At 45.6% G+C, this 62,995-nt stretch overlaps 2 protein-coding genes across 5 annotated transcripts; one reads left to right on the top strand and one right to left on the bottom strand.

The window, feature by feature from the left end:
* Nucleotides 1-18,384: 18,384 nt before the first annotated feature.
* Nucleotides 18,385-45,060, top strand: SLC9A8 (solute carrier family 9 member A8). 3 transcript variants are annotated; one of them, XM_057401743.1, is made up of 16 exons: nucleotides 18,385-18,449; nucleotides 19,048-19,226; nucleotides 22,101-22,181; nucleotides 26,472-26,530; nucleotides 29,312-29,395; nucleotides 30,315-30,416; nucleotides 31,078-31,112; nucleotides 32,286-32,429; nucleotides 33,683-33,813; nucleotides 35,671-35,784; nucleotides 37,968-38,084; nucleotides 39,547-39,629; nucleotides 40,965-41,076; nucleotides 41,504-41,724; nucleotides 42,770-42,916; nucleotides 44,217-45,060. In XM_057401743.1, the coding sequence occupies exons 1-16, from the start codon at nucleotides 18,442-18,444 to the stop codon at nucleotides 44,322-44,324; spliced, it is 1,725 nt and encodes a 574-aa protein (XP_057257726.1). In that variant the 5' UTR covers nucleotides 18,385-18,441; the 3' UTR covers nucleotides 44,325-45,060. The 3 variants fall into 3 exon arrangements, with proteins under 3 accessions (XP_057257726.1, XP_057257725.1, XP_057257727.1); XM_057401742.1 differs by lacking the exon at nucleotides 18,385-18,449 and having other exon boundaries at nucleotides 18,898-19,226; XM_057401744.1 differs by lacking the exons at nucleotides 18,385-18,449; nucleotides 26,472-26,530 and having other exon boundaries at nucleotides 19,170-19,226.
* Nucleotides 45,061-51,212: 6,152 nt separating this feature from the next.
* LOC130595208 (opsin-5-like) lies at nucleotides 51,213-61,724 on the bottom strand. Of its 2 annotated transcripts, XM_057401747.1 has the most exons (6): nucleotides 59,710-61,724; nucleotides 57,893-57,980; nucleotides 56,117-56,279; nucleotides 55,433-55,560; nucleotides 53,099-53,427; nucleotides 51,213-51,769 (listed from the first exon to the last, which is right to left on the bottom strand). In XM_057401747.1, exons 2-6 carry the CDS (start codon nucleotides 57,978-57,980, stop codon nucleotides 51,215-51,217), a joined length of 1,263 nt encoding a protein of 420 aa, XP_057257730.1. In that variant the 5' UTR covers nucleotides 59,710-61,724; the 3' UTR covers nucleotides 51,213-51,214. The 2 variants fall into 2 exon arrangements, with proteins under 2 accessions (XP_057257730.1, XP_057257729.1); XM_057401746.1 differs by lacking the exon at nucleotides 59,710-61,724 and having other exon boundaries at nucleotides 57,893-58,067.
* Nucleotides 61,725-62,995: the final 1,271 nt, after the last annotated feature.

Raw genomic sequence — 62,995 nt, 5'->3', positions numbered from 1 at the left:
GCCACAGACCTGGGTACCACTAATGTCCCCGGGACACTGAGCAGTGGGCTTAGGTCACCCAGCCATAGTCCTGGTACACTCAGCATCAGAACAAGGGCTGATCCCCCCCCAACTTCCCAGGGTCCATTTGGACAGTGCTGGGTGCCCTCCAGACACTGTGCAGGAGGAGGCACAGCCTCAGTGGAGGTGATGGGTGCAGACGAGCGGAAGTGAAGAGCAGGTGAAGTCATCACGGTCAGCGCAATAATGAGCGCTGCCAGCAATCAGCAGCCCAGTCGGTTAAAGAATAATTAAGTGGTTTTGCACATGTTTGTGGGCAGTTCCTCCGTTGTGTGTAGGAGGAGTTGGAAGGAGATACAGAGATGCCTGAAAATGAAAAAAAAAATGGGAGAGAAGAAACACCATCCCCATCAGGGGAGCCAGGAGAAGGAGCTACAGAGCAGATGGGGCCCAGTTCAGCCCTCAGAGCTAAAGGGTTTTGCCTCATTTTATGATTCCAGGATCTGTGCAACTCAGACTTTGTTCAGGGGAGGAGTAATTCCTTATTTCACCATCAGAGCTGAGAAAACCAAGCCTTGCTCCAGGCCTGGGGCAGGAAGCGGGGCTTTTGGACTGGTGGCATCTGCCCAGGATGGGCAGTGAAGGCAGCAAGACCTCCAGAAATAATGGGGTGGGAGATGGGGACAGACCACCTGCCAGCATGTGTCCGGTGTGTCCACAGCTGCCTCTGCATCCCCAGAATGAGCCTCTTCCCAGAAGGGAATTGAGGATTGCTCAATCCAAACCTCTGACCCTGAGAGTGACTGCCTGGCTGGGGGTGCCCATGACAGCCTGGGGCCAGACGCTGGGATAAAGGATTCTCCAGGTACAGCTTGTGCCACAGTAATCCCGGAGGATTAGTCTCCCTTACAGTCGGGATGCAGTACAGGCAAATAAAGAAAACAGTTCTCACATTCAACAAATGGAAGACAAACATGCTCCTGTTAGATACATAGATTCTCAGAGGAGGGATGAGATAAAAATGAAGATAAAGTATTAAAGAGCAAGGATTAGCAGAAAAGTTGAAATCTCTCTTTTAAAGGCAAGGAATTAATTTTCTTCATGTGCCAAGGTGCAGAAGGATCTCGAGGACAGAGGTTCCTCAAGAGCCAGGAGGCTAAGGAGGAAATCAGGGATTTCCCTGGAGAGGCAGCACGAGCTGTATTAACTTCAGGAACAAGGAAACTGGTCCTTGTTTTCCAAGACTGCCACTCCACCACCCCCTTCCTTGGAATAAATGAAATCCTGAGCCCTATTAATTTCTCGAGCCCACAGTACTCCAGCAGAACTGCATAGCCAAGCAGTGGCTGGATTTGCTGTTCACAACATAGGTTTTATCCAACTCCTAAATGATGCCTCAGGCAAGGAAACCCAAGAAGATTTCTTGCTTGGTTTATGATTTGTTTGATGCAGACATGGGCAAAAGTGAGACATCATCACAATAATCTAACCTTCTGAGCATATTTAACTAGCAATTACATTGCTGGAGGAGCCACCCAGAAACTCACTCCCAGGCCCGGGCTGCCACAATGGGGACTGTCACAGAGGAGTGGAGCAGGGAAGCCCTGGAGCCACGCTGGGGCTTGCCTTGTCCCATTGCCCTGCTCTGACTCACCTCCCCGCTCACTCTCTCCCAGGGCTCAGCTCAGCTCCAGTCAAATCACTTCGCTTTCCCCCCTTTGGGTTTTTTCTGCTTACTCTCTCTTCCCCTCCTCTCCCTGCCCTGCCTCTCTGCTGTATCCCAGCTAAGGGATGTGAAACACCCACCAAAGCCGTTCATCATCCTTTCACCCTCATCCAATAAAATAAATTGAATCAAACAGGAAGAGAGGTTTAAAAAGTCTCAGATCATTCCACAGGGGCAGGTTAGGATTTCAGGGCTATTGCAGGGAGCACATGGGTTGCTCCTGCCTAGGGAGTCCTGGCTCTGCTCCATCTTTTTCCTCCACCAGCCCTGCTCTAGCCTGCACCAGCTTCTCCAGCCCTCCCAGCCTGGGCAAATAAGCAAAGTCCCAGTTTCTGCACAGTTTAATGTACCAGTGGTGCCTGAGACACTTTAAGGAGGGCTTGTGTGAGCAACTTTGTGGCAGCCTGAAGGGGAAGATAAGGTCTGTTGGTGCATGGCAATAAGCAGCCATGGAGGGACTGGTCCTGCCAGTGCACCTATACTCACAAGATGCAGCTGCACCCTTAGAGCGTGTCTCCACATAAAAGGCATTCTGCATCACTGGAGGGAGAGCTCTGTTTTGATGGCTTGCGGGTGCCTGGCCTTAGCGTGGTGCTTGGAGGGAGGGTACGGACAGTGCTGTCTGGAAAGGCTGGAGCTACATGTTCACAGTGGCACCAACACATTGCTCAAGTACTGTGTGTGGGAGACCAGCCTGGCAGCTCTCATTGCTCACTCCTGGTGAAGGCTGGCCAGTTTAGGGGTTTGAAATGGTCATCTAAAGGCTGCTTCACTGTGACTGCACATCTCTTACTGTCACTGTATGCGGGGGCTTGACATGGACTGTCTAATCTGGAAGGATATTTGTTCTGTCACTCTGGCGAAGGACAGATTGTAGCAAGGATGTTACAGCCCTCACTAGAGTTTTGCAGCCCTTGTCACGATCTCTGGAGCTTCTGGCACCTTCAGCCCCAATGGCAGAGACTTTCCAGAATAGACTCCGCTCTGTGATGAGGAAGAAGCCTCCATTTATAAAGCTGAGGACAGTCAATGTCGCACCGTGTCAGCCCTCCAGCTGCTCAGCCATGCTGACTGCTTTGGATCTTCCCTGGAGTTCCTGCTGCCAGACGGTTTGTGAGTGAAGTGGGAACCTGAACTGTGTCACTCAGAGAGAGACACGAGACTTGGGGTGGACTGGGTGCTGCTTAGCTCTTGGCTCTGCAAAAGCCGTGTGCTCCTTCTATGTTTTACTTACTCTTTGCAACCCAGGGCTTGCTTCAGCTGCATTTAAAGCCAACACAGCATCACCACTGGCTTTGAGCAGGAGCAGGACACAGAATCATGCATAGCAGGAATGTAAATATTTGCTACATGTACACCCACAGACACAGCAAATGCAATGCGATTAATACCCACTCAGCACATCGTTTGCTGTGTGCCAGATCAGAGACATCATTATTGATGCAGCAGGTTTTCAGAAAGACACAACAGGGTGTGTACTTAATTTGGCAATAAGAGCACACCTAAGTGGCCCTGGCATTTTCAGCTGGATATTAGACCACTGCCACCCACATGTGCTGCTATTTTATCTCACACTGTTGTGTCAGCAGTAACAGAAAGGAAACCAAAGGCTGATACTCGTTTATTAAGATGGAAAAACTCCACTGCAAGGTGCTCCTTGCAAGCAGGACTTCTGTAGGCCAGTCCTCGCATTATGCCACCCACTACACTTTCTAACAAGGCTATTAGGACTCTTAATCTTAACAGCACCTGTACATGTGCCTAACCATAGGGATGATTCATTCTACCACAGTCAACAGATGTGTCATAGCTCCCGAAAGGAGGCGATATCGATAGGAAGGATACTGCGGAGCTCCATGCTCACTTGGAAGGTGGCTGTCATCAAACAGGATAAAATACTAAGCTTGTCACGGCACTTTGCAGAGATTCAACTCGTTTTGTCACCTCTGTTTGTGTCAGCCCACCTCTGAAGGCAGATAATCCATCCCAGTCCCAGTGGACTTGTGCAAACACTCATGATATCCGAGATCTAAACACACTGTTGAGGGAATACACCAGGCTGTAGTTTCCAAAATATCCCAAGGAAGGAAACTTCAGCAGAGAGATTAAGTTATTGTGTATTTTAGCACAGGTAATTTATCCAGATTTTAAAATAGCACTTCACAAAGTCCCCCTCAAAAAGTTATGACAATGCCTGGGCTAAAATACTGCTGAACAGCCCAAACTGTCAGAAAATAAACAGGCCGTTTTCAGCACACCAGGAGGTCAAGATGGGGATGCCAGGAAATTCTCCACTGGGACCAGCCTTATTTGTGGATCACGTGGAAGAGTGCTGCTCTTCCCTAGTCTGTGAGGGACATCAAGCAAAACCAGATGAAAGGGTGGTGCAGGCAGAGGAGAAACCCTGCCTACATCCTGCCAGGTAACAGGGATGGAAAAGAAACAACTGGACTATTCAGACACACAGCTAGATTTCAAAACTAACAGTGGAGGCAAGAAAATGGGATTAAATTCTTCCTCTATTGAAACCACCTGTAAGAAAGACTTGAGGACTTCACACCATGTAGGAATGTGACCGCCTTCCAGAAATCTGGGAACAAGGACAACCAGGAACAAAAGAACATTTCAGAGGAAATTGCTTTCTATTAACTCATAATTACATAATGCAAAATTAACTCACAAAGGCCAACAGCTTAACTGGATTTCCAAGCAGGGAAGACAGCTGCACAGTGAATAAGAACCTTCCACGGCTATGTTAAATGTGGTGTTTCAAATACAGTATATAAATTCTTCTGGTGTCCAGCAAAAACATATCCATTATCTTCAACAGCTACAACTGAGGGGATTTTAACCATCACCACTTAATTGTTGACCAGTGCCAAACTACCCTGGTGACCCTATGGGATGGCTCCATTCTGGGCACCTCCTTGTGCTTCCAGCCACACAGCTGAGTCCTAGTTAATGCTGTGAATATGTCTGGATATTTTGCTGGCATAAAATATAAAGGCTTCTAGCCATCCTGACCTTCTTCTCACATTTCGATTAACTGGAATAAATATTTAATTAGAAAGGCAAAGAGCTGAACCTCTTGTCCACCCAGTGTTGCCTCTGTAGTCATTGCCCTTTGATGTACAAGGAAAGGGCTTGTAGGACTTTCTTCAATCATGTGAAGCCTTTCATTTCTCTTAAAATTGTGGCAAAGTCAGGCTCTGTTTTGGGGTTTGTTGCTCAGAAACAGCACAGTGAATACTGCACAAAGTGATTCCCACTCATCTCGGACTGATGAGAGGAAGAGACTTGCTTTGCCCTCCACAGCCAAGAGGAGCTTGGGCACTTTGTTTCCAGGTCCTCGTGAAAACCATAGGGCTGGAAAAGCTGTCCCTGCTGTCCCACACTTGCCTGCCTGCTACTGGCTCCTGCAGCAACTGCCTGGCTGAGTGTTTGCTGTGATGAGATGTAACGCAGCCCCAGGAAGAGCTCCTGATCACAGCCGCTGCACAGCTCCATGGTAGAGGAGCATGCTCTGGATGTTTCCCCTTTGTGCAGAGCACTGATGTGGGGCTGACATGAGCCAGGTAACATTGACATGTTAAGCTGCACATGGGTGACTGCACCGGGTGAGAGAGGTGCTTGTTCTGGCCATGCTCCCTTTCCCCTCCCCGTAACCTGCAGTTCAACAGAGCACTCAAATGCCTGCTTTAAAGTCACCAGCTTCAGCAGGGCTTAGGCATGTCCTGAATCAAGGCTTAGGATGGAGCTCAGCCTGTGAGAGTGATCTGCTAGAACCATCAACGCCGCCCTTTAGGGTTCCCTCTCCTCTTGGCTTAATTATAGCCTGCTCTTGGCACTGGCACCATTTGTGCCGTATGCTCTTATTTTCCCCCGAAGGAGCATTTGCACCTTTACTACATTTATTTTATTTTATTCTGAGGAAATCCTAATGATTTCCTTTCATGCTTGATTTTGTTCCTGTTTGCAGTGGGACTCCTGCTGTCACTCTATAAATATCTGACTCTGGAGTCTTTGCAGAAGCAAGCACGACTGAGAGCAGGGAAGGTGAAGTCAAGCTAAAGAGACCTTTACCAGCTCTAAAAACAGCTGCTGCTCTTGCTGCTGCAACTGATTTATACCTCATCTGGAGAACAACAGTTCTGAGCCCAGAACCGTTGCCTCCACTGATTTATTTGGCTGTGCTGGAGTTTGATGACGTGCTGTATAATGTTTTCTTGCATGGAAGTGCCATTCTGAGGGAGGTTTAATTGCTTTAAATGTAGATGGTGATGAGAACGCCTTGGTAAAAGCTATTTGCATACATTTTCTCGAATGCCAAATGTGTAACTTCCTTCACATTCGGGCAGTCTGAGGCTGCTTCCCTGCATTACTCAGCTTTGCTGGGTGCCTCTGAAACATTAACAACCAGGAATTCCACAGCACGGAGCAGAGAGGGAAACTCAGGGCCAGTTGGTTTGAATGTAGGATTACTTGTAACAGCAAAACCAGCACGACTCTGAATACGGGGTTGCAAACTATAAACACAGACTGCCCCAGGCCCTGGCATTCAGGGCTCTACAGCCGACACTGCTTGCACGAGTCCAGGGTGAAGCAAGGGCAAGGGCTTGGCACTGCCTGTTCCCAGGGTACTGGCTTGACTCGCTGAGCAGAAGAAAGTAAATGAGCAATTCTATGGTGTCAAAGAGCTGAGCTGCCATCAAGGGCAAGGCACACACCTGCGCGACGCAGCACCGCATCACTGCTCATGCAACAGCTTCACATCCAGAGATTGTGCAAAATGCCCACAGAGACATCCCCCAGTGACCTTCACGCAAGGCCAGGAATCCCTTGTCCTTTCTCTATAGGATTCCAGGGCAAAGTACCTCCTGAGTGGCCTTGGCAGGTTTACACAGCATCAGTCACAACAAACTGGTTTAAACAGATCTTTACTCCACCGTGTACCTCACTTTACAGCACAGTTCACTTTTGCAACTACTTAATGAAGCATCAGCTGTGGATATAAGCACATGGGAGTGAAACAGGTATTGATTCAATGCCCTCAGTTCAAGGCATCCTAAGGCACCTGGAAGCAGCATTTCGGAACTGCAACCATCTCCCTAGGTGCACTTGCTGCCTGCCTGCGTTTCCCCAGACACAAGCTCTTTTTCAGCCTAGATGTTGTACCTGGAGAGCAGAGCAGAGCTATTTACAGCAGGCCAGGATGTGCAGGCTGGTTGGCAGTGCTGTACGGCAGCCCCAGCTGTGCTGCCACACACAGCAAAAATCAGGAAGAACAGCCTTTTTCTGTCCATCACACAATGAATCGTGCTGCAAGACCAACACCTTCTGGAAGCGTCAGATTTGTTGTGGAGGTGCTGTGCAGCTGCATACCCGTGTGTGATGGATCAGCACCTTTTGAGTGCAATGGATTTGCTGAATGGGTACAAAATCATCTGCCCGGGAAAGCCACAGAGAAAGGCACCAGCCCTTGTCCCACACACAGGACAGCAATGGTCCTGTTTGCCCGCAGGGACAGACGGCAGTCGGGTCAGCATGCACCTTGAAAGAGGCAGAGCATTTTCTGATGGACACCACTTTTCTGTTGTGACAGAACTGTTTGTGCCAGCCTGGACACTGCAGGAATGGTGGAAACTACAGCAAAGCAGAACACAAGCATCTAAAGTGGAACTTAATCAAGGCATCAGGGCTCATACACACTTGTTACGAACAACCCGAGTGACTACATGACGCAACTGCAGCCAGAAATACTCCAATTCAAAGGCAGGGTGCATTTTGTAAGAGCAGAAGAGGAAGTGATATTTTCTTTATATCTTGCAGTTAAAGCAGGGTAATTCTGTGGAATCTGTGTCAGCCACACGTCCTACCTTCCTGAAACACAAGCCATGGAGCTCGTTACAGGGTTTTATAGATGATACTTGTAGCCTGTGATACCGAGGTAGCCAGACACAATGACCTAATGGGCCTGCCAGCCCTAACTGCTCTGTGTCCCCAAACAGCCACCACCTCATGACTCACAGGGAAGAGAAGTACTCCCTGCAGTACCAGCATGACGGCTGGTTTCAGCCAGGTTCGAAGAGTTTCTCATCTTATGCAACCCCCATTAGTTATTTCCAACAGCTGACTGCAGCTAGCAGGGGAGTTTGCTAAGAAGAGTGCCTAGTTACAACAACAAAGCAGGCTCGGCTTTGCCATGGGCATATTTTCCTCAGATAAATCAAGAGAAAACCTAAAACTTACAGCATGCAGCTCATTGTACACAACCTGGATTTAAGCTGTCTCACTTGCAAGGGTATTTTCAACTAAACAAGCAGCTTTTTGTTAACATTTTCACTGGCACTGCAGATTTATGGTTTAGAAGAGCACTGATCACTGTGAACTAGACATCCCAGTCGAAACTCTGAGACCACGCAACCATGTTTCTGGCAATGTCCCTGAAATTAATTGCAGTATCAGCCAAAGTTGTCACCCAAAGGCCTGATCCTCAGGCTCTCCCTTGGCTTTCAAAGTGGGGAGAAGTGGATTACAGCTTCATCTCACCCCACAGCCAGGGAGACACAGGGGCAGCAACACCATGTTGCTGCCCACCATGGCAATAGGCAATAGGCAATAGGCAAGGCACCCATGTCAGTCCATGTGCCATGCTGGATGGATGTGGCAGAGGGAAGGAGCTGCTGAATCCATCAGAAGAATCACTGCAGGATAAAAAGGAGGTTGCTGGAGCTGATCTCTTCTTGGAAAGAGAGGAGGATCCAAGGAGAATGGCCTTGCCAACGAAAGAAAGAATTCCCTTGCCCTTGGCTCTTGCTCTTTTTTCACCAGGCTCTCCTCCTCCAGTGCTGTTGGACTGGGTGTGTCTGGGGCAGACTGGGGTTTCTTCAGAGGCACTGGTCAGGTTTTGGATTGCTGACTAAACCAGTGTTGATAACACCCCAGTGTTTTACCTCCTGCTGAGGGGGCTGGCACAGCATCAAGGCCTTTTCTTTTTCCCACTCTGCCCTCGCAACAAGGAGGCTGGGGGGGCACACAGCTAGGACAGATATGACCCCCAGTGACCAAAGGGATATTCCATGCCATAGGATGTTGTGCTCAGCAATAAAAGCTCAGGGACAGGAGGAGGACAGGGGGATGTTCAAGGTTATGGCATTTATCTTCCTAAGTAACCCCTATGTGATACACTAACGACAGCCAAACACCTGCCTGCTGAAGGGAAGCGGTGAGTGAATTCCTCATTTTGCTTTGCTTGCTTGTGCAGCTTTGCTTCACTTATTCAATTGTCTTTACCCTAACACACTAGTTTTTCTTGCTTTTACCCTTCCTATTCTCTCCTTCATCCCACTGGAGGGAAGCAAGCAACTGGGTGGGTGCTTCCCAGTCCACCACAGTCAGATAGGATGAATGGAAGGAAACCTTTCTGTTTCTTTTGTTATATACCCCCCCCCCCCTTTCCTATGAGATAGTTACCACTTTTGCTAGTGTTAAATCTTGTTATTGTTACTTTTTCACTTTACCTCTTTTAAACCTGTACTTGTACCCATACCCATGCTCCAGGCCAAGACCAGCAAGACAGCCATGGGAAGGGAAGATATGGGGCCTGCATGTTGTGTGTCAGAAGTGATTCGTGGAGTAGGTGTGAACAGGAGCTGTGCTTTATCAACAAAGCAATTGCTGTCCTGTCCAGGGATTAGAGAGATAACAGAAGCAGCACAACATTCTTCTAGGGAGACACTTCAGAGGAATGCCTATAAAACCCACCATCAGCTGCTTCTGATGGAAAGGAGACATGAGAGAAAGTGTAGTCTACTAACCACAGCAGAAGTCAGCATATTCAGACTATTATTTTGCCCTCTGTGGTCACTTTGCTGGATACTGAACTAGATATCTTCTTCATTTCAGCTGGGAAAATTCTTTCTTCCTGTCTATTACCCATGGGCAGGGTAATAGAGTCTACCAAAATATCCAGGTCCTACCCCTTGGATTCCCATCGATCCGCTAAACAACACTGGGCAGAGATCTCCATTCTTCTGGCTGCATGAGGGCTACTGAGCAGAAGGAGGCTGGAGCCTGGGAAGACCCAGAGGGTGAGAAATCTGTGTTCACACTCTCACCAAATCACACTTTGAAGCGCCCACCACAGCTGCCTCCCCATGTCCCTGCTGTCTGTGCCATACCATCCCATTACTGGCAAAGGGCAGAGAAGACTGGCATCCTTCTTGGAAGGGCCCTGCATTGCCTCCTGCAAGGGCTGGCAGGTTTCAGAGGCAGCTCAAGAGCAGACTGCTCGTGTAAGCATGAGGTGACAAGTCTTGGGAGTGCCCAGCAGCTCCAGGCTACCACCTTGAGCGAGAAATGCAGTTGTTTGTACAGCTGTTCTCTTCCTATTGCCACTTGCTTGTAGACATGTCACAGCAGATGCTTCTCACCAGTACAATGGAGACTTGAACTCATTTGGGGCTGGTACCAGTAACTAATCCAGCAAACAAAACGTTGTTTATCAGAGTTGTCACAAAGATTTGTGAATTCCCTCTGACAAAAGGGCTCTCGGGATAGTCTGTAATAAGGAAGGAGGAAGAATGTTTCATTTATATGCCAACAAGAATGTCGTCCAGAGAATACCTAAACACTGCCTTTAACAAAAAGGTATTCAGCATTAAAAACAATCCCTGGCACAAGGGCTGGCAGTGAAGGACTGCTGTGGGAAGGAGGAAAGCAGGGCACAGCAAAGCCAAGCTTCCTGCAGCTGGTATTTGGGTTTCACCTCCCAGATGATGAATGGCTTCTGTTCAGGAAGCAGCTGCTGCTGGTCACCAAGGGCAAAGGCGAACATAGCACTCATGGCATAGCACATGGACCCGTGTCCAGGGAAGCTGATGGTAGCCAGGTTGTGGACAGAAAAGAAGGTGGCTCTGCTCACAGCCCAATGCAAACAGGGGACTGACTGGCAGGGGAAGCTGCAGGTACTGTAAGTTTCCATGATTTCAATACACTGAAGGGTAGCTGGAGAGGCTATCAGGAACAGGACTGAATCTGCTTGCCCTCCTCTTTGTCTCACAAGATATCTGCTTTCAGCCTCTGCTGGCTTTCTGCGGGAGAAGGGGCGGGGGTGTTGTCATTTGAAATTCTAATTCCAGCCTGACCATAATTGATTTTTCCATTCTTGGTCATTTTGTTTGTTTTTCTTAATTTACAAATGATGGTTTCTACTGCTGGCATCTTCTTTCCCTGTCATCCCCTCTACACATGCACACATGCAATGTGCCATCAAATTCTGACACGGGTACACATGCACCAAATATACAGACACACTGCAGATATCACACCTGCAGCAGGGTACAGAAGGCTGAAACTTGCAGTGCTTTTTTGAAATTAAGCATCAAACAGCCCTTTAAGAAGAAACTAGACTGGCTTGAGGAAGACATTAAGGAAGACACGGAAAAGGGCAGTATTTTGTCATCACTGCCTTCTCTCACCTTATTTTCTGAGCATGCAGAAGTGTTTGGAGGCCACTGCTGGAAAGAAGACCCAAGGCCTGCAGGACCTGGTGGACTGACACAGTGCGGCTGCATCCCTGTGCCTGGCAAGTAGACACAACTATGAAGCTGCATCATGCTGGGCTCCAGCCCATGGTGTGGTCAGCCCATATGGCTGGTTGCCTGCAGTGGCCAGAAAGGTCAGATAAGTCAGTGGTGTAAGTGAGAGCTGTCTGTGTCAGTAAACAAAGAGAAGCCTGTTTACTGGGAGATCAGGGTGAAAAAGTGGGAGCAGATTTCCCCAGTCATTGCGGGTTTTGAGATAAAGTGTGGGTCAGAAGGCAGGGTAGGGGACCCTGTGAGATGAGGGGACCCAGCTCACCCGCTGACTTGCTCTCTGCTTCAGGACTGTTTCTTCAGCCTCTCTGTGTCTCAGTTTAGGCATTTGTAAAATAGCAACTGCCTCCTGCCAAAGCCTGTCACTAAACATAACCCATTCATGCTGGGAGTCACGTCTTGAGACAGAAGGCCCATCACACGCTGCTGCGAAAGCGGACTCGGATGAGTCACAGCACACAAGCACAGCACCAGCTCTGAAATACATGAAATGCAAGAATTCTCAGTCCAAAAAAATTCACTGTTTAAAAGCAAAACCAAGGGAGGACAATTCCTCCATGTCCTGTCTCTGGGACAGCACCTCCTGGCCTCACTTGACATTGTTTGAACCATTCTCTCAGCAGAAACCATCTATGGGGAAGCCAGCAAGCTCTGTGGGTAGGGACTGTCCTCTGCAGCATGGCAGCATGGCTGTTGGTGCATGGCAGAGCACAAGCCAGCACGAACAAGCATCCGGTGCTAAAAACATGGACAGGAGGTTGGGTCAGAAGGGATGCATTTCCCTGAAGGGAAGGCTGGAGAAGTCAGCCATTGCTTCTCAACAAGGTGCTCCTCTCCCCATCCCCATGTCCAAGGCAAGGGAGCAGTTGAGACTCCTCCGTCTGTGTATTCAGCAGTGCCAGCCTGTGACATGACAGTGTCCTTGGGAACATTCCCTCCCAGTGCCCTTTGCATCCCTGTCCCCAAACGCTCATCCCATTTGTTTGCATTTCAGATGGATCACAACCTTTGGTGACTGGCTAGAGCAGTACATCCTGCTGGGCACTGACCGCAGCCATGCGATGTGCTTCCCTCTGTCACTGCTTCCTCCTGGATAAACTCCAGATTTAGCACGTCAAAACAAGACAAAACATGAAATTAAAAGCAAACAAACTAAGCACCCAATCATTTCAAACAATAAATAGCAAAGCACAGACATTAGAGAGACATTATCTCCTGAAAACTGGCATTTGCCTCTCTACATATTTGTTTGTATTTATACATGTAAGCACAAGCATGTGTATGCGCACAGGCATATGCTTACTGCATATATGTAGAGAGGAAGAGAATAAGATGCTACATATACTAAGAAAGAAACGTTAAGAAGATATAAAACCAAATCTATATAGTGAAGGATTTAAAACATTTCAGCATTTCATCAGCCTGAGAGAATCATCCCCATCTGCCCAAAAGCAAATTACACAGCTGACTTTCCCTACCTTCTTAAGCGGCATGCTTAACCTTCATCTGTACAACAATAAATGTCCCGAGTTTGATAACAAAAATCATTCACCCTTCCTTTTAAAGTACCCTCAGTTCTCTCTTTCTCAGTCTCACACAGGAAAATTGAGAGAAAGGAGTAGATCTTTTTGCACAGGAGCTGCTTTCAGGCAATTCACATCCCAGCTGCCAACATCTTCAGGAACTGTGATGGGACCAACCCTGGGGGATGATCAGGTCCCCAAAAGGAAAGTCTTTTGTAAGCAGTAAGTGCCCTGCTGGCACTTTGGTGCTGTAGCCATAGGCATTTCCTCACATGCAGCCTGCAGATACTGACATTTTAAGGCCACTGCTGGTTTTGGTATTGATAATATTGCTGATTTCATCATATGTCTTTGAAACCTCAGGTTCATCTCGTTGTTTCGCCTATACCACGTTCCAGGCCAGAATCCAGAATCTGGCTTCAGGTGAGCTTAGAGATGAACCCCTCTCCATATTCCTGAACCCCAGGAAATATTTTATCTTTACTATAAATGCCAAGCTATGAAGGTGATTGGTGTAGGACAGTTCTACAGTAAATCTAGATGAAGCACTTCCACCTTCCCTACATCTAACAGCATCCACTGTTTAACTACACAAGGTTAGTGCAGTCCTATGCTGCAGGAGGAAGTTCAGTGCTCTCTCTTTTAGAAATACTTGAATCAAGTATTCGGCCTGCCTGAGATCACCATGTTTGTAGATAACCTAAAAGGCTAACCCAAATCCCTGCAAGGCCAAAGACTGCCATAACCACTAAACCAACTCCCTGGAGTAAATCTGGTGTGCCCTCGCCCTTTAGAGCTCACAGCCTTCATTTATAAGAGAGAACAAACTCCTGTGCCTGTAAATCAGTGCCTTCCCCTGCGTTCCCAGTTACAGCTGGTCACTTACTCATCTGTGCTTGCCCTCAGTGTCCCACATAGCTATCTATTTAGGCTGCTCTGTATAATTTAAGAGTTAAATCTAAACACTACGTTACCTACAGCCACATCATCTTAGATGAGCTTAAACAACTATGAAATTCCTGGGATCTATTAAAAGCAACATTCAGCGCACGCATTAATCAGCAGATGCTCAGTAGCTGTGCATCAGGAAACCACAAGTGAAAAGCAGGCTTAGAGACCTCCTGCCAAAATTATTACTTTCTATTGTAACCAAGTCCTTGAAAAATCATCTGTACAGCAATGCTAGACCCGTGCTTGGTTCTGTAGTTATCTCAGTTATCACCCCTTCTCACTAGCAACAACAGGTCAAGCAAGCAGTGGTATTTCCTGCTAATGAGTCAGAGACGAGACATGACAATCACCACCTCTTCATCCAGAACACTTTAGACATTATAATTTGATATCACCTGTGGTTACTTCACCCACAGCGTGCTGCTTGGAGGGACGACACTTCATTTCAGTGGAAATGTGACAATTCCCAGCAGCTGACCCACTGCACCTCCTCCTACCTGGGGCTTTCTGTTCTTACAGTTGTTTGACCCAGCAGCACTTCATGCCTCCGGATGCTCTGATGCTCCTCCCTCTAACGGGGTCTCTGGGATCCTCACCCCCCTTCTACCTTTTCCCTTTTTCTTTTTTTTTCCTTCAGATTCTGGCTTTTGTGAGGCTCAGTCCTGGATTTGTGTTTCTTCAGGTTCCCAGGCCTCTACTTTCCTGACTCAACCCTCCTTTCTTTCACATCCTTCCTGTACCCTTCCCATGGTCCCCAACACCCATCTGCTTTGGCCAGGGCCAGCAGGCACAGTGAGGAGAAGGTCAGCTCACATCCTGAAGAGTTACATCTGCAGTCATCCCTTTCCTACATCAGTCCCTCATGATTAAAAGCACATGACAGCTACAAGGCCAGTGAAACAAAACAAGCGTGGAGTTTCCTCATCATTGATCATGCCAGATGAAAGATTTAAGGAACAAAAACAAGCAAAAAGAAACAAGGCCAAGGCCAAAATCAAAAAAACCCAAAACTAAACAAAAGCACAGAAAAAGCAAACCAGCTAAAATTCCTGCCCTTCCTTCTTAGACCAGATGACCTATTCACACCAAGCAAAACTCAAGTGACTGGGAAAGATGGGTTTAAGTTTTCCTTTGTTCTACACCAGCCTGGTGCAGAACTGAACATTGCTCTGGTGGCAACTGCAAGAGCCCATTGCAGCAGGGACTTCAGCCATGCCCTTTCACTGACAGACACTGCTGCAACAGCTCTCCATCTTCCACCATTTGCTGATTTGCTTCTAAAGAGCTTTGCCTTTGCAGACGGATGCAACTATTCCTTTTAAGAGCAGCATAGGCACAGCTATAAGATAGGGAAAGAGGGAGCTACAGGGACAAAGACACTCCTGTCAGAGCTGCACAGTAAGAGGCACCCTGCTGCACAGAGGGAGAAGGTTCTTCACCCTGGGAGTGGTGCAGCAAGGGGACAGGTATCCCAGAGCATCTGGGGACTTAGCCTTAGAGAGCTTCAGAACTGCTCTGGATGAGGTCCTGAGCAACCTCCTCTAACTCTGAAGCTGACCCTGCTTTGAGCAGGAGGTTGGACCAGAGCTCTCTAGAGGTGCCTATCAGTGACTTCTTCTCTGATTTGTAGGTGCTCAGGAGGACTGGGCTGCCCAAAGCTTCTTCCTGTCCTGTGACTCAGAACACGAGCCGCACTGCGGAAGGTCCCCACTGTCCTTTTCTGCCACGTTCTCACCCCAATGCCGTTCAGTTGAACTTACTGCATTTCACTGTGCTTCTCAGAAAAGCAAAACAGCAAAAGTTACCATGAGCTAAAGCCATGCAAATCTGCATTAGAGAAATTCTCAAGGGAAACACTGAGAACTCAGCTTTCAGCAACCAGCTACTTCCAGCCATCTAGTTACCTGCACCAGTCTGTTCGTACTGAAGCAGCTTTCCATACCCTCTGGTGCTTTTGGACAGAGCACACTTTGCAAACCCTGAAAATGGCCAAGACTTGGCAGACTTTGAATTGTAATTTTTGCACAAAAAAGGAAGCCAGCATTCACAAGATTTCCTGTCTTCCATCACCGTAAGTATAACACATTCTGGATCAAGCCTCGTTATTTATGGAGTCTTGTTCGCAGTCTTCACTCCAGAGCATCATGAAAACTGAGATCAAAGAGCAGAAGAGCCTGAGCTTCTGATGTGTTGGAGGCCGCCAGTCCCCTCAGTTTTCAAATGGAGTGAGATGTGCACATCACTTCTGGAAACCAGCCTGCACCACGCTGCAAAGCACCATTCTCATTTTCCGCTGGCACCAGCAAGCTGTAAGTGCACCACATCACATGCGCCCAAGCTGAAGTCATGCCCTCTAAACTGTCCCACACACTACTGAGATGGACAGAACAAGTTAAAGCAGACGGGGATCAGGAAACTGCAGATTGTCGGAAATCAGCCAGTGTGGAAAAAACCCACTTTGGTTCTAGCTGTAGTGAGACTAAGTAGGTCACCACAAAACCACATCAGAAGATGAGAGCAAGGAGGAGGTGTGGGTTCAGTCTCACTGTGAGAAACCAGATGTCCTCCAGCTCTGCCCCACCTGCAACACAGAAACGGCTGCTGGCCAAAAATCACTGTTTTTTAAACCTCAGACATGCTCATACCTGCTTGAATGGCTCTCACTTTTATTCAAACAGACCTCATGAATACATGTCAGCATTCGTGTGCCGTAAATCTGCAGTTTCGTTTGGATTAAAGTGCACAGTTGATATTCTAAAGGTCCTTCAAAACGACCTGAGGTATACAAACCAATATGTCTGTTTGTACAAAGCCCTTTGGTCTCTTTTCTTTCCTGGGGAAGTAAAACCAGACACAGAAATGCGTGTGACGCTGTTACACTATTTATTTCCACAGTGCCCGTCATCCCAGCATCTTAAACCTTCACAGACTGGGTCCATGAATAGCTTTGTAAGCTGGGAGGTGGTGATTGGCCCATTTTCCAGGTAAAAACTGATGTGCAGGATATCTTAGAGACCCCAAATCACAGCAGCAGGCTGTGCCAGAGGAGGGCATTTGAAACACACCAGACAAGGCTGACAACTCAACAATATCTGGATTCAAAAGCATTCTGACACTGATTTTGAGGCAGCAGCTTTCTGCTTCAGCTCAATGGTAACCGGATAAATGCTAATTCAACACTTTGTGCTGCAAGGCTGGGCTCCCACTGTGTGGCTGAGCAGTGAAAGCTAACCACACATCACCCATGCACTTACCCAGGTCGGCTTGGCCAGCAGGAAAGGGTTAGGGGAGCTGCACGCTAGACATGTCCCATTTATAAAGCCAGGATCCATCTCCTGCTTTCCAGCACACCCTCTGATGCAGTAAGCCCACGCCACCAGGACCTCTGGCTCTGTTGAAGCACAAGGGGTTACTTACAGACTTGGGTGATGGCAGTTGAAGGAGCCACGAGGCAGTGACAGGTGAGGGACAAGGAGCTGATGGTGATGGCAGCTGAGGGGAAAGCAGCCAGGCAATTGTGTTGGGGAAGGACTGAGGGACAAGGAGCTACTGGGTGACTGATGTGAAGGGACAAGGAGCTACTGGGCAATGGTGCCAGAAGCAGTGCGAGCCACCAGACAATGGCAAGGGAAGGACAAGGTGCAAAGCCACTGGTGACTGAGGGAGCCAATGGACCATGGAGCTTCTGAGGGATACTACACCAAGCAGCAATGGCTAAGGGACAACGAGGCACTGGGCAATGGCTGAGGGACATGGCAGCAGGCAATGATGGCTGAGGGACAAGGAGCTGGACAATGATTGCTGAGGGACATGGCAGCAGGCAATGATCGCTGAGGGACAAGGAGCAGGACAACGATGGCTGAAGGACAAGGAGCAGGACAATGATGGCTGAAGGACAAGGAGCTGGACAACGATGGCTGAGGGACATGGCAGCAGGCAATGATCGCTGAGGGACAAGGAGCAGGACAACGATGGCTGAAGGACAAGGAGCTGGACAACGATGGCTGAGGGACATGGCAGCAGGCAATGATCGCTGAGGGACAAGGAGCAGGACAACGATGGCTGAAGGACAAGGAGCTGGACAACGACGCTGAGGGACATGGCAGCAGGCAATGATCGAGGGACAAGGAGCAGGACAACGATGGCTGAGGGACAAGGAGCTGGACAACGATGGCTGAGGGACATGGCAGCAGGCAATGATCGCGGAGGGACAAGGAGCAGGACAACGATGGCTGAAGGACAAGGAGCTGGACAACGACGGCTGAGGGACATGGCAGCAGGCAATGATGGCTGAGGGACTCGGCGCCAGGCAGCGATGCAGAAGGACACGATGCCGCGGCCGCGCGAGCAGCGCGGGAACGTGACGTCACGCCGCAGCACGGGCCATGGCGCCGCCACGCACCGGCAGACTAGGACAGTCCGGCGCGCGCGCGCGCGCCCACGCTCACGTGACAGCCCCCCACTCCATCACGCACCCGCTTGAAGGACGCGGGCTGCAGGCACCGCCGCCCGCGCATGCGCAGCCCTCTACCGCTGTCGTACCATAGAGACCGAGGACGCTCCGCTAGACCGTCACCCCAGAGCCCCGGAAGTGGCGGCGCCGCCGGAGAGCGGAGCGAGGTTAAAGCCGGCGGCCGACAGCAAGATGGCGGAGTGAGTGCGGTGGCGGGCGGGGGGATCGGCCTGCTGCCCTGGGCCCTGCCAGCATGAGCGCTTCTGCTCCGGGGCAGGGCTTTCTCCCTCAGCAGGGGCTTGCGGTGGGGGCAGTGTCCCAGCGCCTCGGTGTCCGGGGCTGCGGGCGGTCAGACGTGCAGCGAGGCAGCCCGGCAACCCCTGTGCTGAGGGGTGCAGCGCGGGCCCCGGCAGGGCGTCTAGGAGCGTCCTGCCGCGGGAAGGGGGGCCGGCTCTGAAGCGGCTCTGTAGGACCTGGCCCGCGCAGTCCCGCTGCCCCTGCCCTTAGCCTGACACGGCGGGTTTGTCACACTCGGCAGGCGAAGTGGGCCAGTTTGTTCTCTGTGCCAGGCTCTACCTGCATCCCAAGCGGCAGTGCATGAAGGACCTGTCAGCTCCGTGAATATGAGCTTCCAATATTTGCCTGTGATCAGATATCACTTAAAAAACCTTTAATGTGTTGGTCACTAATACAAATTCAGTATGATTTGGTGATTGTTCCATGTGTACATGTCTTTAGGAGACTGTTTTTTCGTGCTGCTCCCATGCAGTATAATCACATATTATATTATCCTGACAGATCTGCAAATGCCACCCATGAAGTCATCAATGTCACCCTTCACACCACGCTGGCTGCTACTACCAAACTGGTGGTACCTACACCTGCCAAGCCTATCCTTCCAGTTCAGACTGGAGTCCAAGCACAGCAAGAGGAGCAGTCTAGTGGCATGACGATTTTTTTTAGTCTTCTTGTTTTAGGTGAATGATGAACTGAAAGTCTTTTAATCTCTGTTAATTGTATGCTATATCTGAGGACATAGGTCAGCTTTCAGAATCATAGCATTTTATTTCTCCTCTGGTTTTTCTCTCTATGAAGTGGAATGTTGTACAGGCACAGGGATTTAGAAAGTTGGGTATGTAACTGCCTGAACCAGACCTGTAGAAAGCTGAGGTTCCTCCAAAGCAAGCTACACTGAGAGACTTCTCTGTGACAGACAGGTCACTTAGTCTTCTAAGTGGTCATTCTTTCCAGTAGCAAATGGAGAAAATAATAGGTATGGAGTTGACAGCAATGCAGAAACTTCTGCAGATCAGTTGGGTTAAAAAAACAATTGTCTCCTAGGAATAACTATCATTAAGTGTAGCAAAAAGTAGGAGGCTTCTGATTATTTCTAATGTATCTATTTTTATTCAAAGAGGGTTAATATTTTCTGAGAGATCAGTGGCATATTGGAATTTGGACAGAAATGAAATACCAAAACAAAATGCAGCAGATCAGAAAACTTCCGAGATTAAAATAAGATTTCTGAACATGTGTGTGTTGTGGATTTTAAAAAGGCCATTCATGGTAAAATTGTAGTCTGAGGACTTAAGAGCAGAGCTGTGATTTTTTTAGCTCTGTTCCAGCCTTCTTATCCAGTCTGATAATTTGATGGATCTTAAAAGCATCACCCTCAGGACAGGGGAGTTTCCTGAACAAAGTAATGCTGGTATGAAAGCTTATTGTTCATGGTTATTCCCATTCACAATCTCTGGATTAGGAGTGTAGGAAGGATGAAAATGAATGTGTGTACCATACTCTCAAGCCTGGATGTCATGAGCTGTACAATGGCCTTTAAAATGTTCTATACTGGAATAGACCCAGGAGCAGATCCGTTCTGAGCCGGGTTGTGTCAGAGCCAAGCCTCAAATACAAAGTGCCTGAAGTAACGAGTTATTCTCTGACCCCAGATTTCTATGGCTGGTTTCTCTGTTCTAACAGCACTTCCCTTTCAAAGCCATACCTCTGTTCCTCTATGTTCATGTGATCTGTGAATTCCCTTCTGTTTTGTGACATGCTTTTACTATGCTTTTCCTTAAGGGGACACTCAAATGTTCTTTTAAGCCTGTCCGCTGCTTTTTGCAGCCCCTTGCCTGATTGTTATACTTCTGATACATGCTTGCCAGATACAAACTGAGCAGTCTTACACAAGAAATTGGTGATCAACAGCTAAAGAATATATCAGGCTGCCATAATATTTATGGTGGTGGGAGTTACTTCTTAGGCTTTTTGTTTTATTGCCAAAGTATTTAAAAGCTGGTAGAAAGGAGCTGGTGATAAGATCTGCTGAATATGGATCTATCCCAAAGATAGGGGAATAGAACACAGGAATACTAGATGTCTTTACTGGATGCATATTTCTTATATTCAACAAGCAGGAAATTGGTACAAAGTCAGTAATACTGATAGGTGACTAAAAACTGCTTGGGATACACGATGAAGGTATTGCGGTTGGCAGCCAAATGTCTGAGTTGCTTCTTAGTCTGAACTGCTGCAGTTTCTAGTCCAGCACTTTAAAGTAAGCACCAGTCTGAGTCTGCATTTTTGTACTGTAAATTCTGGTGTTTTGAGAACTGATTGATCAATATCATAGAATGACAGAATAGTTAGGGTTGGAAAGGACCTTAAGATCATCAAGTTCCAACCCCCCTGCCATGGGCAGGGACTCCTCACCCTAGACAATCTCACCCAAGGCCTTGTCCAACCTGGTCTTGAACACTGCCAGGGATGGAGCATTCACAACCTCCCTGGTCAACCTATTCCAGTGCCTCACCACCCTAACGGGAAAGAATTTCCTCCTTATATACAATCTAAACTTCCCCTGTTTAAGTTTTAACCCGTTATCATAAAGATTGGCGGGGTGGAAGTAGGGTAAATATGTGGGGAAAGGAGCCCTGACAGTCTTTATGAATGAAGCCATCCCTTCTCACCATTCTGAACCCAAAGATTTGGCCCTGAACAAATTACATGCCAGTAATTAAGCAAATTACTGTTACTCGTAAGTCCTTGCTCAGTTTGTAAGCCAATCCATCTATTCATGTGCTCTTCAATTATATGCTCACTATGTTTTGTATGAACTTGGAGTACAAGATAACAAGTGGGAGAATGCAGGCATCAGTGTGATGCACATTCCCTAACGCTGTATTGGAGAGCAGGACAACTAAAAGCAATACTTGTATTTGCGAAGCTTGTACTTCTTTGTGACACTATATTTTCTAAACCATTTGCAAGTGGCTGTTTGGTTTTGGTTAACTAGAAGGAGCTGTTAAACCAAATCACTAAGAGAAGCTCCAAGAAGCTGAAGCTAGCTCTGCTTTAGGAGGAAGCTGGGCTAGATGACCTTGAGAGATCCCTTCCAATGTGATTTTTCTGGCTCTGTGATTATCCATTTGGGTAAAGGCCATCTGCTCAGAGGGACTCTGATGTGAAAGTGTATAGCTTTGAAATTCTAATTGAGGCCATGTGTACATATGTGTTTTATTTACAAAATACGAAATGTTTAAAAAAAACCTATTAAAACAGTATATCTCAGAGAAGGTTTTCTTGTAGGCTGAATTGATCTCTAGTAATATTGATATTTTTAGAAGGTAATTTTAAGTATGAAAATTTGCCTTATTTATTCTGTCATGTGTAGATCCATTTACGTCCTTCAGTGAGAACTAGGCTTGAACTAAAATTTGGTTACTTGCATTGGTGGGTTTCTACTAAATCGTTAGAAGTTTTGCTGCATGTATTTTAGAAATACTACTTAAAAGTATATTTTATTCTCTTCTAACACTTCTAAATTTACAATTTATTTTTTTCCCTCACAGCTATCTGCATCATATTGGTGCATTTACTGATAAAATACCGACTTCATTTTTTGCCAGAGAGCGTGGCTGTTGTCTCTTTAGGTGAGTAACCATGACATTTTTCTATTGTATTTGTGTTAGTTCAGGGACTATCAGTAATCTCTACATGAAGTAATGCTTTGTTGTGTGCTAACCATCACTAGAAAGACGCAGCAAACAGGATGCAGTGAAGAGAGCAACCAATTCACAGAATTAAATTCATGGAAGAAACCAAGTGCAGACTGGCCCAGTAAAATGACACATAGGGATGTCACTACCTAAGTACTTTGGCAGCTTCCTCTATTGTTGGCTATCCACTGTAGGATAAAATACTTCAGCATTCCCTGGCAGCAAGAGTCTGGCCTTCTCTTTGAAATAGAACGTGTTTGTATTAGTTGCAGTAGCAGTATGTCTGATTATGTTATTTTAATCTGACTGGGGACTGTAATTGTATCCTGAAAACTCACCTCGACTGCCAGATACTTAACTGTCCCTGTAGTACTGTGACAAGAGCTCTTCCTATGCCTTGAGCTACAAGAATGCCAGCCTTAATGAAGATCAAGTGCTTACTTAATTTGAATTAAATTTGGAGTATTCCTAAGCCTGTAGTTTTATATTAGGGTAATTTCATTTGTTTGTATGTTGTGGCTCCTGATTTATCAATGTGTAAATAAGGAGGAAATCAGGCCAAATGCATTTATAATTTTCTCAGCATACTGTCTAACATAATATTTAAAGAACTTTGTCTCACTAATCCCAACAGCAATTTTTCAGCTGTCTCTAACTTGTTTGCAAGAATCTGTGGTATTTTTGCTTCTATTACTAGAGACATTTCCACTGACAGCCAGTCTAAAAATACAACAAAAAGAGAAAGATGCTTAGGTTTAATCCTAATGTAATGTGAAGCAGTGTAATACTTGCTGAGCAGGTTGATTTTTCTACTTTCTCCTGGGCTTTGCTGGTACCTTCTCTCATATTTCATTACTGTATTTTCACACAAATTGAGAAAATCTTAGACCTGTTACCTAGCAGAAAGAAAACCATGTTTTCCTGCAAGCTTGACTTTCTGAATTTTCAGATAAATCTGGTGCAGACCACATCCCATTACTAGCATAGAGAAAGTGTTGAAGCTTAAAGGGACATTAACTTCCAAGGCCATATTGAAGTTCTGGTATTTCTCTACAGCTGAAAAAGTAATAAGCTGTAAGAAATCTGTAGTGCTGGTATGCATTTCCTGGGCATTGCACTCATACCTTATCTCTATAGGAGCAGCATCCACCAGGTTTCTGTGCATTTATGCTTCTGTTTACCACGGTATGACACTGAAAGATCAGAGCTGCTGCAGATCATCCTGACTTCAGAGACTATGCAGTGTTTGATTCACTAATTGACACACTTCTCTCTCCTTCCATTCTTACATTATTGCTGCAGACAGGTGAGATGTCTTGTGTAATACCTCTTCCAGTATCTTGAAGGGTTCCAAAAGGACATTACCCTTCCTTCAGTATCCTTCCTCTTTGTACACAAAAATCCAGGTAAAGGGTGTTAACATGTTTGGTTTTCAATATGTAGCACAGCGTAGCTGTAGTCTATCTCCCAAACCAGATTACATGGTACCAGCAAATGCAATTCCACTAAGTGAAGACAGTGTTATACCCAGTAGCAACCCAACTAACAGATGTCCTGTGTCAGTTAAGCTTTATTTATTTAGTTTATTGACTCAGTCATATTTAAACTACTGTCAGCTCTGTTGACAAGACATGGTATCCCTATAATCATTGGAATTGCCAGCTAATTGCTGGTCAGTGAGCCCCTGTTACTGGTAATGATCTACACAGCTGCAAGAGCACAGCTTGAGTTTCAAGTATCCAGTTTTGCTAGCAGTGCCAGAAGTGAGGTGTGTCCTATTTTGACTAATAGATTAAGTAAATGTTCTCAGGCAGTTGTTGAAGGCTAATAAATATGGCAGCAGAGAAGTTAAGTATGATTTTCACAGCTGTGTTTCCTCCCATTGTCTAAGCTGCTCAGAAGCTTTAGGTTTAGGGTTTCTAGGGCATGTTAGTCCCCTGGTGGACAGCAAGGGAGTGTATTCTCTTAAAGCTGGATTTTGATCTTCATCCTTAAAAGTTACTGGAATTTTATTGGAAAAATAGTTGTCAGAACAGTTCTTCTCTTTGATTTGTTACTGAGTTTTAGCATGTTCTCAGGGAGAATAAAGGTTGGTTGTAATAAGAAAATTCCTGTAACATTTTCCAAAGGATGAGGCTTAGATTAACTCTCACAGAGTTAGCTTTACGGTTAGCCTTTTGACAGAGCTGATCTACCTGATTTAATAGATGGCGCCAGCTGAACAGAAACTGTACTCAGTAATAAGAATAGTAATTCTAGTAATAAAAGAAGAGCAGTTTGTAACAATGTGTGGGACAGGTTTCTGCTGCTGTTAAACCCTCCTGGTGAGGCATTGTTTTGTGCAGCCCTGTCATGACTTTGCTTTAGCATAATTGGTTTAGTAGTACTGTTGTGTTATATGCAGGTAGAAATAACTTGTGCTATGTAAATGTGTAAGTTGTATGGCTCAGGCTTATCCTTTTCCCTTAATGTCTGCTGTTGCCTTTTTATATTCATTTAACTTTTGATATAATGAAGGGACCTCATCTGCCTGTGTCACTGTTGTTAGATTCAGTTTGTGATTAACTCTTACTCCAAATAAGAGATTGATAGCAACCCTTTGGTTAAACCTCTGGAGCTCACAGGATAGGGATGCCCAGCTTGTAGCCCACAGGCCACAGCTGGCCTCCTCACAGGGGTCCAATTCCGCCAAGTCACAATGGAGTCCTTCCATGTCAGCAGAAGCGAGCTGAGGGATTCTCCTTTCTTTTAAATCCTCTCTAAACATAGCTCATGTGAGGGCTTTCAATACTAATTCATAAAATACCAAAAGTTTCTTCAGGAAATACACTTCCTTAAGTCTGTGCCTTCAGATGTAGGCTCTGGTTGTTGTGGTTTGTTTTCTCCCCACATAAACTTCCTGTTAAGTGATAAAAGTAGTTGCCGCTCTGCACAAACTAGAAATGTTCTAGTCCTTGGCTTCTGACACAGCTTGCATCCCAGAATGGAAAGCCTGACTGTTCGTACTGAGACCTGTGTTTATATGGCATGTGAGTGGCTGTATCTGCATTCTGTTCTCCTTTAAAGAAGAGCAGACTTTTGATGTTCCTACATTTTTGGTTTGCTCTTCCTTTCCATAGAAATGATTTCATGGAACAATTATTTCTATCCTCTGGGACCAATGCTTTCACATATTTTTGTATGAAAGAAGGCTTAAGCCTCATGGCTTTGTGTGTATGACACATGCATCAGGAGTAATCCACGTGATGCTATTTGTAAGACTCTTGTGATAGCTACAGCATGAGAGAATAAAAACAAGAGTTTCAGAAAAGCATACTTTAAAAACTTCTCTGTCACTTTTTACCTTGGATTCAGTGTATTCATTTCTACATCCAAGTGTTTGACTACGAAGTCTCCATAAATAATAAACACAGATCTGGAATGTGACTAAAGACAAATTCCTCGTAACTCCTTGAAAGCAGTTAATGACAGTTCATGAATTGTCTTTGTGACTTCCAGAAGAAATCTTGTTATTTCGGCATTTTCTGACGTATCTGAAGATGTATAGGAGGAAAGAGCAAGATAATGTTTAATCATTGAGTTTGTAGCACCCTTGATAAAATTCTTTTATACTCAAATGAATATTTCTACATGACTTAAAGGATGTGTGATTCATTTGGGAAACAGTTCTTGACAGTGTCTCCACCTCAAACAGAATTTGCTGCCTACTTCATTGCCAGTAAGTACTATGACTTCACTGAGACAAAATTCACATCTGTGGAGAAGACTGATTTCAACTTAAGCTGTGTTAGTGCTGCACATAGCATTGAAGTGACAATGAAGGGTTTGTGCTGTCACACAGATATCTAACTCATAACTTCCTGATTATTTAAGAAAGAAAGGTGGAATTTGATTTGAATGCAGCTTAGTTGAGTAGCATATTTTTGACTAGTTAAACCTGTTACCTTTATGAACCAGTGAACCCAGCACTCTCAATACACATGTTCAGTATTTGGATATCCCAAGTGACAGTCTTTTGTGCAGGAAAGCTATGGTATTGCATAACATGTTGGAAACTGTCATATATCAGACCCAAAACAACTTTGTCTTTCTGTGATTTAGGAATGAAAAACCTGCAGCTTTATGTTTTGTCTTGTTTTCAATTTTAAAGCATTGTTGACCAAGAGTCGATGAACAGTGTTGTGTTCTGTGAAAGTTTCAGCATGTTATCTCATTCTCTCCTAGGTATCCTTATGGGAGCTTTTATAAAAATCATAGAGGCTCAAAAGCTGGCCAACTGGAAGGTACATTTGAAGCAATTAATTTTTAATGAAAAGAGAACAATCCCTGACTGTAATATTAGCTTCTTTAGATGTAATTTCCATAAACTTAAGCGCATGATACTTGATACCACAGCTTGGGCTTTTTCTAACTAATAAGCACAGCCAATTTGAGGTCCTGATGCTGCTGAACATTTTCTACACAATATTTTTTTCCCTGAGTAATACTTTTTAAGGTACCAAATCTGTTCCTATTCAGACACATGATAGAAGAAGGCAATGGGCATCTTTGGCATTAGTTACAGTAAAAAATATAGTAATTCAGTTATTTGTCTTGTGTACTTTTTGACTGTATTTAGTCCTCTTCCTCCTTTTGGAGTTAATTTTCATAGGAAAACACCACCACATCACCAAAGCAATGAACTCTTCGCTATTCTGCTTTAATTTAAAATCTTGCACTATTTAAATTGTAATTTTGTTTCACAGGATCAGACAGTTTATTAGGATTAGATCAGTGAACTGATTGAAATCACAGGGATTTGAATTACTAGTTTTAAACAGGATTTATATTAGGAAGCTGAGAATCTTGGGCTGAGTAGTGAATTTTAATCCTAGCTTGCAGCTCAGCATTTGTTGGCAGTTATTTCCCTAGAGGAAGATCTTTTTTTTCCTTTCCTTAGTTGAAATACATTAAAATGAATAGATTTTCAATGAGGTGTAGCTTTTTAATTACATATTATACTTCTTTTTTTGTCAAATAACTACACTAATTCTGTGTACATTCGTTTGAGTGATTACATAGTTCAAGAGTTACGTAGTGATACTGCATTTTTACATGTTTACTTATTAGAAACAGTGGGTGGTGCACTAGTTAGTGTGTTTTTCATTCCTGATTTATGTTAACTGGATTGGACTTAAAATTGAAAGTTGGTTAGGCAGCCACAAAATCAGCATTTTACAATAGCTTGGTATTGGTTAAATAAAATAATCTGAAAAAAAATCATGTATGCAGGAAAAGAAGATAAAAAGCTTAAAGTTTCTTTGAGCACTGATTCTATAAACACAGGAAATATTGATCATTGCTAGTGAAGTATGCAGTTTATTTCAGGTAAGCATTGGTCAAGTCTTGGGAGGCACTTGGGGATGCTGTGACTGGTTGCTCATGTTATCAGCTAAGGTAAAGGGTCACAATTAACCACATTATTATTTGCTTAGTTACTTTCACTGTACTAAAGCTTAGGTTTTAACATAGGCTGTCAATTTGAGATGTGAAATCTTCTAGTCAAAAATTATTATGCACTTTATAAAATGGTTTTAAATGTTTAAATATACTAGATAATTTTTATGTATCTGATATGGGGAAAAAAATAGAGTATTTAACTGCAGCCTATATCCGTGTACAAAGCAAATCTTGAAACATATCCCTGCCCTAAGACATTTGTAATGTTATTTCTAGCAATCATGCCTTACTAAGTCTTCAGCGGACCTTGTACTTGCTGATGATTCTTGCTATCATGGAAGATAATTCCAGTCCTCATGGTTTACTTTCCTGGTCTCTGCTTCAGTGCAGCACAAATAAAAGTCCTTCCTTTTCATTATTTCTCACCTCCTTGTCCAAATATGCTTTCAGGAGCTTTTAAACAGTGTAATTAATTGAGTATGTGGAATTTTTGTTCTAGCACAGTTACTATATGGACAGAATCTAGGTGGTATTAGCCAGTGATACATGGAATTGTGCATACAGAATATCAGGCTAGAGCATTTCTGTATAAAGGATGAGTTTTATTTTCTAAGTCCCCCAAATCCTTTAAGATGATTATCACTGGTACACACAGGAATGAGGCTTTAAAGAGATGAGTACTTCTTTTTGGAAAGCTGGTATTTTAACAGAACAGTCAATCAGCTGTTTAACCTGGCTTTAAACAAAGTAATCCTTGCTTACAAAGGTGACAAGTTCTGCTGTATTCAGAACTGAGGGGACTGGGAGGGGACCTAGTGGGTAAAGAGAGAGGCTATGATTAATCTACTTTCTGTGCGTAGTCTGCCAGCAGAAAAAGTCCAGTGTGCCAGTCTAGGGGTACAGCTCCATGAAGCGGTGTTAGCCAAGTGGTGAGATAGGTGACAAAGAGTAAGGTCACCAAAAAGTAACATCTTACTTCACAATAGGTTTCATTTATATCACTCTGATGGTAAAAAGGAACCCTCAGAATAGTACCATTATTTTACAGGTATGAAGCACATTTCCCAAGAAGAATCAAGCCTCAGACTCTTACCAGTATTATATATATCTTGAGCCTGTTCGCTTGCAAATGTACTAAGATGGGGATCTGATTTCTTCTTGTCAGGTGATGAGTTTTCTAGTGAAGTGTGCTTGGTCACAGTTAACTAGATTATGTTCGAGCCTGTGGCCAAGAGGTCACTGTTCCTTGACAAACCTCACAGGTTTTGAGACCGAGATAAAATGGTAATACTCTATGTGGAAACAGCAAGGCTTTTAAAACCTTAGTCATAAGTAACCTATTTTCTGTGCAGCTTATTTGGAGACAATAATTTAAAATAAGTAATGCCTAGATTTCTATCGCTGGATTTAAAAAGCCCGATAGAAGTAGTAGCCCTGGAGTATTTTACTATTCTTCAGTCTTTTATATTGTGATAAGAAAGGAGAAAGATTAATGCCATTTTCATTTTCCAACATTTTTGTTCTTTTGTGGTTTGCTCTCCTTAAACAATATCCTTTTTGGAAGATTTGATGTTATTTCCATAATTATTATATGGTTGAAATTATACTTCATTTTTGGTTTGCAGGAAGAAGAAATGTTTCGTCCAAATATGTTTTTTCTGCTTTTGCTTCCACCTATTATATTTGAATCTGGATATTCATTGCACAAGGTCAGCTCTCGCCAGACACTCATTTTAAATGTTGAGGTTTTGTTTGGAACACATTCTCCTGTTATCTTTGTAACATTTAGAATAATTGCATTGAATTCCATTATATTAGTCATTAGGGAATTGTGAACGCAAAATTTAAGCCTCTTCAACCCAGAATGCAGGGAGTGTAGCTTGTTACTGTTAACTGAATGTTGGCAGGGTATTAGGTACTGCACAGAGTTTGTTTTCCTTGGTTGGAGAGGTTTCGAACCTCATTGGAACTATACAAGAGCTGATGTGAAGGAGGCAAAATGGCAAGGAGTAGGATGAGAAGTGGGAGAGGTGGAGTCACTCCTTAGCTAGAGAAGGGGAGAATGTTTACAAGGCTTTCAGCCTTTGCGTGGAAGCCTGTATTTCTGTGGACATTTCTCACAGCACTAGTCCTGCCTGAAATGGTTCTGGCCCTCCCTGTGTGCTTCTGCTTGAGCTGTGTTGCAGGAGAGGGAGTGAGCAGTGGACAAAATACCATGAATGGGTACCAACACCAAAGATTTTCACATATAAAAATCACAACCTAAGAAATGGACTAGCAGCTGGGAAGTTTGCAAGCTGTTTTCAGATGCTTGTCTACAATGGATGGATTAATTTACAGTTCTGTCAGGTGGGGAAGGTGTCAAAGTGCTGGTAAATATCCAGCTGTTCATCTGAGATAGGTTTGTTGTTAGGGTACAAGACTGACATCCTGTCCTGGGTATCGGAGAAATTTTTGTTCTCCTCAAGGGAGCAGGCTTTTTAGGCAGAGGGTGTTGATGGATGTCCTGGGGTACTTGAAGCTTTATTATCAGTTCGGAATCAGAATCTAATTTAGATGCAAACCCAAACATGATTTTTCTCTCAGATTATTTTCACTAATTTACTTGCTTTTATTACTGTGTTGCAGGGTAATTTTTTTCAGAACATTGGTTCCATCACTCTGTTTTCTGTGTTTGGCACTGCGATATCAGCTTTCATTGTAGGTGGAGGAATTTATTTCCTGGGCCAGGTAAGATTTAACTGCTTCGAAGCACTTATCTGGTTTGCTCTTTGAAAGTCCATTTTTCAAGAGCAGACAAACATAGTGAAAGTGAATTCCTAGGATACAAAGTCCAGTTCTCTGCAGTCGTAGACGCAATATTATATACCCCCTTCCATAGGTATAGCGTGATCCATGTTGAAAGCAATTAAGACATGCATTGTGTTTTATTTACTTAGTCTTCCTCTTGGAAAGTGTCCAAAACCTGTATTCCCTAGAGCCAGCCTCTAATCTCCAGTATTAAACTTACTTGTTCTTCTGTCAGTAATTTTTGATTTGCTTCTCTGCCTTGGTGTTTCCCCATTTATTATAGATAATTATATTTTCTCTCAGGCTTCTTTCTGGTAGGCCAAAAAATTGATACTTTCTTCTTTGCCTCTCAAATTTCCATTCCTTTGATTGCCTTAGTTACTCTGCTCATCTCTTTCTGTTCCAGTCCCAACTGGTCTTCCCTGATTTTGGGTGACCAAAATAGTAGTAGATCGCTGTTAGACTGGGTAATGTCACTAGTGTGATCTTTTTTATTATAACAAACGTAGGATTTGATGAATAGTTTCATTTTTAAAAGCAGCAGAAAAACACAGTTGATTGTGATTTTTCTTTTTCTTTTATGTTTTGCCTATTCTTTCAGGCTGATGTAATTTATAAACTGAACATGACAGACAGGTAAGCTCTTGCAGAATGGTGTAGTGTGTGAAATGAAGCAGTCTTTAAGATAACTGTATATGGGAAATGCACTGTAGTTGGCCAGCTGTTCTGGTTAATGCTTAGATTCAACATGTGTGAAACTTATAAAGAGACTGAACACTTCTAAACCCTATTTATTTATTCTCTAATAAATTTATTTAGATTAAATTATATAAAATATAAATAAGTATTATAAATATAAATATATGAAAATAAATATGTTTAGTAAACCCTAATATATTTATTATCTATTTATTACGATCTTATTTCCAAATAGTATTCTGTGCTCAGTGATCTTTTTACACAGGTTTTTTAAACAACCTTTAAAGTTAAAACGTATAACTTTGGTTAGTCACTATTATTAATATATATGATAAGGGCATAACTTCCTTGTCCTTGTCCAAATCTTCTCTTAAAAGATAGAATGACTTTTTCATTATCAATAATATAGATTTTTCAAGAACTTGACAAAGATTCTAAACAGTTTCTTAGGAGTACATCACTCTACCTAGGAATAAAGTTTGTTCCTATCTTTTTGGAATCTGTTTATTTATTGTATAGCCAATACAGGAGTTCTGTTAAAATCTATAAATACCTTGGGTAGGAAGCAAGAAACATAACAAGTAATACATGCACAAACAGCAAAAGTCTTCCTCACTTGGTTCCAAGCGTTTGACTTTTACACAGCTGAGCAGGCCCATTGGCTCTGTACTGTCTATCTTTGGATTCCAAAGTAATGAAGTTTTAGCAGTTCCCTTTAAATATTCCTTTCTAATACTCCTGAACACGTAACACTACGCATGTGTGATACATGGTTTGGGCTGTGTCTGTAAAGTTGTTTGGTTTCCCATTCTTCTACTCTCTTCGTACTTAGTTGGAGTAAGATACTGATACTGTTGTTGAGAGCTGGGAGTTAGGTATTTCTCCAGCATCTCTTCCAGCTGGACAGCAACTTTTCTCTTTTGTTTATTAGTAAATGAAAACCAAAAACGTCCCTTTTGTCCCATCAAATTCTTATGAATAGGAAGAGAGCATAATTTTTCACTGCATAGAAACTATGACACATAATGCCTTTGTTATTAGTTGCTCATAAAAGTTTACTAGGTACACACTTCTCTTTCATCTAGTTTCCTTTTTTGTTTTGTGTTCCAGTTTTGCCTTTGGCTCTTTAATATCTGCAGTTGACCCTGTGGCTACAATTGCCATTTTCAATGCCCTCAATGTGGATCCTGTACTCAACATGTTGGTTTTTGGAGAAAGCATTCTCAATGATGCAGTCTCTATTGTCTTGACCAAGTAAGTGCATTTGAATTAGATGTGTTTATGGGAACAACGACTGCATTGTTTTCTGTTAATTAGTTATTCAGACATAAAGTAGTTCTTCCATCTCTGTGTGGGACATATCATTTATTTCTGGTGTAAAGCTGAATTTTGTATGATCCTTTGTTAAAATCAACCTATAACATAAACTGCATAGGCAGAAGGAAGTGAATGGATGTCTTATTACCACTACCTCAAGCACCTCACTGACCCCAGATAATTGATTGCTTTCTCAGTCCGTATGTTCACCAGCTCTGTTTCCATCTGAGAGTCCTGACAACAGAAGACAAACGTGTCCTTTCAGGCTTGCACAAAAATATGTATCTTGCCAAATACTCAACTGTGTCTCCTATATTATTGGCTTATATCCAGTCACACGTAAGCTGGGAGGAGTACATCAAGATCCATGCAATAGTTTCATATTTATGTTGGGGATATCACAGGGAAGAACAGCATTCCATATCCTTCTCCTTTGCCCATGATAATTATTTTGAGCCGAGTTAAATAAGTTTTATCTTCACGTTATTGCTGAAGTTAATGAATGTGACTGTGAATGTACAGAAGGAGTAGCTAGACTAAGGAAGTTAGTGTAATTTTTCAGTTAACTAATTGCTTTTGATACAGTCATGGTTCTTTTATGGAAGACCATGAAGGCTGACAGCAATTAAAATGAACACTAGTTGGAATCCATGTTGTCTTTGCATGGAATTTTTATGAAATTCAAAGAGATCTCTTCACTTTCCTCCTTTGAGCTTCTTTGCTTTTCTTCAGTGACCTTCTTGTCTCTCGTCCACGCCTAAATATTTGATGAGAAGTCTTCCTGTTCATTTGTTCTTCTCTCAGGATCACATGATGGGTCTTTTCTTTTTCATACCCTGAGTTTTTACCGCTGCAGAGCGCGTTTTCCTTTTCAGAGTCTGAAAACTGTTTTGTAATACTGGCCATTATCATAGCCTATTTATGCCATTCTGGGGATTCTTCAGAAGAGCAATGCTGGGTTTCCAGATTTTTAGCAGAATTAGGTTTCCCTTTGGGGATTACACTGAGACTTGATTTAACATCTTTTGACATTCCTCTTGTTATATGTATCACAGTAAAAGCCTTTTAAGAGCGGTAGCAACAAAGAAATGGAAGCCTTTGTTGTTGCTCTCAAAGGATGTTTGGTATTTTTGGATCTAGGCTTAGAACTCATAACTGTTTCTTTTTATTTATTTTTTAATTATCTCTAGCACAGCAGAAGGTTTGACAAGAGAAAATATGTCAGATGTAAGTGGATGGCAAACCTTTCTACAGGCACTGGGGTACTTTCTTAAGATGTTCTTTGGCTCTGCAGCGCTTGGTACACTTACTGGTCTTATTTCTGCATTAATATCCTTTTTTAAGTATTGGTGATACACGTGTGAATTGGTGAACTTCAAAATTCTAATAGTGTCTTTTCTTTCCCATCTTCTCCAGCATTTTTTAGTGGATATTTCCTGTTAGCCATTGTTTTGTTGGCCAAGGGTGTTCTCGTGTTTATTTTGTTTTTGTGTTTGTGTGCAAGGGTGTGCATTAAGAGTTGCATTAAATTTTTATGAACATAATTAAGGTCTGAAATGCTGTGTAGTTGCCTATATTAGTGTGTTATAAAATATGGTAATTGGTTCGTAAATTCAAAATACATTAATTCCATTTCAGTTCTGATCCCTTTTTACAAACATATGGCTCCTTTTTTACATACATAAACTAGTTCATTTAAAAGGAAAAAAAGAGCTGTTTTTCCCGAGGGCTTTTGAGTCAGACCAGCTCATTTGTTCCTATGTATCATATTCAGCAGCTGAATACAGATACTGTTCTATCTGGATTTACACCGAGTTATATTTTGCCTCTTCCACTTCCATGAAGTGGTTGCTAAACAACCCAGAAGCTTCTCTCCCGAGATAAGGAAGGATGTTTCTTTGTAAGTCAGACACCTTTGTCACTTTTCAGAGCTTGTTTAATGTTAACACTGACTTTACTGCAGGTAATCTTTTGTGTCAGGCTTGTACAACAATTATTCATGTCATGTTGTTAAGCACTTTATTTGTAAATAACAATAATAGAGTACTTGATTAACTGCAGACATATTTCCTGTCTTGGTTCATTAGCCTGATTCCATGAACTTTTAAGTCATTCTATACATCACAACAAAAGAGGGAAACAGATGTTCAACACTTCTTTTACTGATATCTAAATGCGAGTCAAATAGAAAAACAGCTTATTTGCCCTATTACAATTACTTTGCTTCAAAGTATTGGATTTACCCTGAGCATGCAAAATTTCAGTGCAGCAAAGGATGTATCTTATTAGTTGCCAGCAGATAAATACAGTGGAAGGTTGTTGCTGGTTCATGGCCCAAGGGAATGTGGACTTCCATGTGACAGGCATCTAAGCCTCTGAATCTTAACAAAGATGGTAGGTGGAGTATTTTAAAGTGCTAAGGACAGGGTGCGATTGAAGGAATATTCCTCAGTGTTAATATTACTGCAAAGCTGTCGTATCCATTTGAAAGTAAATGGAAGTCTAGTGACTGAGCAGAAGAGATTGCTTGCTTTCCTAGTGTGGCAAATAACAATGTCTGAGGCAAAATCTACTTGTACTTGGCAGCTGTGCTGCAGGACTGTGCATGAGATGCAAAGCAGCACTTGCAGCCCTTGACAAACATCTGCATTTGTGACTACAAACGTAAAGTAAGTTTTAAATATCCTGAGTGTCAAAAGGATGTTATTTTTGTTAAAACATGAGAGCTATTTTACATTTAATTTGCTCTTTCATAGCTATCCCCTGTTTTTAGAAAAGTCTTTACTATTTAATAATTCTTTATGGATTTTCTGCAGTAGTTTTGGAGCAGACTTCAAAGACTGAACGTGTGAGGAAAGGGCTCTTTTAGATCCATACAGTTGGCATATTGTTATCAGTATTGTAGAGGTACATCAGTAGCAGATCTTTGCTGTCTATAGTCTGTCCATTCTGATAGACTTCTACCAGCAGCAGCTTCTGTAAGAAACACTCCTCATTATTTAGTAACCTTTCCATTAATAAAGAATTATTAATCTTTCCATACTTGAGGCAAACGCCAGTGTGTACTTAGCTATTCAATAGATAAGTACATTCCACATAATCATTATTTTGTCATGGAATGACACAGATTTCAATTTTTCTTTGAATTTTTCCTATGTACATTTTCCATAACATTTACATGTATACGTACTAAAGCACATTGATTTAAGGAAGACGCCCTCCCTAGAGTTTGGGATGATGATTATCTTCGCTTACCTTCCTTATGGGCTTGCAGAAGGTATCTCACTCTCAGGTGAGTGGCAAAATGAGTATGTGCAGGTTTATTGGGTAAATTTAGGGAGTAGGTATTACTTGTGTCAAAGAGGGCATTAAAAGATGTGTTTGCTCTACAACTTGGACTATATAAGAATGTTACAAGTTTGTGAGGAGAAGTAGCAGGACTAGATTTCTTGTAAATGAGCTACAGGTATGAAATCGGGCTTTCTCAAAATGTACGTGTGAACTAATGTGAGTATTTTAGAATGGATCTGTAGCAGTGTGTATCAGCATGCTCTCACTGATGTCAGTGGAGTTAGGGGTTTTTATATGTATGAAGATGTGGCTTATAAATCATGGTAGTTACACAATCAAGATGTATAATCCTAATGCAAACATTCCATTCTGCCCACTATACACTCTGAATGTGTCTATAGGCCAACACATATGTAGGGGAATGAAATTATAGGAAACCTGAACAAGTAGTTTGATATGTTAAAATATTTGCACTGCTGTAAAAACAAGTTTTGCCTTGTGGGAAGGTCTCAGCACATGGCCTTTTCCATTTCTCTTTTATACTGCCTATTAATATAAAATTATGATAAATATTACAGACTTGCAGGGCCATTGCATTATATAACCAACACATCTGCATGGTGGTATACAGTGAAAAAGAACTTACAGTAAGACTCCTAGGTAGCTACTCTCAGGATGACAAAGATTCTGTGTCATTTTATTTATAAAGACAACCAACCTCCCTCATTTCTCAAGTGCCTTCAAGAATGGCTTCTCAAGAAATCTAAACTTTGAATGACCTTAGGCAGGTCACCTCTGTGTTTCAGACAAAGGATTCTTTTGACTGTACCTCAGCTATTTTAATCCTTCCAGTTGTGTTTATTTGTGCCACTCCTGGGCACACAGGTCCAGCCAAACACTTCTAGTCTATTAAACTTCCCTTGTTTTGGGCAAAGCAGGCATCTCACGTGTCATCCTGTCCTCTGGAGAGCTGCACTGCAGTTGATTTCTTCTGGGTTATATTGTCAATTTTGGTTTGTTATTTCCTCGCAAGGAATACTGTAGTTGTTCTTCAAGTGGGCTGCTACATCCTAACCTTTGCAGGTGTAAGTCTATGCAGCAAGCAAGCACAGAAATGTTTAAAACTTCCTTTTAAGATACCCAGCTCCCTGTGAACAGTGAATAATGGACCGTGTCTGTGGCACATCTTGAGCAGTTAGCAAAATAGGTTGATATTCATATTTTTCTTATAAATAACCAAGAACAGGGAAGCAAGGGGGATAGAAAAAGTCCCTAACATCAATCAAAGATTTGTCAAATACAGTGAAATCTGAGGTAGTTGTTCTGGCCTGTGATACCAGTTACTGTACCTCTGCCCAAGCTGTGCATGCCATTAGGGCAACTGAACTCTAGAGTGGAAAATTTGGTGGCTTTCTCCATTGTTGATAGCTGAGACTAATCCCTGTAGTAACATAAGCGGATGGTTTGGTGACCCTTTCTGCTGGAGGCAAAGGACATTCTATAGCAGGTAGAATTCCTTGCAGGCCCTACATAACACACTCTACCTTCCTTATGGTTGGACTCCAATCTTAAAGGTCTTTTCCAATGTAAATGATTCTTTGATCCCTGCAGAGGTGATTTTTGCCCTGAATTCTCAAGTCTCAATAGCTTTTCTGATTCTCAGATAGATAGAAAATTGAGGGTACACCTGTGTGTGTTATTTGTTCCTAATTTTCTATGGCATTAGATGTGGTGCACCATACTGGATTGTATTCACATGGTCTCATTCTGCTTCTGGTGGAGTGATTGGGGCTGGCTGATGAGCAGGTAGGAAAGAGGGACACGCTTTCTGGCAGAACTAAATTACACAGTTCTCTAGCCCCCCTATTCTCAAATTGGTTTTATTATTCTTTTGATGTCACTCTATCTGTCAGGAGAGTGAAAAACCCTCAAGAATTGGCTTTTTAGTTCCTCAATTTTATGGGAAAATGTGACATAATGGGGATTTATCCTAGCTTGCAGGTGACCTATATTTGACCTCCTAGTATTTAATATAATCAGTGGAATGAGACCAGTAATGAATAACAACAGTAATAGAAACCCCACTTATTGCTTCATAAGCTTTTGTGTTAGTAAGAACTAAACCCACAAATATTTGCAGAGTACAAGCTATTCTTCTGTTAACTGCCACATTTTTACCTGCAGGTATCATGGCAATCCTCTTCTCTGGCATCGTGATGTCTCACTATACACACCATAACTTGTCCCCGGTTACACAGATTTTAATGCAGCAGACACTGAGAACTGTTGCTTTCATGTGTGGTAAGTGCTACCTGCTATTAATACCTAATATTAACAGTATAAAAAATTATTTGCCTGAAATGGTGATCCTGATGGGAGCAGCAGAGGTGTGAACTTTCTTTTAGCCATTTGTGTGTCAGTGATACATGTCTTTAAGAGAAGAATTCCTAGTGGGGGCTGGAAGGCAGTCAGAAGTCACCTTTCCTGCCATACAGGATAAAACATACAGTAAATCTCTCTCTCCCAGCCTGCAGGCTCCTGCTAAGATTTGCCACAAGATTGACAACCAGATAGAGATCTCTGACTCCTATATTCCTTTGGTCTATTTTTAGCTTTAAAAGATGGATTTTTAGCAGTATTTTTAACATTATTTTAATAATAGCTTCAAACTGAGAAGAGGTTTTTGTAAGTAGAGATACAAGCAGCAAAAAGTCCAGAGCCTTTCCATTTCCTTTTGCAAACCAAAGTTTCAAAGAAATCACATGCTTATTACAAATATATCTTGTTTCTTTAGGGGATTTCATCCATGTGTTCCATATTGTTCGTAGGAAAATGCATTTGGAACATAGTCAGAGGGTGACCTTAATGCAAACTGAACTTAACCACTTGTTACCTGAGCACAGTAGCTCACCAGGGTTTGATCTTACTTGATTACAAATGCTAAAAAGCACATATTAATTGAAGTCTCTATAAAGGAGTTATTTAAGGTACCATTTTGAACATGCAGACATAAGTAGCCAGTACCCAGAGTCTCACCAAACAGTGTCTTACGCTGCTATGGTCTGTCCAAAACCATCCTGTTTTTAACTGCCATTATGATAAGGAGCCTACCTTGCTGGGGCTGAAGTGAACTGATGAAACATCTTGACTCTGTGATACTCTGATGGTAATGGGTTGATGCTGTGGAAATAAAATGTTTGGATTACTTAGTCATTGTGCAGTGGTGGTACTACTTCAGATCTGCAATATCACTTCCGGAGGTTGTTAGAATATATGAGGGTTGTTAGATCAGTGCAGTATTTTATTGCAAAGAAAGTCATGAACTGCTGCCACTTTAAAAAGTTTAATGAATTGAATATTTTATCAACTTGTTCAACTTGCAGGATATGAGATTGTGCCTGACAATCAGTTTTATATAGAATCCAACTCAAAGCTACAGAAGTCCATAATAGTCCCTCATGTGACTTTTGTTCTGCAGATTCCTCAAGTTAAAAATTCCCCAGTCTTTAGAACAAGGTTTTGTAACCTTTGTTCATACTTACTACGAATTTACAGTAAGAAAATTACAAACCTACACACACTGAAGTGCTGTCCGCTGACAGCAAGTGGAAGAGTCAGACCTTTTGCATAATGCCATTTGTGCCTACTTTGTGCATTCAGAAGTCAGGAAATACTATTTTATGTACTGCATGTAATAACTGATAATAGGAGTAGGAAAGATTTTATGTAATTGTTTATTTAAGATGTGATTTCTCTTTTTCAGAAACGTGTGTTTTTGCATTTCTTGGCCTGTCAATTTTTAGTTTTCCTCACAAGTTTGAGATGTCCTTTGTCATCTGGTGCATAGTAGGTATTTACTTTCATCTATCTCTTTTCAGATGCATTTTTAGTATTGGGGTGGGGGGAAGCAACTTACAGTTAATATGTTTTAGAATAGTTATGTTTTATATGGGCTTATGAAAATACTTTTTATATATTGAACAACATTAAATGATTATTCTTCACTCCGCGTTCACCTTCTTCAGAGGAAGTCCTTAACTCAAACCTTCTCTAATGTGTATTCATTCTTTGACTCCATTCTTAATTCATTTTGCTTCATTCCGTATTTCAGTGTAACTTTATGTGCTGGCACTTTGAAATACGTTTCACATGAGTATTACCTACATCTATTGCTACTGCAATTGTGTAATATAAAGACATGAAACGAACATTTTCTTTTGCACAGTCAAAAGAGGGAAATGTGAATCCACTTTCAGTCACATACAACAATGTATCCTAGTGCATTTTAGTCTATGGTTTATGGCAAGAATTGCTACCTACAATTCCCAGGTGGTGATACCAGCATGGGGAGCTACTCTTGCTGCATTGCACCCAACTTCTTTATCTAATATATATATCTAAGGTGTGACACTTCCTTCTATGTAGCATTGCCCTCATAGGCATAATGTAAATTGTGTAATTTTGGGGTGATTCATAAAGGAAAACAGCACAGCCCTTCAAGGATCCTGCTGACTAATTCTAGGATATTTACCTTATCAAAGTCTGTTTGTGGTGGAGCTTAAAAGCTTGTTTGTGAAAACCTTTGCTTTTCTGAGTTAAAAGTTTTCACTGTATTTGTTAATTGTCTGCCATTAAATCAATAGTACATCTTTTTCCCCTCTCAAAACATCATTTCAATGTGTGGTATATTTTGTAACCATACCCAGGAAAGCATTGAGGAACTCGATTACATGCTATTTGTTTGGCTTCTGGCCTTTTCTTCTGAGGAACTGGTCCATGGGGAGGCAATAGAAATATCTTATTCCATCTTAGTGTTGCACCAAGGGGACAATTAAAGGAGCTGAACTGACTGAACTGAGGAGGACTTTCACCCAAAGTAATTCTTGGTCCCCCTGGAATGCCTCTTGGGTTTCATTTATTTATTATAAGTAAAGTAGTGTCTGCTCTCTGTCAGTGACAAGTCTGGTTTAGTTTCTGTTAAGCAGACAAAACGTTTAAAACCTTAAATTCCACATTGACCTATGCTGAGAGATTTCTTCATGTTAACTTAGCAGCACTTTTACTTGCAAGACTTGTGATGAAAAGAGCACATGCATCTGGGTTGCACAGGGTAAGGTGAAACTTGGACCTGCATGAATGTAATGCATCAAATGGTCTTTTGCTTTTATTTCTGTTTTTCAGGTCCTTGTTCTGTTTGGTAGAGCAGTGAACATTTTCCCACTTTCCTACCTACTCAACTTTTTCCGTGATCACAAGATCACCCCCAAAATGATGTTTATCATGTGGTTTAGCGGTAAGTTAGAGCTCAAATTATGGAGAAATGGAAAAAATGTGTCTTTTTCATTGCATGGGCAACTCTGAGAGGAACCAGTTTACTGTCTGTGGAGCACAACTCAGCTGAACATTTGCACTGTTCTCAAACCCAAGTGCAATAGATATGTTCTTTCCCCCCTTTGCGATAGATTGCTATGGGTGATCCCCACTAAAGCTTTTCTGTAAACAGTCTACTATTCTTTCTAGGTCTAGCAATTTCACAGTTTAAACAGCAGTATTTGAAGAGCTTAGACTCATTTTAGGGTGGTAACCAAATAGTAGATGAGTGGGCATAGTAGGACTGTAAAAGTCTTTTAAAGATAGAGAATTCCTGTTGGGCTATCATGGTGCTGAGGACCATTGTACCTGTTGATTCATGCTTCATTGATTTGCTGTTCTCTGATAAGGTTTACGCGGAGCAATTCCCTATGCCCTCAGCCTCCATTTGGGCTTGGAACCAATAGAGAAGCGGCAGCTCATTGGGACAACAACAATCATCATAGTATTGTTCACCATTCTGCTGCTGGGAGGAGGGACCATGCCCCTCATCAGACTGATTGACATCGAGGATTCCAAAGCACGCAAGAGGAACAAGAAGGACATCAATCTTAGCAAGACGGAGAAGATGGTTTGTTGGGTTTTTTATTCAGAGGATCACTGATTTTTATTTTTTACTAAAAAGTAAAACAAAAGCAGTGGAAAAAGCCAAGGCGGTAGGACAAAGCCAAGCAGTGTAATTCTGACATATCCCAAAGACAGAGCTTGGGTACTGTTTACACAAAATAACTGTTTGGACAAAGGGAAGGGAGAGTGTCTCTTAACTCAGTCTAATTATAACTCTATCCACACAAATTAAAGTAACCCCTGCAAAAGTGTAAAGCAGATGATAGAGGATTGAGTCATATACAGAGGGAAAGTAGCTAGTACAACGTGAGTCATGAATTAATCATAAAAGGCAGATGAAAATTGGAAGAAGCCAAAGCAAAGGCCATGAGAAGGTGGTATCAACAGCACCCCTCTGACTGCCTTTTATGCTAAAGCAATTTCCAGCTAAGCAAGAGTACTGAAGAAAACTAACAGCCAGTGTGAAACCTCACGTGCAAAAGACTGAAATATGTGAAGTATCCCAGAGCATTTTCCTGGTTTTCCGCAAACCATCAAACTACACACAGGGGATTGTTCTGTAGGATCTGAAAAACAGCTCCTCCTGGCATGAGGTTTCAAAATGCTTGCAGTCTTCAGAACTATCTTACTCTGTCCACGCAGGGAGGTATGTATAGGAAGGGCACAGGGATAGGGTGTGTTCTGACACAGGGTTTGTTTTCAGTAAAACAATGACATTAGTGTGGCTTGCTGGATAAAATCATTGTTCAGCTCACAAGAGAAAACCTGCACTCTAGAAATCTGTTCTCAGCAGTAGCAGCAATACAGAACGTGGAACATTTGAGACCTTTTACCTTTCAGCGTGAAAAGAGAAGCTAGGTGACTTTGGGAGTCAACAACTGGACAGATTTGTATAGCTATAATCCCTGGTAGGCTGGGGTGATAATTTCCATCTTGTTCCAGCACAGGAAACAGTTGTGAGAAGGGAGAGCACAGAGCAGAGGGCTGAGCAAGCCAAAGGGATGACTGCAGCATTTCTCATGTTACTGCAACATTTGTGATCTTTCCAGGGAAACACCATAGAATCTGAACATTTATCAGAGCTCACGGAGGAGGAGTATGAAGCCCAGTACATAAAACGCCAGGACCTCAAAGGGTTTATGTGGCTTGATGCCAAGTATTTGAACCCTTTCTTTACCAGAAGACTCACACAAGAGGTAAGTTTTTCCTGTTTTCTAGGAGAAAAGAGCCCATGGTAGAGTTGGTTGTCATTTCATTCTGTACGATTCAAAGCTCACAGTGTAGCTGTGCAACTTGCACATTAGGTGGGAAGAGGGAGCCACCTAATATATTACTTGTGTGTATGTAGAGCAGCTGTAATGAAAAGCTGCACTGCAAATTTGCAGGTTGGATTAAATGAGCATCTCTCAGGGCTACCACAGTTAAACTTTAAAATGCGTATGGATTTATTGCCTCTAATCTTGCAGAGTGCCATGAACAGTATCAGGAGTTACTAGTTATTACTGCTGCTAGAAAAGCTGCTGCCACTCACACAGAGCTTTTCAAGTGCTGTCATGCAAAGTTGCTGCCTTTTACTGTACATGGTCCTGTGCATTCTGGACCTAGGATTTGTCTGCAGAGTGCAATTTATATCTGGGAAATACACACCAGCATTGCAACCTTCACCTTTAAGACTTCTTCACTGGGAGACTAAGACTTTGAAGCTGTAAATGTAAAATGACACCTGACTGAACATGTAACTTAACACTAGAGTGGCTCTGAGAGGTGTAAATACTCTGCCATTTTCACTCCCATGCCTCAGAAACCTGAGGCTCCTTAGCCACACTGGTTTGGGGTGGTTTTTTTTTCCCCACAGTTTTTCCAGTTTGCCATAGAATTAAGCATTTTTGCTGTGGAGTTGATAAACTTGCGTGAAGTGTGCACATTCCATCATCCTAGACTTCCCATACTATTTTTCCTCTTGTTTTGTACCTTTCTTTTCAAAGGAATGTTTTCAGCACTTTCCCACAAAAGCTAAAGACATTTTTTGCAAAACCAAAAGGGACTCATGAAACCAGAGTAAGCATCTGATTCATAGTTGGTAGCCAGAAGCATAGGCTGCCATCCAAATTGCAACCAAAGGCTAGAAACGTAAGTACATGAATCACCAGAGCAGGTCACAAGCAACCCAATGGCCCTGGGAACGTGCAGAGAGAAGTGAGATTCAGAGCCAGGCCATGCAGACAGCATCAGGGTTGTTGAAACCCACAGAGCAGGACTGTGTAGAAAACACAGGTATAAAAATACCCGTCATCAAAAATAGCATCTGTGGCAATAATTACTGCCTGAACACTTGATGAGTATTTTCAAGTCGGAAACAGAATTGCTTTGCATGCTTAGAGACCAGGAGTGGATTAATTCCTAAGGAGTATGTTAGACTAGCCTTTCTCTTTTGCTCTATCACACAAGTAGCATTGTAGCTAAGTAACAAACTGTTCTGGTTTGCATTTGCCTCAGGACTTGCATCATGGGCGCATACAGATGAAAACCCTCACAAACAAGTGGTATGAAGAGGTACGACAAGGACCCTCAGGATCTGAAGATGATGAGCAAGAGCTGCTATAGGACACCAGGCAGGAGTGCAGTGAGTCTAGATCATTAGAAAGAGGGTTTAAGGATCAAGAGTCTGGCTGCACAAAAGCTGAGAATGAACTTCCTGATTTCAGACACGTCTTGTGCTACATGTTTAGATACAAAACCACAGATCTACTGGGCTTGATATTACTTGTCAGTGATGGAAACCGTAAGTGTGAGACACTGGAATGAATGAAGAACCTTTCATTCAGGTTTTACACCATAGCAAATTTAATGCAGCCTATTGAAAAGCAAGAACATCTGCCATGAAAAGATCACATTGTTTAATGGGGGGATTGTCTTCCTATTATGAAATCTGTTGTAAACATATGCTGAAGTACAGAGCCACATATGACTCTGCAAAACAGAATGAATTGCACTTTACTTTTTTTTATATATATATATATATTCATTCACAGCATGGAGAATCTTGACAGTTTATACTGTGAATGTTTCAGCACTAGTAAGGGAATCTGACTGGAATAGTTCTGTAATTTATGGGATTTGCACATTATGGATCTGGAGAAGATGTGTACCTTGACAAAAAGCATATGTTGCACATACAAGAAAGCACCTCTGGGAACTGGTGGTTTTGTCCTTTAAGTTCTTGATTTCTATTTTATGGGATTTCTTTCTTTTTTTATACTGACATATCAAACCCACAGAACTGATTATAGCACGGTTTGGGGAGTGGGGGTTGTGTCACATAGTACAGAACCACATTAGACATTGGAGGTTTAATGTCTTCTCTTTGGCTAAAGCCAGTTGCAGTTGGGTTTCTGTAATTGGCAGTTGCTCTTTGCTGGCACTTTGGCTTCAAATCTCAGAAAACAGCAGCTTTTGTTTTGCCTGATTCATGAAGTATCCCTAACACTTCAGAATCCGCTAGTGGAATGTTTAAGTTCTAGTGGAAGCCAAAGCAGTGTGTACACACACACACCTGCAAGATCTAACCCAGGTACAAAGATACTGCACATTGCCGAAGCAGCCTCAGTTGGGAAGTGCTAAACAGCTTTCATTAAGTTGTTGTTTGTTAATAGGGTTTTTCTCTGCTTACACTGTTTCAAAGCCAGCAGTATCATTTCACTTCTACATGGCGTAGTCCATTTGCTCAGAGTTGTGTGCACCTACACAGACCCACAGTGTTGGCTGCACATTTGCCACGGTTACACACAGCAGTTTGCTCTTGCTGCCAACCCACATCCCTCATTGGGCATTTACATATTCACTGTCAAAATGTGAATCATAGTTCTGCGTGTAAATCTGACATGCCAAGTGCACGTTTGCTTCCGAGAGTGAGATGTATTTTTGGTCTGGTTTTGCTACCGAGGTTTGTAATCAACAGCTTACCACTGGCAGAAATAAAAGTTCAAGAATGTATTTAGAATCCTAAACCTGTGTTGTCTGAGCTGCTTTCACAGTAACACATCTTGCTAGAGGACTCCCTTCTTCCCTTTCCCCATCCCGTTTGTTTGAAGACCTTAATCCCAGAGCTGAAACATGCACTGGTGGGAACAGGGCATGAACTTGGCTTCTGGTGCTGCCCAGAAAGCAGTTAATGCTTGCTTTATCCTTAGGAGAGGGTCTGTGTAAATCTCAGACTTTTTCTTCACCCTTCATGGTAACAGTAGACTTAATTACGTTCCAGTTTCCCGTCAGCCTCACTGGGTGTCTCAATATGAGCACACCAGGCCAGGAGCTGCTGGAAGGGCTCTGGGAGCTTCCATTGTCACTGGAAGGTTCACACTTATCTAGGTGCTGTTGCAAGGGGCTTTGTGTTATCCCTCAGTCATGCGGAAATGTAAATTAGCCTCCAATTTCTGCTGTGATTCCGGTGAAATGGGTCACTTGAGGACTAGGTGGAGGCACGTCTCAACGGATCAGCCCTTTGGGAGCTCCATCGGGGCATCTTGAGCGTTTCCTGCCCTCTGCTGGCAGTTGGTGATGGTGCTCCGGCACCTAATGAGCCATGTACGGGGGATGATGCTACCCGTGAAACTGCAGCAATTAACTGATAGGGCTGGAGCTAATGAAATCCCTCTGCAGCAATTACAGTGAAGAAGATTTGGATAGTTTAATTTAAAACCATCTATCCTAAAACTTAATGAAATATTACATTTGTCAAAACTTGGAATTAACACAGCTTTGCTCGCTCTCAAAATAGGCTCCAACCCTCCTTATTTGGGAACCAAAAGAAGTTTTTACCATAGTGACCAATTTTCATATTCATTTATCTATACATTGACTTCTCTGTGTTAGCCATTTCAGGTGGATTTCTTTGCTTCACTCAATATGCTCAGAAAACAAAAACTCTCTCTCCATATTGCCTTGCAGTTACTTCTGCAGAGTTTCCTATTTTACCAGGCCAATATTAAACTTTAATCCTCTCCCCACAAATCCCAGCAGCCCCATTCGAACTTGGTGCCATCTACAGATCTGTGCAAGAATAAACCTGATTTTATTATGCTCCCTTAAAAGCAGAGGCACCAGGAAGTACAATGGATAGTACTATTTGCAGAGCCCTGATGTTCTGTCAGACAGCAAACCCAGTGGCTGTTCCTCCTGATGACCAAGGCCCCATGCAAAGGAGAAGGAGGGGGAATCCTAAGACTCCAAGAATTTATTTGCCCATGCCTTGGGCCCATCCCATTCCCCAGACCAGCAGGGGCTTTCACCAGGTTTCACTCCACAGCTCAAGGACAGCAAACCCCCTGCTGCATCATCACTGCCAGCTCACAGGCACAATCTGTGCCTCAGTTTCCCCACTAGCCGAGATACTGTCTGCAAAGCCAGTGAGCAGCCCTGTGAGCTGCAAGGTCCTGGAGCTGCTAAAGCTATGGTCAGACCAGCCAGGCTGAGGGCAAGCCCTGTGCCAGGCAGGGCTGGGATGATGCTCTGAGCATGGTCCAGGCTTGCTCCAGCACCAGCCACCCCTGAGGGCGAGAGCTCCCAGGTCTCATCCACAAGAGACAACAGAGAATGTGATGTGACTCCAGCATCCCTCCTGCAGACGCATCACTGCTCGCGTGTGCTCCAGAGTGACACATCTGGGGGCACCCCGCATCCCAATACAGCTGTGACAGTCACAGATGGAACAATCCTTAACACAGCTCTGGGTTACATTCAACCTGCGCCATCTCTGAGCCCCATCTCTGCCCTGGCCCCAGCCTGCTCGTGACTCACCAGCTGAACACAAACACCTCCAGCTCCCCGTGCCTCTGTTCCATCATGATGGAGATGTCATTTTGAACTCATCCACACCGAGTGTCATTTAGTTTAAACATCAAAGCACCTACAGGCTGTTTGCACAGCCTGGCTTAAAGGCTGCCATAGGAGGACCAAAAGCAATGGACGTGACGTGCCATTCAGGAGATGAACCTTTGGAGACCAGGGCTCTGAGCTTTGTGTGTTAAACACCCTTCTTTTCCTGCACCCTGCAGGCCAGGTCACCCACACCAGAGGGGAGGTTTTCACTCATGGGGCTGCATTTAAAGCTCAATGGCACAGACTATGGCTGAGAGATGCTGTTGGGGAGAATGGGCCACAGGAGATGGCACAGCCAGAGCACAGACACCAGAAGGCAAGGTGCACTGTCAGCTCTGTGCAACCAGTGACTTCAGAGGTACAAAGGGTCTGGATGCAAGGAGTCACTAGCTCAGACTACACTGTTAGTAACTATACACTGGTTACGTATAGATCAATGGGGCATACATGTCTGCACTTGCCTCAGCACCTTCAGCCTCAAGAGACCAATTGAGGTTGGAATAGGATGGCTATGTGAAAATAAACCCATCGCTGGTGAAAGGCACACGTGGCAGCACCAAGTGTGAAACACAGCAACCACAGCACACCTGCCCGGGCACCAAAGCCAAACCAGGGCAGCCCTGCCTTGTTCATTCACCAGGGCCAGGCTCCACCAAGCAGCCACACAGCCCTGCAGCCCCTTCCCACCCCTCAGAGCTGATGATGAGGCTGCAGCAGCACCAGAAACTCAAGGAATCAGCTCTGACACCCAGCAATCACCCCCAAACCCTACCCAGCACAGACCTACCTCAGCCCCAAGGGTGAAGCCACATCCTCCTCACAGCAACAGCCTCACCTCACTGGAGATGCCCTTGGGGGTGGGCTCTTATCCCCGTGCAATTGGTGAATTGGCAGCACCTGATGGCACCATTCCCAGCTGGAGACACTGATTGCATCAGCACCCATCGTGCCATGGCTCAAGGGCTCCAGCCTGGCAGGCAGGAGGACCTGGGTTACAGCAGCCCCAGGTCATGCTGGGGAGAGCCCCTGGACCTGCTGGAGTTAATGAAAATGATTGGGATTTGCTAAGTGCTTGCCTGGCCTCCCCACCAGCAGGAGCATCTCTATGAATGTAGGTTAAAGCCCACCCAGTGTTCCACTATTCAACGTTGTCTGTTCCATCACCAAACTACAGATGAAGGTCCTGATCTGGGGTTTCCCTGCAGCAATAAAGGATGGGGGAATTTGCAGGCTATTTCTTTTCCTGTCTGCAGGTGATGTCGGGACCTCGGTATGTTTTAGGCAGCAAGGAACAAAGCGGCTGTAACCAAGGCAGGGACCAGGCGCTGCATCAGTGGCTGGACCACGCCATGACCCTGAGCCCATCACAGCCCAAAGCCCCAGCCTGACTGGGGTCTTGTCCTTGGCCCCATCCCAGGGTGGCCCTGAGGGGCCCCAGGAGTTGGTGGCAGCTTTTTATATCCGTGTCCTCCGGTAGGAAACCAGCCCTTGGTCACCTTTCTGGAGGCTCCTGTCCACCCAGGGCAGCGATGGGCAGCAGCCACAGCCAGGCTTGGCTGAGGAAGGGAGTTTGCTGGCCCCAAGTCCCCACAGCCCTGCCCATGGGCCATGCCCCGTCTCTGTGGTCGCTCACCCACAGCAGCAGCGCTCCCATCCCGACCATGCGCAGCAGAAGTGAGATCCCCATTTACCCCGGAGCACGGCCGCTAACACGTAAGTGAGCCAAGTCAAACGCCAGTCTTGCACGAGCGAGTTTACTTTAACAATGCACAGTATTTGGAATGTGATGACCAGCGAGCAGTGACCCCGCGTGATTCCCTTGCGTGCCACAGTGCCCTGGAGATGGGGCAGCCCCATGCTGTGGGTGGAAGGGCAGTGACCCAGTGACTTGCACCCTCGCTGGAAACCCCGTCCTCCCTCCTGATTTTAATCCCTTCCTTTGCAAACACGGTCCGTGTCGGGGCTGGGTGCGGGTTTTTGCATGACAGGAATAGGGAGCAAAGGCAGGAGCGTTGCTCCCTGCATGGCTTTTCAGGTACTACTTGGCTCTTGGGCATAAACCCTGCCCCGACCGCCTGCAGCTATCACACGTGGGCAAAACCATCCTGGGAAGATGCAGGAGCACCCCAGAGGTACAGAGGACCCTCTCTGGTTACAGGGAAACAGCCAGTTCAGGTGCATCAGGGGAAACGACCAAGGGACAAAAGCAAGAGCATGACTGCTGTGTGCTAATGAGAGCTGTGCAGCAGCAACGGGTAGTGATGGCACACACAGCACACTTACATGCAGCAACCACCCTCCCCAGCACAGAGCTCACACTGGCTCCATTGCCTCCTACTCTGGAACTGAGCCCAAACATTGAGGCCCAAAACCCTCGGTATTCTTCATGCTTAGGTTTAAGTTTGTAGCTTAAATGAATCTGTTGTTTGTTGCCCCCCACCAAGAGCATCCCCTTCCCTCTGTGTTTCTGCACACCCTGCAGCTATCAAGTCTTCCTTGAGGTGCTGTGAGTCCTTGGAAGAGAGGACCCTGCTGTGCCTGTGCTAAGCAAAGGCAGTGACAGATCCTGGTTCTACAGCAATGGCTGAAACCAGCACTACTGGTGTCTGGAGAGAAGAGGGGGAGCCGGGGGTCAGCGGGCAGGCAGAGCACAGGCAGTGATGGCATTGGGGCAGCGGCTGTTTCCCGTGTCCATGCAGACACAGGTCACTATTCCCACATAGCACATCCATGACTTAATGCTGCAGCCCTGGCAATGGGTTGTGGTGCCATTTCATTCATTAACCAGAGACAACATAAAGCACTCCCACGAGTAACTGGCTGGCTGGGTGCTGGTGGGCAGCGTGTTTCCTACCACTGCTGCTGACTCTTCCCATCACCTTGAATGCATTGATTAATATCTGGGACATAACCAGCCTCCCTCAGCACTGTCTCACTCAGCTTCTGCCCTGTCTCCAGGATGATGCTTGGCCACAGATCTGCAATTCCCTGCCTGGAGAGCACGACCTGGGGCTGCTATTACTCACACCAGGATTATTGCAACCCCAAACCTTACTCTAAAGACAAGCTCCCATTTCGATCTATATGATGGTGGTGGGTTTGTGTTCGAACCGAGGGAGTGGGGTTAGGCAGCCTGCAGAGTGGTCTCTTGAGAGGTATATCAAGATGCTTCATAATCCCAAGTGAGGTAGCTGAGCAGCACCGTCCTGCTCCCGTCTGGGAAAGGACATGGTCAGCGGGAGCTGGCGCTGGAGGTAGGACACCTCTTGGGCCCTCCCTGCCAAGCACAGTTTCTTAAGACAACCAAGTTCCTACTTGGTCATCCGAGCACCAGGATGGAGAAACAAAGGCCAAGGGCCCAGAGAGCAAGGCACGGGATAAACTGGACCCTGGACTTGCCCCCTGGGCCAGTTCCAGGCACTGGGGTTTGGTGTTTTGTTTGGTTTCTCTAAGTGCAGAGCCTCGGCTCAGAGCTGCAAGAGCCAGAGCAGAGGAGGAGGCAAGGGTGGTGTTAGACGTCACTTCATCTGCAGAACATGATGGGGACCCAGTGGATACACAGGTGAGAGCTGGGTTTGGGTTTATCCCCCAGTGCCCCGGTGGGATGCAGGCCGGGCTCAGAGAAGGTCTTTCATGATATCCGACGGCAGAGCTTCCCCCACCACGTTCACAGCGCTCAGGCCCGACCTTCTCCTGGTGACAAGCACCATCACCTGCACCGTCCTCTTCAGCCGCGGCGGGCACGCAGCCCCATCGGCCAGCATGGCCAGGGGTGCGCAGCGGGGCGAGGAGCCGGGCGCCCGCGCGGGCTTGTGGCACTTGGGGTAGTTACTGAAGCACTCAAAGGTGTCGTTGCAGCTCCTGCAAGCCCCGGGGTGGTCCCCGAAGGCCGGGGATGGGAAGGGCTGGAGCGCAGCGCTGGGGCAGCCGCAGCAGAGCAGGGTACGCATGGCCTGGAGGAGCACCGCATCCTTGGAGAGGAACTTGTGGAAGTTGGGCTTGAAGAGCAGGTACACCAGGGGGTTGTAGAGCGTCGAGGACTTGGCAAAGACAGCCGACAGCACGAAGGCAAGCGCTGGCACTTGGCTGGCATCACCCAGCACTGCCCACAGGGCAACGATAGCGTAAGGGGTCCAGGCAGCCAGGAACCCCAGGCACACGGCGATGCTCAGCTGGAACAGGAGGAGATGGTGGTGCCGTGAGCCTCCTGTGCACTTGCAGGATGCTGACCCCCCCCCAGAACTCAGCCATGTGCAACAGGACCCCAAGCAGTTGGTCACATCCCAAAGGAAAGGTGCTGAGCCTTCTTGACCCATCCCACTGGAGCTCTGGTGTGTCAGACATCAGCACAGTGACTCAGCATGTCCCAGTGTGGTGCATAAACCTGCACTCCCCGCAACTCACACCCTGTCCCACCTGGGAAACACAGAAATTGCCTCAGCCCAGTGGGTGTCAGATGGGTACAAAGGACGCAGGTTTGGACCAGGCCAGCTGAGTCCAACAGCCCTTTGGAAGCACTCAACCTCCCTCCAGCAGTCATTATAGAATCATAGAATAGTTAGGGTTGGAAAGGACCTTAAGATCATCAAGTTCCAACCCCCCTGCCATGGGCAGGGACACCTCACACTAAACCCTGCCACCCAAGGCTCTGGTCTTGAACACTGCCAGGGATGAAGCATTCACAACCTCCCTGGGCAACCCATTCCAGTGCCTCACCACCCTAACAGGAAAGAATTTCCTCCTTATATTCAATCTAAACTTCCCCTGTTTAAGTTTTAACCCGTTACCCCTTGTCCTATCACTACAGTCCCTAATGAAGAGTCCCCCCCCAGCATCCCTATAGGCCCCCTTCAGATACTGGAAGGCTGCTATGAGGTCTCCACGCAGTCTTCTCTTCTCCAGCCTGAACAGCCCCAACTTTCTCAGCCTAGCTTCATACAGGAGGTGCTCCAACCCCCTCATCATCCTTGTGGCCCTTCTCTGGACTTGTTCCAACAGTTCCATGTCCTTTTTATGCTGAGGGCACCAGAACTGCACACAATACTCCAGGTGAGGTCTCACGAGAGCAGAGCAGAGGGGCAGGATCACCTCCTTGGACCTGGTACGCAGACCAACCGAGAGGCTCTGGAAACGGGTCAGGCTCAGACCACCTCCTCTAAGCAGACACAAACCTCTCCTTGCAGGCCAGGTTTCCAAGCTGCTTTCTTTTACATTTGGGCTTTTTTAAAGGATACCCACCTTTTTTTTTTGACATGTCCTTGGTAAGCTACAGCACTGCTTGTAGCCTGGGGAGCAATGACTCATCAGGCTGCTCCTATGGTCTTTCCCAATGCAGCTGAAACTGAAATCTCCTCCACCTGATGGCTTTAAATGAGGAGAAACGTGCTGTTCCCCGCACTGATACAAACACCTGGGGACGGGGTCCTGCCACACGCACCTGCCCAGGGAGTGCTGGGCTGGGGACACCCCCAGACCCCGCAGCACCCCGGGGCCTCCCCTACCTTCACGACCAGGCTGTGCACGCTGCGGGCTCTGCGCTGGGGGGACGTGTGCTGCCGCACGGCTCTGCGGGACCCCCGCACCCTCCAGAGGATCAGCGAGTAGGAGGCGAGGATGAGGAGGCAGGGGAGAAGGTAGCAGAAGATGAAGAGGGCAAGGATGTAGAGCGTGGCCTCCCTGCTCGAGGCATTCCACGTGATGCAGCAGGCTGTCCCGTAGGGCTCAGGGCCATAGCTGCCCCACTCGGCCAAGGGGGCCGTGGCAAACATGAGGGCATATGCCCAGATGCACAGCAGCAGCACTCCAGCGTGGCAGGGAGAGAACTTGTTGCCTGCAACACAGGGGTCAGGGTGAGGATGGGGTCCCATGGGTAAAGGGGAGCAGAGAGTGGGGTTGGGGACCCTGAGCTGCCCAGGCACAGGGGATGGGGCCGACTGCTGTGGGACACAGACAGGCTCCCTGAGCAGGGCAGTGCTGCAGCCATGGAGCAGGCAGAGCCATGCCAATGCTCACCCCAGCACCCCAGGATGCACAGGTACCCCCCCAGCCCTTGGGGAGGCCAGAACAACAAACCAAGAGAAACATGAGGGGTTGCCATAAACCACTCAGGGTTGAGGACCAGCAGGGCAGAGTCTCTCTGCTGGGGGAGGAATTGCTGGAGGTAGTGTGGCCACTGATGGAATGTGGGGGGACAGAGAATCATAGAGTCAGCCAGGTTGGAAAAGACCTTGAAGAGCATCAAATCCAACCATTACCCCAGGACTACTAAAACCACCTAAACCATGTCACTAACGGCCTCATCTACATGTGTTTGAATGCTTCCACTGTCACTGGAAGGCTCTTTTCCTCTCTGGCAGACTGAAACCCTGGGAGAGGAGGGGCTTCTTCCTTTCTGCCCCATCCCCTGTCAAATATAAACCTCCCTGATCTTCTGAGAGCTCAGTATAAAGAGCTGCACCTTCAGCCATACATGGGAGTAACATTTTTCTTTGAAACCAAGCAATTAAAACCACATTGAAATTAGTCATTTCCTCATGCACAAAGGACTGGGGTGTCACAGGGAGACAAACTCCATGTGCCAGGCTGCCAGTGCCAGCTAATGTAGAGCAGAACCTGTGCAGGGAAAAGCCAGGGTACCCGGGCTGTGTTTTAACAGCCCACTTTTACCTTTATCTTTCCTTCCACCTTTATAGTGATCTCCTAAGCTGTTGTGCTGGCACATAAGGGAGGTGCCAGCTCTCCAGCATCGTCCTTGAGGCTGCTGCACAAAGCAGGTTGGTGGTTGGCAAGAGCCGCAGGCTCAGGGCAGGCAGCAGCAAGCCATGGGAGAGGGGTGAGGATGCGCCCTGGGGCTGGTCCGGAAATCAAACCCATATCTTTGATTTCACGTTCTATTCCTGGTTTTGGCCGTTAACCCAAAGTCTGTTCTGAAGATAGGTCCTAGATGGGGGGTTGGCAGCTGGGCTGAGGAAGTGAAGAAGCAGCTCCAAACAGGAGGAGCTGTAAATGTACAGGGACATGCCCGTGTCCCCTCACTCCCTCAGGTGCTCTCTGCAGTGCAGGCCCTCTCCAAAGAGCTGGTGCCCAAGCTTAGAGCTGCAAACATCGCATTAGCTTTGCAGAGGAGGTCCTGGTAAAAACAGGGCTACAGAAGTGAGTGGCAACACTGCAAACCCAGCCCTTCTGTAGTAATTATTTCAGTGAATTCAATACATTTGGCCTGTGGCTCTCCCACCTGGGCCAACGGAAAGCAGCTCTTCTTGCAATGCCAGAGCTTGTGGCTTCCCAGAGGCAGAGTCTGCTCTAGTCTAAGCGCAAGTGTGATGTGATGGAGCATGTCTAGAGAAGGGTAATGGAGCTGGTGAAGGGTCTGGAGCACATGTGTGATGAGGAACAGCTGAGGGAACTGGGGTTCTTCAGCCTGGAGAGAAGGATGCTCATGGGAGACCTTGCTCTCTACATCTACCTGAAAGGTAACAAGCAATAGGACAAGAGGAAAAGGCCTCCAGTTATGCCAGGGGAGATTTAGACTGAAGATTAGGAACAACTGCTTCACCAAAAGGGTTGTCAAGCATTGCAACAGGCTGTCCAGGTATTTAAGTGATGTGGCACTTACTGACATGGTTTAGTGGTTTAGTGCTGGGTTAATGGTCGAACTTGATGATCTTAAGGTCTTTTCCAACTTAAACTTTCCTATGACCCTGTGTATTGACTGGGAATAGGCTGCCCTGGGGCAGAGTCTTCCCAGAAGAGGTGGATCTGGCCCATAAAACACAAAGGTTTAAGTTAACAGAGAGGGGTGTGAGCACAGATCAGATAGCACAGCCAGCACTTACCGTATGCTGGGTAACAGACCTTCAGGCAGCAAACCGTGCTGAGCACCGTGAGGCTGCTGAGGCTGCACAGCCCGAACAGGACCCCGCAGAAGGCGTAGAGGGTGCAGACGGCCTGGTTGAACAGCCACCTGCAAGGGGAAGCCTGCGGTAACCCCAGCCCTGCCCTGCGCCCAGGGCCATGGCCGGCAGCCCCTGCCACCCCCTGCATGGGGATGCTCACCCTGGTCCCTGCTCTGGGTATTTCCCATCTGCTGGTCCCACAAAGCCGGCCCTGCATGGGGTGGCTGTAACAGGCTGCACATGTACCAGCTCCTGACTGACCCAAAAAGGGGCATGATCTTGCCCTAATTTGTTCCCTGAGCATCCCAGTGACGAGCACAGATGGAGCCTTGGGTACAGGAGTGCCCTGATGCACACCAGCACACATGACTGCAATGCCCACGCCACATGGGAAACCCACCCTAACCCACCACCAAACCCCTTTAACAGCAGTGGTAAACCTGAGGGACAGGGAACAGCAAAGCACCCTGCTGTGGGATGGATGCCTGTGAGGTTACACAGTGCCCCAGTGCCACCAGACTGACCCCATGAGCCCATCCATACCCCTTGCCAGGAATCTCCCCATTTCAATACCAAAACGCACCCAGGGCTGTTTGCCAGTACAGTGCTGCCTCCACAAGGTACCTGTGTGCAAAGAAGGATGAGGCAGCCAAGGGGAAGAGCATCACTGTCATGCTCAGGTCGCTGATGGCCAGGTTGACGATGAAGAACTCAGCAGGCTTCAGCATGGACCTCTTCCGATAGGCCACCAGCAGGAGCAGCGAGTTCCCAAAGAGGGACATGATGCCTGCAGACAAGGCAGAGGAACAGTGCTGTACGTAGCAGAGCCGGGAAAGGAGCCAGGATCATCTTGAGATGTTTGGAAGCAAACACCGGAGATGTCTACAGAGGGTGGAAAGGGCTCCAGGCTTCCCTGTCTGGAGTGGGCTGAGCAGGGGAGCCCGTGGGACCTGCAGAGCTCTGTGAGCACATCTGGAGCTGCTTCACATTGAATCTGATCCCTTCCCCTTCCTGAAGTCCTACAGAGGCGTTTGGTAGGAGGGCAGGGATGGGATGAGACTGCAGTGGGCTCCGGGTGCAGGATCTGGCCAGAGTTGCTTCTTCCAGCTGGAAGGAGCGAGGGGGCACTTCCTTCCAGCTAGATAAATAACAGGAGCTTTGTGTGATTTCTCTTCTGATGTGAGGCCAAGGAGCTGGGCCCCTTCGTCTCTTTAATTTCTTCCTGGCAATGTCACTCCTGTGGGTCTGTGTTATCCAATATCACAGTAACAAAATAAACAACAAGAAAGGCATTGTGAAGATCAAGGAAAATCCAGACTAAACAAAAGCAGGCTCTTTGCTATTCATGTATTTAAAACAACAGCGGTGATTAACATTTTATAACGAGAGCTTTCTCACCTTTTTCACTATGTAATTGTGCTTTCATTGCAAAGAGGTTTCATTGTCCTCAGAAGGGGAATCTTTGCTGTTCTTGGGGCAGGTTGGGTGGGATGAGAGTTTCTACCTAATGGTTTAGACTGTAAATTAAATACCATGGTAAGAACCAGCTCTCAGAGCTGCTGAAGTTTCCCTCAGGAACAGGATTCCCACACAGAACGTGGCCAAATCCAGAGCTTTGGAGGCTTTGGAATCACTGGAGGGTAGAGCACTGAGGTGTTTGTCCTCCCCAACCTCTTGAGGCATTTTTCCCACAGAACTAGTCTCACATAAGTACATTTTAGTGGCTGTACTAACACTTAGGAGCTGTAGGTGCACAGAGGACTGTTCGCAGTCCGAGGGATGTGAGCATCCCTTGGCTTCCCCATCCTCACAGGCATGAAACACCTTCCCCATCCTCACAGGCATGAAACACCCGGGAGACAAAATGCTCAGGGCTAAGGAAACTGGGAGGCTTTCCTTTGCCCATCATTCACTTCTGATCCACACCAACCATGTCCAGGCTACCTCAGAGCACATCCAAGCCCCTCAGTTTTGCCTGCTGGCCATTCAGTGCCACTAACTCCAAATCACAGGACATTCACCAGCACCTTGTGCTGAAAGCAAGGACCAGCCTGAGGTCTAAATCACCTTCAACAGTCATGAAGCTGGCAATGCTAACACAGAGTCCCTATCCATCTCACATCAGGTGGCTGCATGTTTCTAAAAGGCTGTTCTTCAACTTTCCAAACACTTAAAACCATTACTGGTACTTGCAATTCCCTGGAGATGTGAATGCAGCCACCCAGCTTTGGTCAGATCATCCTTTATGAGTAATGTGGGAAGGACCATTTTGATGGTGCTGCTAATGACTGAACACTTCTGGAAGCACCAGTGACGACAAAAGGCCTGACTGTCTCCGTCAGGCAGGCCCCTGGGCAGCCCGCAGCAGGGACACAAGTATAACAGGCTGTCTTTCCTTACCAAAGACCAAGTAGAGCGTGCCAAAAATCAGGTCTTCTCTCTCCGATAAGGTGGAGATGAACACGGAGGTGTTGGACGCATCTCCCATCTGCAAAGCAAGATACAAACACAAGTGAGAGTGAAGGCTGGCTAATGAAGGAGTGCCTGGCTTCCGAGGGCAGCTCTGTGACATGCTCCTGGCACTGCACTACAAGGGAGCCAGCAGCACACACCCCGCATGGCCCCACCACTGCGGGAGGTGGCTTTGTTAATGCTGGTGCAGCGCTGACCGAACCGGCTGGGCAGGGGGCTGATGACAGGATCAGGCTGTAATCTCACTTGATTACTGCTCCTTCAGTTACAGGGTTTACTGATTAGCATTGGCCTTTGGGTCTAAATCTTCTCTGAGTCTCAGCCATGCGCTGACTGCAGCAGACGCTGTGTGTTTGCACATGGGGGTCGGCTGCTCGGAGCTGGAGGCTTCATGTCTGCAAAGTACCCACCTCTTCCAGGCTTGTGGGGTCCTTCACATGTCTCCACCATCCCTGTGTCCAGAGAGGCTTGGCCCAAACTCTCTTTGCGATGCAGCCAGGAGCTGCTCCTGTGCCGTCCCGGCAGCATGCAACTGCCTCTACTGTGAGATGTGCGCTGTGTGTGTGAGAAGGGCCATGCAGGCAAAGGGACTTGGACCAAGCTGCTCATTGAATCCCAGACCCAGGAGACCCCACAGCCAGGGAAACAATGGAATTGTCACCCCCGGCATCACTGCTCCTGGTGGGGACCTTCCTTCTTAAGCTGTAACTAAACGTGATCCCTGCTGTGCAGTGCAGGCGGTGAAGAACGTGAGAGTGAACACGTGTACTAACACAAAAAGAATAGTAGTAAAAAGTCATTCCCTTTCTCAGGGTGCCTGACTCAGTCATTGAGTTTTATCAGTATAATTAGTTTCCCTGTTATTTTGTGCAGCTGAGCCAAAGGTTCCCAAGTGCTCAGGAAGTTAATAGGGGGTAGTAGAGCAGAACAGCAGACGTGTTTCAGGATATTCACTCCCTTCACTGATAACAAATAAATGGAAAAATACTGTGTTCAGGTAAAATAAAGAAGATGGGGTGAGAGAAAATAATGGTTTAATTATATGTTTCAATAGCTGTTAGCTTGCTTGCTGGGATGGTTAATGCATGCAGTATCCCTGCCTTCTTCACCAAGGTTCCTCCCTGCATGCTGCGGGAGAACTGAGAACTGCCCTGCCAGGGAGCAGGAGCAGCCATGGCTCGGTTTAACCCTCACAAGTGCCAACAGGCTGCTCATTCCTGCCCCATCACCTCGTCTTCATAGGGACACACTGAGCTGGAACAGGGAATTAGACTTATGGGGAGGAGGTGAATGAAAAACTGCTGTGAGGTGGTTTAGGAGCTATCACATGGACCAAGAACCATGGGAGATGGAACCCCAGCTCTGCTGACATGGACTTCACAGAGCAACTCCCCTTGTTACCTGTACTGAGGTGAAAATGCCCACCTCTCATCCAAGGCTGCCTTCAGATAGATGGAGCTATTTAAAGTAACGAGTAAACTAGCTTTGAGTGTAACTGCATGTTAAGACTCTAATTGGCGTTCAATTGGTGCCAAGAGATCCTGTCAATAGTTTCTGTGTTACTGGCCCATACAGCCAAATACAGATGGGTAATGGTTCCTCTGGTTTACTTCATGGCTTTCTTGGGTTAGGTGGGCACACAACCTATAGCATGTTTACAGCTCACATTTACTACTTTTCAGTGAGCCTATCTCAAGCATCTGATGTTAAGCAATCAAATATTGTTATGGCTGCTGCCTACACACCGTGAGTATGATGGAGTTGTCTCTGCAGACCAGGCAGGATGCTGGTTAATTCTTTTGTTAATGGGAGCTGCAATGGTCATCCATGCTCCTCAGTTCGCTTTGTTGAACTTCAGGCCTCCCTGGATGGTTCCTGCTCCCCTTGTGAACAGAGGTGGTGGAAAGCAAGAGGAGTGGTCTGTGCAGAGCAGTCCTGGCCAGTGTGTGCTGGACAGAAAGAGGTGTCATGCACTGAAGACAGAAGGAGCAACAGCAACCCCGGTTTCGCCTTGCTCGCTCTAGTAGACATGGCCAAAGCCCTTGTGCTGCTGGCAGGCTCCTTGAGACCTGTTCTGCCCACGTTACTGGTTTGACAGCTTGGTGCAAATGTGACTTTAAATTAAGGTCCATTGACATCCTTCTGCTCAACTGACAGAGGCGCTCAGGAAGCTGGGCACCACTGGCCTCCTTCCCCAGCTCATTTACTGGCTTTTAGCAATGAAAAAGAGGCCCTGCACTGGCCCCATCCTCCTGCCTGGGTCTGGGAAGCCTGGTCTGTGGCACTGCATGGACATTGTGAAGGCAAACACACACAGCCAGGTTGTCTAACCGCTTCTGTCAGGGTTTCCTACTACAAAAGAGCTTCCTGCCATGAACTTCACTTCTGGAGAAATGACCACTGCAGCAGTGATTTTTGCAGTCTTTTGTTGTGCAGAACAAAGCACTCATTGAACAACAGCGTGTGCTTTACCAAGAAACTAAACTCCAGCTGTTATCTGCCAGGGGTTTGATATGCAAGCACCTATGAGGAAAAGCACCAAGCAGTGTGATTGCCCAGACAGGATGACAGCCGCACAGCTAGTTTGTACTTGAACATACCAAACATCTCCTGTCCTGTCAGCAGCACATACAAATACAGCACCACAGCTTTGCATGCACTGTATTTTGTACACACAGTTTGATGTCTGGCCATTTAATTCATTTCCTTTTAATAGCTGCCTGCTAAAATATGTAAGGAAAACATTAACATTTGCATCTTAGAGGCTTCCCACTTTAAATAATACAGTGCTGGTGTCAGAGCAGCAACTTGGCTTGGAGGACTTCTCCTTGCCAACCCAGCACACACTTGGTAGACGCATACTGATCTGTTTTTCCATACACTTTCCTGGCTGGGGAACATTGCTTTCTCAGTTCTGCTTTGGCACTGGGGTGTCACACATTTGAATGTCCTCGTTTACCAGGTACAGTTCATGGGCATGAACTTGCTTTCCTTTGTTAACATAACTCACAAGATGCTTGCTTTACACCCTCCCTCCCCTCTCCCTATTCATCTCACAGGGTCACAGCACAGAAAACTGAGCCCTCTCAGCGTGGCTCCACGGCAGCAGATGCTGCTCGTGAGAAGTCACTGTAACCACCGTCCGCTCGCTTGGGCTTTCCAGCTGCTCCATGCAAACTCCCTGGCCATCCCCTTAAACATCTACACAGTGTAAGTACCAGGGCACTCAAGGTGTGGGTCTGAGCAGCAATGAGCCAAGATCCACTCTGAGCTCTGCCTAGAGGGAAAAGGGTTTAGGCAGGAAACTACCCCAGCTCATAGTAACTTGGGGAGCTGCACACCATCCCTCAGCCTGCTCTGGGTATTCACTGCCTCATCTTTCTGCACTGGCACTGCACTAAAAGCATCTCAGCGCTTGGCTTGCCAGCTGCTCTCAGGCTTTCCCCTTACAGGTTTATGCTGAAGGTGACTGTCCCCTCTCTGTGTCCTCAGCGTGACTGATGGCACCCGCAGCTCTGGGAAGCTCCTCCCTGCCTGCCTGGCCGAGGCACTGGGACGTGCCGGTGTCCAGCTGGGTGCCTTTTCCTATTTGCTCCCTGGGAGCTTGGGGAATCAATGAACAGGAGTCCCCGGCAAAGCCAATCCATCCCAGACAAAGACCCCAGCACAGAGGTGAGCTTTAAACTGTCCCTCCTCGCCCTGGTCTGTGCTGGGCTCATCTTCCAGCAGACATTAAGGCAATAACAAAACTGTTGTTACCTGCTCTGAGGGCTGTAGCTCCAGGCCCTGGGCTCTCAGCGTGTGTCCTCTGCAGGGGCAGCCTGCAGAAAGCAGCACAGCTCCTGCAAGGTTACAGCCCGGTGCAAGCCGGGCTCTGAGCATCCAGCACACACTGCTGGCTGCAGGGAAACCACAACATCACCTAGGAGGGGAGCACAGGGGCTCCAGGGCTGGGAAATGATTTCTCCCTTCATGAGATCAATCATTCCAATAAAAGGATGCTCCTGGGCACCTGGTGCTGACCATGCAATGGGAGCCCCTTGCAAATGCTTTCATACCCAGGGCTCAAGCTGGACCTTTCCTTTTATCAACCGTCCAGTGGAAGTTCTCCCTTGAGATTTGCACTGACAATCCCAGTGAGTACTGGAAACCCCTAGCAAGAAAAAGGGAAACATTCCCTCAACTTCCTTCACTTGCCCTGTGTGAATCTTGTCCCAGTGCTCAAATCCTCACCGTACCACGCAGTGACTCATAGGGAATAGCAAAATAATGGGGCTTGTGTTGAGGTTTTGTTTAAAACCTTGCGAGTCATTTTATCTTAGGAAAAAGCATCGATGGCAAACCTGGGCTTTAGTGGGGGGCAGACAGCAGGCTGCCAGCCAGCCATGGGGTCTAAGGCTATAGCTGAAGAGAAGAAGCAGAACTGATGGGATGCTGCAGAAAAGTTCTCTGAGGAGACTGCTGCGTCACAAGAAAGCAGAAGAGGTTGGAGCCCAACTTCTCCCTTTTCCAGGCCACCCTCTAAAAGGTTTCTGAGGAGACGGGGATCCCTGCTCACCAGCACATCAGGAGCAAGGCAGGATGGGAACATCACTGATGCATATTCTTAACTGTCAAGGTGAAAAAGCTGCTTCAGAGTATTTGATTTCACAGCTAACGAAAATCCAATCTCAATGTGTTTCCTATGATGAATGTCCTGAGGAGCCCACCTCTCCCTTCCTTGTGTGCCAAAGCATTTGAATTGATGCCAAGGTTAAATATATTAGAAAACCACCAAGTTATTAGACCCACAGTGTGACACTGTGGATGTGAGGGAAGGAGGGATGAGGTTTTGCTACACATTCATGAGCTTCTGAGTTTCTTGAGAATGTGACTCTTTCTTCTTAACTACAAACAGATGAAAGGTGGGCAAAGCTCCCACAGGCACATTTTGGTTGTGTGCATTGTGAGCCTGCGCCTTTGGGATGAATGAACGTGCTGTCAAGTGGTTATAGCTCTGCCTAGGGCACTGAGTTACAGCACTTGGACACA

This window comes from Pezoporus wallicus, unplaced genomic scaffold, assembly GCF_028554395.1.
Source record: "Pezoporus wallicus isolate ANWC-B61680 ecotype Strahan unplaced genomic scaffold, APGP_CSIRO_Pwel_v1 contig_9238, whole genome shotgun sequence".
Lineage (NCBI taxonomy): Eukaryota > Metazoa > Chordata > Aves > Psittaciformes > Psittacidae > Pezoporus > Pezoporus wallicus.
Note: the sequence above shows the minus strand (reverse complement) of the source record. Positions and strands in the feature narration are given on the sequence as shown.

Bases quoted from the DNA above. Each gene is read 5' to 3' on its own strand.
- SLC9A8 (XM_057401742.1), top strand. From the start codon at position 18,923: ATGTGTTGGTCACTAATACAAATTCAGTATGATTTGGTGATTGTTCCA. The intron at 33,814-35,670 runs CTGCATTAATAT...CATAACATTTAC, and splicing joins TACACTTACTGGTCTTATTT to ATGTATACGTACTAAAGCAC. The intron at 42,917-44,216 runs GTAAGTTTTTCC...CATTTGCCTCAG, and splicing joins CCAGAAGACTCACACAAGAG to GACTTGCATCATGGGCGCAT.
- LOC130595208 (XM_057401746.1), bottom strand. From the start codon at position 58,064: ATGTCACAGAGCTGCCCTCGGAAGCCAGGCACTCCTTCATTAGCCAGC. The intron at 55,561-56,116 runs GTACCTTGTGGA...TTCCCCTTGCAG, and splicing joins TCATCCTTCTTTGCACACAG to GTGGCTGTTCAACCAGGCCG. The intron at 51,770-53,098 runs GTAGGGGAGGCC...CTCCTGTTCCAG, and splicing joins TGCACAGCCTGGTCGTGAAG to CTGAGCATCGCCGTGTGCCT.